The 71,141-nt window shown below is 38.7% G+C and overlaps 8 protein-coding genes across 10 annotated transcripts in view; 6 read left to right on the forward strand and 2 right to left on the reverse strand.

The window, feature by feature from the left end:
• Positions 1–3,472: 3,472 nt before the first annotated feature.
• On the reverse strand, positions 3,473–7,806 carry LOC106659539 (menin). Of its 3 annotated transcripts, none has more exons than XM_014382127.2 (6): positions 7,417–7,806; positions 5,754–6,372; positions 5,353–5,663; positions 5,136–5,275; positions 4,732–5,065; positions 3,473–4,407 (listed from the first exon to the last, which is right to left on the reverse strand). In XM_014382127.2, the coding sequence occupies exons 2-6, from the start codon at positions 6,319–6,321 to the stop codon at positions 3,910–3,912; spliced, it is 1,851 nt and encodes a 616-aa protein (XP_014237613.1). In that variant the 5' UTR covers positions 6,322–6,372; positions 7,417–7,806; the 3' UTR covers positions 3,473–3,909. The 3 variants fall into 3 exon arrangements, with proteins under 3 accessions (XP_014237613.1, XP_014237615.1, XP_014237616.1); XM_014382129.2 differs by lacking the exon at positions 7,417–7,806 and adding an exon at positions 6,676–6,814; XM_014382130.2 differs by lacking the exon at positions 7,417–7,806 and adding an exon at positions 6,554–6,597.
• Positions 7,807–21,196: 13,390 nt separating this feature from the next.
• Positions 21,197–22,124, forward strand: LOC106659551 (40S ribosomal protein S17-like). The gene is made up of 2 exons (XM_014382145.2): positions 21,197–21,285; positions 21,605–22,124. Exon 2 carries the CDS (start codon positions 21,626–21,628, stop codon positions 22,022–22,024), a length of 399 nt encoding a protein of 132 aa, XP_014237631.1. The 5' UTR covers positions 21,197–21,285; positions 21,605–21,625; the 3' UTR covers positions 22,025–22,124.
• Positions 22,125–22,563: 439 nt separating this feature from the next.
• On the forward strand, positions 22,564–26,848 carry LOC106659625 (anaphase-promoting complex subunit 11). The gene is made up of 3 exons (XM_014382256.2): positions 22,564–22,780; positions 23,505–23,624; positions 26,321–26,848. Exons 1-3 carry the CDS (start codon positions 22,762–22,764, stop codon positions 26,434–26,436), a joined length of 255 nt encoding a protein of 84 aa, XP_014237742.1. The 5' UTR covers positions 22,564–22,761; the 3' UTR covers positions 26,437–26,848.
• An 8,134-nt stretch (positions 26,849–34,982) lies between these two features.
• On the forward strand, positions 34,983–37,066 carry LOC106659624. Its single transcript, XM_014382255.2, has 3 exons — positions 34,983–35,107; positions 35,871–36,233; positions 36,442–37,066. The coding sequence occupies exons 1-3, from the start codon at positions 35,041–35,043 to the stop codon at positions 36,744–36,746; spliced, it is 735 nt and encodes a 244-aa protein (XP_014237741.1). The 5' UTR covers positions 34,983–35,040; the 3' UTR covers positions 36,747–37,066.
• Positions 37,067–40,773: 3,707 nt separating this feature from the next.
• LOC111694550 (tigger transposable element-derived protein 6-like) lies at positions 40,774–42,539 on the reverse strand (the record flags this gene model as incomplete). The annotated part of the gene is made up of 1 exon (XM_023463129.1): positions 40,774–42,539. A coding segment is annotated over exon 1 (1,536 nt), but the record flags the coding sequence as incomplete, so codon positions are not given.
• Positions 42,540–44,095: 1,556 nt separating this feature from the next.
• On the forward strand, positions 44,096–46,225 carry LOC106659454 (ankyrin-1-like). The gene has a single exon (XM_014382026.1). The coding sequence runs from the start codon at positions 44,096–44,098 to the stop codon at positions 46,223–46,225; it is 2,130 nt and encodes a 709-aa protein (XP_014237512.1).
• Positions 46,226–57,753: 11,528 nt separating this feature from the next.
• On the forward strand, positions 57,754–69,032 carry LOC106659623. The gene is made up of 3 exons (XM_014382254.2): positions 57,754–60,462; positions 66,254–66,530; positions 67,428–69,032. The coding sequence occupies exons 1-3, from the start codon at positions 59,603–59,605 to the stop codon at positions 67,833–67,835; spliced, it is 1,545 nt and encodes a 514-aa protein (XP_014237740.1). The 5' UTR covers positions 57,754–59,602; the 3' UTR covers positions 67,836–69,032.
• Positions 69,033–69,115: 83 nt separating this feature from the next.
• The window catches only part of LOC106659622 (nucleolar protein 9), a 2,545-nt gene continuing 519 nt past the window's right edge, over positions 69,116–71,141 (forward strand). Inside the window, exons 1-2 of the mRNA XM_014382253.2 lie at positions 69,116–69,756; positions 69,973–71,141. The exon at positions 69,973–71,141 is cut by the window's right edge and continues 519 nt beyond it. Of these exons, the coding sequence (XP_014237739.1) occupies positions 69,502–69,756; positions 69,973–71,141 (1,424 nt within the window). The 5' untranslated portion in view covers positions 69,116–69,501. The remainder of the gene's footprint in view (positions 69,757–69,972) is intronic.

Raw genomic sequence — 71,141 nt, forward strand, 5'->3', positions numbered from 1 at the left:
AAAATATGGTTGCCGCAACGTTGCTGCAACTTTCCGTGCTATCAGGGACGTACCTACTTATAAACAAGACAACCAAGGAGATATGTTGCAAGCAGAGAAAAGCAGCATTACACAAAACTACGGGAAAAACCTCATTCAAAGAAAGCTTTCGCTTATTATTTTTGGAAAGCTATTACCACATGTACCTTTCAGGTAGTGTGCAAATGAAATTAAGGAACGCAGATTGCGATCAAATTAGAAATTGCAGTAATTTGAACAATATATTTTGCTTATGTGTACGATCTTTTACGGCTTAAAAATTTTCAAAAAGCAGAAAACTCTGGAGTAATCTATGAAATCGGGAAGTTATGGAGTCTCGGAGGAGGACCTACGGAGGTGAGCGGACGTAGACATTCAAACGAGAGGCGGGCATCATGAGGACAATTTATTGTTCAAATGAAATAAATAATATTTAATTGTATATTATAAAATAGTTTAAAGATATAACGTATATTAATTTTTTGAGAAAGTAAAAAATGAGCTAATATAATTCATATCTCGTAAACATTAATATAAAATTTAAAAAAAATGTATTTATCATGTCATTTACAATACGTTTCTTTATAGTAAATGTGACTTTATGAAAATAAAAGACAGGAAGGAAGATTATTTTAATGAAAACAAAAAAGAAACGTAGAATAAAATAGTTTATTATGTTTCACAAAAAACAGAATTCCTTTGCAAGTTTATGTCATTCAGTTATCAAATTTAAGTGATTATGGTCTGAGTTCAAGCCCAGTTATTCATAAACATTTATAAAATGTCATAAAATTACTTTTTTTGAAACAAGAACAAGAAATTGTATTATTATAAATAATATATTGATTAATTTTGTTCTAAATTCCTATTGAATATTAGATGCAAATAAATTTTAGATTGATTAATAAACTCAATAATCTAATTTTCACACTTTATGTTTGTAATGTTTTGAATGTTTTATTAATAAAAATATTGATAAATTGCTAAAAAATCTTGTAGTTGACTTTGATAAACATTTTTTGATTAAGTACAATAACTATGTTACACTTTCATAAACATATTCTAATTATGAAAGTTTGAAGTATTATAAATGAATATTAATTCTTACGTAATATAATTTTTTTGAACATTTATAGTCATAAATGTTATAATTATAATACATTGCTACACTTTTGACACATTATTCAAACATGAAACCATGGGATATCTGAGATTTTAAACACTTTTTTGATAAATTTCGACAATGATAGCAATGACATATGTAAACTGAATATTTCGAAGCCTCAAACTTGTTTAAAATTTTAAAACTACTTGGTTTCTTTTCATTCATAAAAGTAGCATACTTAACGAATAATTTACCTTTCATATTAGAATAAAAATAATCTTTTTGAGCGATGATTTTCATTCAAACAAATATAATAATATAAAAATACTGACTTTCTACTAATGTAATCTATTCTATTAATAGCCACTATAATAACAATTTACAAAAGACTCGCAGGTAATAATTAATGTAGTTTTTCCTAAAACTCAATTATATTACTTGATACTTTTTTTACATACATTGAAGAACATGGTTTAGTTCGTAAATGTATAATAAATAAATCATTTTTTAATTTTTCAATTAAAATATAGATAAAATCTAATACGCATAATAAAGTACTGAGAAATTACTGCAGACTGTGAATTTTGAAACTTTGATTCCAAGTTCAATCGTTAACTTCAGATTAAAATTATTTGAAGTTGTTACTTCTTTCATAAATTTACTCATCCATTTGTAACATGACAATATACAATATATATTATATGAATTAAAATGATCGATGATTAGCTATGATTTAAGATAAAATATGTAGCACATAAAAAAGTTCTCTTCAGTATAGGATGTATCGCACACTAATAAAAAAGGCGAAAAGATTAGATTTTGATTTAGCATAAAAATGTACATAAATTAGTTTTGATAGCGCTTATGGCAAGATTTGAGAAATCAAAATTCATATCTCTCTGTAGCCATGATGATAGACTTACATCATGATTTACAATTGGGCACGCGTGGCACATATCGTAGGTATTATATTTATATTACAAATAAAAATTGAAAGCGTATCATCTTAATGTCAACAGCCTGATTATTTTAAAAAATGTTGTGTTAATAATTATGTACGATATTTGAACAATGAGTATTGATATTCAATTCTTTTGTAATGCAATGTGGACAAATCAAGCATTTCATTTAATTTGATTTCGTGGTCTAATTTTAAAAATTTAACTCTATTACCATACAATTTTCTATATACATTTACAATTTATTTGTTGTATTTAATAATTTCACCCATCGCGCACTGCGGGAATGGAGCTACTTAAAATATATATTTCTCACATATTATAAAATGACAAACACAAACTCTAATAATCATTTTTCCATCTTCTTTCTTAAATTTTCAATTTTCTTTTAAATTAGCTTTTAACTTTTCTTACAAATAATTGTTAATTTAATGACTTTGAAATATAATATCTTGAGGCAGAACTACAAAATTAAACATTTTTATGCTTTCATTAGATTTCTTTTTTTAAATAATTTAATTGGTGATTCCACGAAGACAAATAGTTTTTATAGCTAATGATGATAATGCAGTTGGAAAATTTAATTGAAAAGATGTAAATTGAATGATAAAACTGACTTAATTACAGCCTCTTATAGTCAATAGGAAATTTGAAGAATATTACAACAAGCAGGAAATTAGATTGCTTTCTCATAAGAATTAATAATTTTAACTCGTACGTTTAACAATTGTGTTCAATTGACACATATAATCAGGTATAATTTGTTATTTCTACTATATAATTCCTTACATCAATTAATTTTAGTATCTAACATATTTCAGCATCACAGTATTTAGCGCCCTATTTTTTATGCGATCATCGATACTTCACACGCACGAGAGTAAGTCAATATTGATGAATGCACATTAACACTAGTTCTCGCTGATGAAAACTTTCGTAAGTTCACATGAGCGATCTTGTTTTTGATAACAGTCTCATCAATATCGACGATTTCTTATATTATTGGCAACGTGTTACAATGTATGCGATCGTCAAACTTATTTTTTACGTATTATTTTTCATTATTTTACATGTGAAAATTGACAAAAAAATATATAAAAAAGTAGGCAAAAGTGTCAACTTCTCTTGTAAATGTGGGTACATCAGAAAGATTGAAAATAAATTGAATATTACCTTGCAAGTAAATTATACGAAAGCAAGAACTTATCAGTTTGAAGTTACTCAAATTTGGAATGTTGTTTATTATAATTTAAGCGATTGAAGTGATTTCCTCGTCATATATTTACGTAAAAGCTATAAAGCGGTATAACGTCAAATCTAATAAAAATTTATTTAAGGTAAAAGTGCAAAATATTTCATATACTATAAATATCAAAAAATTCTATTCAATAAATAAAGCAAAAGTGCAACAAGACAATAAACATCGATTTTTTAAAATAAAATATAAGTTAATGATTATTTTTTGCGACTAAACGCAAGATAATTTGTCGTGCGGGCACGCCAGTCTCATTCAAATAATGCTGCGTTTCAAACAAGCAAGTTGACATTTATGTAATATACAACTTTGCAAATAAATAAATATATGTGCAGATTTAGGACATTGAAATAAATGTTAATTAAATAGCAATAAGCACAAATGCCCTTATCAGTTAATAACTAGAATTAGTTACAGCTTTTTTGTACTCTTCTAGGATGAATTTCTCAATTCAAGTCTAATGTTTTTTTTTATAAAAAGAATATAGATATAGACAACTCATAACAAAGATACTCGGATTTTTTTAGTAAAGCAGAAAGAAAGAGAAGAAAATAATAAATAATCAGGTATTTCTATTCTCTTCGCGTTCTTTTGGGCCTTAAATTTGCACCAGACGAATCATCCCCATGCCTGGTTGACTTTTTACCCACCTGAACTTGACTCTGAGCGGTTAATTGTAAAGATATTGCATGAGTGTTGAGTTTTTCACTTAGTAGTAAATCTTTAAGACCCTTCATTTTGTGACTATAAAGTGTGATTCGTGGTTCTTCCGTTTCGAGCTCAATTTCAAGTTCACTCAGCCCGTCGTCAAGGCTATCTTGCGAAGTTGACGGAGTCGAGATTCCGCCTCCGCACACTGATGATGTTGAGAGCGGAAGTTCAAGCAATGCATTACAGTCAGCTGGTGATATAAATGGATCTCCATCGCCTTGCAGAAGGTATTCTCTATTCAGAATTTTTTCTCCACAAGCTTCAACTAAGGCTTGTATTCCAGGATGCATTGGTTCTGGACTTTCGGGAACTACAGACTCGATGCTTTTAATCAAGTTATGAGTAGGACTACATCGTTCCTGAAAAAAACAACATTTTTTAGACAAATATTTTCAATGTAACATTTTAGGAGAATTTTCAAAAAGCTTTATTTTGTCATTTCAATGCAAACTGGGGACTGTTTATTAAAATATATATTCAGTAACTGTGAGGTATATTGTAAAATTTAACTATAGAATGAATCTATGACGCTCAAGCCCCCTTTAAAGTGATCTTAATTCAAAATTCATTTTTGATCATAAAAGATTATTTCATAATCGAGGAAAACTAATCAATTTTAGAAACTCAGTTGCTTACAAATAAAGCGAAAATAATTCTTTCAACTATTACTATTATCTTAATACCTTGTAATTATTGTTGTTATTCACAGATTCATCTGAACTGCCCTCTGAAAATTTTGAATCTGCTTCATAGCATGTGATGGCAACTTGGGCTCGAATACTCGAATCAAATTTTGAAATAGTATTCACGAGTGGTCTAGCCCATCCAATATGCAATACAGGAGTATTTGCATCTTCTTCCCAATGACAAATACCATCATAAAATCGCAATAAGTAACCAAAGCATCGCGGTTGTCGCAATAAATGTTCGTCAATTCTCAAAGTATGTGGAATGAGTTCATTTGCGATTTCAAGCAATTCCTTGTATATTTCTCCATCTTCACGACAATAGTTATACCTAAAAATTGAAAGTTAGTTTTGGAAATACAGTAAAATCAAAAATTGTCAGAATTTTTATATGTGCTTACTTTCGTAAAGCATCTGCTGCATCTGCCCATGTTGCTAGAGCATTAGCATGTTGTCCGCATCGATAAAGATATCCTCCAAGATATGTGTACGGATAAATATGTGAATTGTCATAATACTTTTTTGCAGATCGAACAGCTTCCTAAAAATAGAAGTCAAAATTAATAAGGGTTAAAAATTAAATAATAATTCAATTCTATTATTAATGTGAATAAATACTTGAAAGAGAATAAGTGGTAGACATCTTCCTGGTGTTGGATTAACTTCCTCGAGCTCTGCAAGATTACCAAGCCCCATTGGATATTTTCGTAAATGACCCAAGTCATAAAGTAACCATAACAGTTCTTGCTGTAAAATCCCAACTTCTATAGCATCAGCATTTGTACTGATACTTGGGTTTATTGCTGAAACAATTGTAGCCACTTCCATTGGCCTGTTGCAAATAACTGCTTGTCCATTTAGATATACCCATGATTTTGATTTGACTCCTGCATCAACAGGTCTACCTCGTTTATCTTCATTGCCTTTACCTATAAATAAATGTTATGGCATTTTAAAAATCAGTTCAGAGCATCACAACTTTATGAATGTGTGACAAGTGAACAATTCTTTGTACCCACCATGCCACGTTACTTCAGCAGTGTATTCTCCATTTTCACCAAAAACAACCCAAGCATGATCTTCCGTTACTGCAAGATGTACATCATAGAATCCTAACACTTGACAGCCAGCAACAACAGCTAAAGCTACTCCATAACAGTCCAATTTATTAAATGTTAAATAACTAAATATACTTTGAAGATGAGCTCTGTCCTTGTAGTAACCCCTCATTAGAGAATTCCATATAACATCGGATACTCTTTTTACCAATTCTCTTGTGGCATATTTTGATTTGTATGCGGAAAGATCAACAGCACCTTTGATTATTGAATGAAATCTGTTATACAACGCTTCAATCTCTTGAAGTTCCAAAGTTGGAAGTTCTGGTTCTTTGTTTGGTTTTGATGCATCTTCTGGCACAGAATCTCGGCTACAAGTCAAGGTATTTTCTATGACCCCAACGAGGATCGATAGTAAAGCAAGATCTGGCTCTACGCTACTTTCCAGCTGATTCTGGAAGATTTGCACAATGGAAGAAACACTTTTTATAGGAAATAGGGCCTTGTCTTCATCGAAGAAGCCAACCATGGTACTGGATTTGTTGACACATGTAATTCTTTATATTCATTTGACAGTAAGCTGCAACAAGAATATACATTCATTTACTATTGCTACTCGATCCAAAATAAAATGTAAAATATCAATAGCATAATTTTCATAAAGTCAAAATTCATTTCATATTTCAAATGCATTCCATAGAAGAGTGATAACTCGAGCTCATCTCGAACCAAAACAAAGCACAACAAAAAAAAAAGCTTACGGAAGTCTCCATCTCTTTGGTCGCGGCGAGTCGAATGTGCTCGAAAACTGCGCGAGTACATACATACATACATACATGGAACAATGATCGTGTTATATACCGCGAGTAAAGCACGGATTTACCCAAAAATGTCAGCTCGGAATTCCCATTCATGAGATAGAAACGATACCGTGGCCGTCGAGAGATAGCCACGAAAATCGCGACAAAAAGCGTCGAACTTTCTAAAAGTTACATAAAAGCGTGCGTGCGTATTATTATATATCGCGCCTGAACGTATACATATTATACGAAATAGTCGTATACAAAGCGTATACGCGGTGTATGCAGCAGTAGGCATTATATATATATAGGTATCTGCGCTGCAAACTGTGCGAGAGAGCAGCAGCAGACTAAAAGTAGAAAAAATAGCTATACGGATGCAGTGAAGGAGAGAGATAGAGATAGATGGATACTCGTACTCGAGTGCAGTGACATGTATATATGTAGCAAAATATTTTCATGTCGAGAGCGAATAAAAGCGCATTCGTGTGTGTATAGATAGTATATACCAAGGTACGCATTGTACACACGTATAAACACACAAACACATACAATATAGGTAAACTGCAGCTCGGTGCACATATATATACGGAGCTTGTCCGTTCATTCGTTCGTCGTCGATTAATATTTCTCTCTCTCTCTCTCTCCCTCCGGTCGAGTCGCGCGAGAGATATTTTGCGAAATATTCAGCGCGTAATAGTATAGCGTTATTACACTTACGTCGCTCGCTATATGTTTAGATATGTGTGTGTAAGGCAGATTTATGTAACGCACGTCTCGCGCTGCATTATGTATATATAATAAAGTGACTCGACGCTCTTTACCTCTCTTGATATTATTCTCTATGAGATCAGCAGCAACAACAACACAGTGACAACTGTGCGCGGTCAGTTATAGCATAGCAGCCGCTCGGCTCGTTGCAATATTGTATTATTATTATTAATTCTCATAGTCGCGCGCACTTAATAACGCCGCGCACCACCACTATACATTTAATGCACCGAGCACCGAACTCTCTATTGGTTTTGTCCGCATTTATAGAGATGGTGTGCACTGACACCTATGTACACACACTAAACGGATCTAGTATATACTACGTTACGCCAGGATGTGCACCGCTGCCGCACTGCATTGTCAAAGTCGAAACTAGGCGCACGCGCGTCGTCGTAGATAATACGCGCAAAATCGGAAAAGCCCATGATGATATCGTATATATATATAACGTCTCGCGAAGTCTCTCGAACCAACAGCGGAGAACTTGAATGGTCGTGAGCTTTGTGCTGCGAATCGTAGGCAAAAAAAAGCTGCGCTCCGCCGCCAGTATGTAAGCACGCACGCGCGCAGATTTGTGTGTAGTGTACGAAAAAGGAGCGGCGAGAGAGAGTAGAGAGATTAGCTTTTTAGAGCCGCGCGCGGCGGCGGGAAAAGGCGCCAAAATTCGAGGTGTCTGCCCGCGGTGCGTATACCACTGCATGAATCGCGACACGCACTGCAAAAAGGAGTCTCTACCTGCGTTTAAAAACGAATATTAAACGTGCGCGAGTATATCGAAGAAGGTTAACCGTGTAATATAAGTTGGCCTCGAGCGCCGATGTGTCCGTAGTATATACCCTACTACCTACGCACACATGTATGCCGTCAATATGCGCTCGAGTGCACAGTACTACTCTGTAGCAGCTCCTACCACAACAACAACAACAGCAGCAAAGACTGCACACACTGTCTGGTGTTTGTGTACCATATACACACACGGCGCGTAATATTCGCGCCGCGGCTTTTTTTACGTGCGTACATATACAGCAGCATAATGCCGCATCGAAGGCCGCGGGCGCGCGCGACAAAAAATATATACACTCTCGTACCTTGTATATAGGAAGAGTACATATACGTATAGTAGCGCGCGAGTCTGCAGTTCACAAGCTCCGTATTCCGTCCGGCAGCAGCTTCTCCTCGTATCTATATAGGTACATCATCTCGTGCCGTGTGCGCAGCGCCGATCCTCTTTCTTCTCTATAATACACATCGAAAGGCACACCAGTGGACTCCTACACGAGACTATCCATATACAGCACTATTATCGCTGGACTGCGTTGCACTATAGCACTTACTATACGGCGGCGGTGGAGAGAGAGGATCAGCCGCACGAAAGGTGTGTGTTTGCACAAGGATATGCCGTGTATGTATAGAGGCGCGCTGCTGCTGCTGCAGAAAAAGAGAAAGAGAGAGAGAGAGGAGTGCAGCAGCAGAGGACGAGAGGATGGAAGAAGAAGAGGAAGAAGAAGAGGAGACGAAGGAGGACGAGGGGTGGAGAGAACGAGAGATAGGTGTATAGGTATATAGATAGGCAGGCAGGCGCGAGAGAGCGAGAACTGCTATACACGCGAGAACGAGTTCGTCCGTGACAGTGTGTACCTATATGTACATGATCGGAGTCGAGCTCGATCCTTTGTGTACCTACTGCTTACCTATATATCTCTACTGTCTCGTTGCGCGACGAACTGCGCTGCTGCTGCCGCCGCTGTTACACTGCAGCCGGTACGCGCGCTTCTGCGGACTATACGCGAGTGTTTATAAAAAGTAAGCGCACGGGGCCGGTTCTCTCTCTCTCTCTCTCGGTTTGCACACACAAACACAAGCGCACATTTGGTGCCACTGCTTATAATTTTAATACTGCGTGTACTGTACAGTCGCCAAAGCGGCAGCGGCGCTCTTTCTCTCGCGTGCACATATATGTATACACTCTTTTTTACTGGCACGCGCGCGAACTCGGTACAAATGTGTATATGGGATGCAGTTGCGCGAAAAAAAGAGAAAGAGCCGCGTACATACATCGATATTAATATGTATCGTATGTAGGTAAAGTTTGGACGGCAGCTCGTTCGCGGAATTATATTATAGGCACGATTTAATAATGATATACTTACGTGTACTTTTTCGCACCGTGCGACACGTGCGCGCGACTAGTGCACTGCCGATGCTGCACCGCACACCTATTCGAAGTGCGTAATTGCATGAACACTCATCGATGTTGTATAGTGCCACACGTGCAGCTCTACTCGTGGTACATCAACTCCAAAATAAATTGCGACTACAGTATAGGTTTATAAAAATAATATAGAAAGAGACGACGAAAATTGGGTCGCACACGCGCACACGAGTATATAGTATATATACAGTAAGTAAGAGAGATGGAAACAAAGAAAATGAAGCAAGCCTTTAAGCTCGACGGACTGACACACGCGCGCCACGACGACGATGGGCAGTTGGGGTTTTTTTTCGCACGCACGCGTATATACACACAGTATGCGAATTATACCGAGTATACATATGGGATTGGCAATGAGACGCGTGTATGTGTGTATGTGTGTGTGTGTGTGCGTGCGTTTTAATATATAATGGCTGATGGGCAGCGCGTGTCGAGGCCAGGTGCCAGCCAACCACCGTTGCCTGTGTATATTATAAAACACACGCGCACTGCTGCTGTTGCTGCTGTTTGCCCTTTACTGTACATCGGCATCGCTTATATATATGCTTACACTTTTGGCGCGTGAAAATATTCAAAAATTCAAACTACCTATATACGTATACCGGTATTGGTCGCACTCGAGTCGCGCATTCTTTCGACGAAAGTACCGGATTGTTGTTTTTTTTCCTTTCTTACCGATCGGCCGCCACGTATATATATACCGATTTCTCGCACTCGTGTACTTATTGTACACGCTCGCGCAATTGTCGCGCAGCTTCTCTCTCGCGCAAATATAATCGAAGGAGAACGAGTTCGTTTGTATACGTTCTTTTTTTTTACTTCGAAAGCGTGTGTTGTATAGCCGGACATCGAGGAACTGTGAAGCCGGTAAACGCCTGCGACGTTATTATTTTATGGTCTCAGTCAGGGATCCGATCCTTGTCCAATAACGATCTCGTTAAGGCTCGTAACGAGTATTTGTTCGACGACTGTCTTGCACGCACCAAAGGCCAACCTTTCGCGAAAGAAAAAAAAGATCCTTACCGATCTATAGTCGGCAATAAGTTAAAAAGGCGCAGTACATAGTACGTATTTAGTTGCTTAAAACGTATAGACATTATATAAAAGCCCTCGCATCGGCGTGCGTATTAGTCGAGCGTGTCGTATTTTTCTTTTTTTTTTGCAGTAGCATATATATATAATACAATGTGTATATGCGTATTCACAGGCGCGGTCGGTGAAAGAAAAAAAATAATTCACGCTTTAACCGGGTAGGTAGGCGATGCAGGCAGGCAGAGGGGCATGATTCGATTTCGCGCAAATTTTACCTTCACCGCTGCGCGTTATAGTGCGCTTATATATTGTAGCTGTCCCGCTGCACTCGTGCCTGTGTGGCCCGTGTTGATGCGTAAGTGTATATATGTGTATAACCCAGCGCGGGACACACGGCAGAAGCAGCTGCAGCTGCAGCTCCTGGTGACTGTGTGTACGTGAGTGTGTATATTCTGTGCATGTGCTCGTCCGCCGCGCGATATATGCCAAGAGAGAGAGAAAAAGAGAGACAGGAAAGAACAAACGAGGAGCTTCGGGAGAGAGAGAGAGCAGCGACAGAAATTCGATATGTGGAGCAGCGAGCTGTGCCGTTACAAGTTGTGCCGCGCTGCGCAGCTCTCACTGCAGCAAGGATTATATGCAGGGCAACGCAATCGTGAATACGTATATTCCTTACGATATATATTATATATATATCCTCGAGTTGCAGCAACTCTTTCACTTTGATTTTTCGACTGGTTTTTCGTGCGCATACGCGGATCTCTCTCTGCGCTTCGAAAAGGAGAAGCGCGCGAAGAGATAACATCCTCGATCCGTGCCAACGTGCTTAAATATGGAGGCGCGCGACGAGCAAAATTCGTTGCAACTTACAACTGGTGGAAAAACACGCGGCCGGATATAATAGCGATCCTGTGAATACGTCAACTGCTGTGGGAATTATCATGCCAGCGAGGAGTCCGTACTTATACACTGTCTCGTTATATATGGCCGCGAATAGGTATATCTGCAGTTGGAGGGGTGAGAAAAAATCATCGTCACGCGGCGGACGCGACGACGACGACGACGAGCCTCGCGTTATATTATTTTGCCGGCGCGATTTACATCCGCTTCTTCTGCTGCTGCTAGAGCCCCGAGAGCGACGCGAGAATCGCTCCGGTATTTACTGGTTAAATGTGTGTAGTAGAAGAGGCAGGAGACGATCAAGCTCGCGCCCTAGTGTAGCGCTGATACATACATGTTTTATGCCATAAGAAATAAGGAGCGAAAAGTATTAGCGAGAGCCAGAGAGAGAGAGATTCGCCCTGTATGTAGATACAAGAGCCCTTACACTATGTAGCTTAGAAAACATAAGGGAGCTATACAGTCCTAAATATACACTTTTAAGTACACGGTGGGGTGTACTTTCACCTATATTTTAAACCTATTATACTTCGGCAGGCCCCGATGATCATCGTCGATGACGTGTACGCGTCTCATAAATTTAGGGCGCTTTTTGTTGCATACTCGCGATAGGAATACCTACGCGATATATATAACGATTATAACGTAAACTCGAATAATATCAGGTATATTAGGTCTGGGTTATTACTGAGTATTATACACATAGAACGCACCTTTTTACGATCGAGAGACGGTCGTGCGATACCGGACAAAGCCGGTATTTCCCGCAATATTAACTAGAAGGCGATGAGTGGCTTCTCTCTCTCGCACACATTGTCGAAAATGTACTTCGCAATTGGAGAGAATCATTGCGATGATTCAATAATTTTGGCATGAAACCGATATAAAATAGACATTCATTTTCTTGAATGTGAGTCAATTGGTTGGTTATGAAGCACCATAATGGGCGTCTGCAAGTTTTGAAATGAATATTAAAATATTAAAATATATAATATTACACGATATCGCGGGGAGAATTTTTGAAGTACTGAGTTTCAGAAGTCCCAAAAAATTATCCGAAGAAATCGGCGCAAGGTGGAATTTTAAGCTAGTTCGAATATTGCAAGGACAATATATAAATAAACAGATATATCGGTAACTTAATTGTAAACAATATAAACGTATCTCGAGCACTAATCATGTTTATAGTAAAATAAAATTAGTTTGAAAACAAAGCCAAAATATCAAAAGATAAATTTAACTCATTTAATTTCCGTGGTACTGAATAGAAGGATCTATATCGTTTATTTTAGGCACCGAAATTGATAAAAGTGAAAATGTATCTGAGGAAGTTGTCTCAGAAAATAATCCAATAGAACCTGACATTGTTGTTCCCAACGACAAACAATACATTTGTAATACTTTCCCAGAGGCATTAACACTAGAGTCAAGTATGATGACACACCGACACACAATTCATAATGAACGAAAAGATTTCGTTTGTGACAAGTGCGAGAAGAAATTTGTGAAAAAATCAAGTTTGTTTACGCACCAAAAATTAGTTCACAAAGATCGCAAGGATGTTACATGCGACAAGTGCGAGAGGAAATTTGAAAATACATCTAATTTACTCAAGCATAAGAAAATATTCCACGTAGTTGTCCAAGATTACTTATGTGAAATGTGCGCAAAAAGATTTGGAAATAAACATAGTTTGCTCTTACACATAAGGAGAGTCCACGAGGGTCGCAAAAATTTCGCATGCGACGTGTGCGAGAAGAAATTTGGACAAAAACCTCATTTGCTTATCCACCAAATGACAGTCCATGAAGGTCGCAAAGATTACAAATGTGAAAAATGCGAGAAAAAATTCGGACTAAAACAACATTTGCTTCGACACCAAAAAATAGTCCACGAAGGTGATAAAGATTACACATGTGACAAGTGCCAAAAGAAATTCGGAAAAATATCGAATTTGCTCTGCCATCAAAGGAAAGTACACGATGGTCGTAAAGAATTTGCATGTGACAAGTGCGTGAAGAAATTTGGGCAAAAATCTCATTTGCTCATCCACCAAAAGGCAGTCCACGAAGGTCAGAAAAACTATGCATGCGAGAAATGCGAGAAAAAATTTGGAGATTTCGTCAATTTTAGAAAACACCAATGCTTTGTCCACGAGGGTCGAAAGGATTATGCATGCAACGATTGCGAGAAGAAATTCAGTCTCAAACATCATTTGCTTGCGCACTTGAGAAAATCCCACGAGAATTGCAAAGATTACGTATGCGTCGAATGCAAAAAAAAATTCGAATATAAAAGTCGTTTGCTTTTGCACATAAGAACAGTTCATGAAGGTTGCAAAGACTACGCATGCGACAAATGCGAGAAAAAATTTGTGAGAAAATTGGGTTTGCTCTTACACCAAAGGACGATCCATGACGGTCGGAGGGATTTCGCATGCAACCGATGCGAGAAAAAATTTGTAAACAAGTGTAATTTGCTCTCCCACCAAAAGACGTTACACGATGGTCGACAAGACTACATTTGCGACGTTTGCGAGAAGAAATTTGGGGATCAAAGCAATTTTAAAAGACACCAAAAAATAGCTCACGAAGGTCGCAAAGATTTCGCATGCGACAAATGCGAGAAGAAATTTACACAAAAACCGAGTTTGCTCTACCACCAAAAGACAGTACACGAAAGTCGCAAAGATAACGCAGGTGATATTTGTGCGAAGAATTTTGAGGGATCAAAGCACTTCGATCAGAAACAAAAAAATGGTTCATGAAAGAGATTGCTTGAGACAAATGCGAGAAAAATAATGATTTACAATTGTAAATATGTATAGATACTTATACGGATATTTTTTTTTTAAATTTCAATAAACATTGTGGCAACTTGATTGTGTCTTACCTGTACCTCGCATGCTATCAACTATCATTACACCTTTGTTCATTGTTATGGTGGTGGTGGTTACCAGCATTCCGTGCAACAGTTAGCCGAGAATTCTTTTTCCCGTCTTTTTTAGAGCTGTGAAAGGACCGAGTTTTTAGCTGGCTACTGGTTTTTTAATAAACCAATAAGACGATAACAATACCTTCTCACTGAAAACATCAATTTGGAAACCATTTAACAATTTAATTTAAACCAAAAAATATTTTCTACATTTTTTCAAAATAGGTAAAAACTCACAATGGTGCCCTTATTGAATTGCGTGATCATCAAGAAGAAGTTTGCGCAGGGCGGGACTTTCTCTAATTCACTATTATGAACGTGTGCATGAGCGGCGATGCAACTTGATTTTTTATCGATCTCTCGCAAAATGGAAATCTCGAAATGCATGTGTTAAAGTTTCGACCAAACGGTATCATTCCCATTGCCGGAGTGTCTCAAAACCAACATTTTTTTTGTCAAAAATTCGGCTTCTAGGACCTATTTCACATAATTCGATATTTTGGTATAAAAAAATTTGTAAATATAGTTAAATACATATTTTATAAGTACCAAAAAACTTGACTGTTCTATTCACTTCCTTCCACGAAAAACACGTCATTTTTCAGGCGCTAGATGAGAGCCTCCCGTTTAGCAAACATTTTTTTCCATTTTTCGTTTTTACCGAAATTTAGATCATAAAATTATTGTTTGAGAATGACCTATTGGTTCGATCATCTCATCTGAGGTAGTGACCGTAACCATTGATGTTTTGAAGAAGTGTACGCGACCCTGGTGCCAATTGGTGCCCTCAGAAAGTTACTACTCAGAATGTTTCAAATACGTACTGCTCAACAAAATTATCGCAACACAACATTTCATCGAAATTTTGTCGATTTTCAATAGCTTCTATAGACCATAGATACCCCATGGATACGTTTAAACTATCGATTTTTTTCAGTAATGTTTAGTGTTGCACCCAATTATACTACTGGTAACTCGACAATGACTTCAACCCATACATTATATGTATTGGATTTGAAGAGTACAAAATTTCCAATGAAATCGAAAAAAAAAATTCGTCTCGACGCCCCGAATATAGACCAAGATAGAAGCATTTGAAAATTGACAAAATTTCGATTAGATTTTTTGCGTTGCGATAATTTTTGTTGAATAATGTCTACAAAAATTTAGATTCATAAAGTAAAACAATACAGCAGTTCGATCAAATAAATATTTCATTATGAAAATATCGATGTCAACATTACTCAAACGGCTGTGTTGATAAATATTTTCAACGAATCGGTCGAGACACACGCACGTTACACTCATGCTCGCGCAGTCGCGCGAAAACTCATCGTCGAACGAGCCTTCGAACTGTCAATCAACGTTATATATATAAGAAGCCGCGAGTCTACCTCAACGTAGCAGAAAAATGTGTCGTTCTCGTCGTCGCCTTATCAGCATCGCAGTAAAGTGCCCAAGCCGCGGAAACATCGTGCAGCTAACCGAACAGATGGAACAACGGGCCGTCCAGCAGCCCCGGAGCGATCACAATGATCGGTTCCTGGAGCACCTCGACGTACGTGACGAGAAGCAGGGCAACTCGGGCGCGCTACACCGGGCGCTCGAAACGCTCCAGGAGAGGCCCGACATCGAGGCGATGATCTACATGTCGCTGTGGCGCGACGACGTCGATCCGAATCTGGCCAACGACGCGGGCGAGACTCCTCTGCACGTTCTGTGCAAGAGGGACAACGTCGAGTGCCAAGACGACGACGAGCTCGCGATTATTTTCTTCGAAAGATGCGACGAATTTCGAAGGGTCGTGCGGCTCGACGTCAGGGACGCGAGAGGCCACACGGCCCTGGAGTACGCCGCGGCGAATCTGCTGCCGAACGCCGTCGAGGAGCTGCTGCTGCGCGGCGCCGATCTCTCGAGCTTCCGTTTCCCGAGCCTGGCGCTATTCAACGAGTTCATCCGGAAGCATTATCGGGACTACGAGGTGAGAGCGGCCTGCGGTATACTGACGGTGGTCGAGCGACTCGAGGAGGCGGGCTACGTGATGACGCGCAACGACGCCACCACCGTCATGAGGATATTCATCGGGAACGATCTGTACGCGAGGTCGGACGATCCCGATCGGTACTTTTACCTGCAGGAGGGATTCGTGAGCAAGGCGACGGAAATAAATCTGAGAATACCCCGCAAACGCGTGTCTACGACGTCGGACGATGTACCGCCGCCGGTGACGAATCGGGTACAGATACGGATGGCGCACAACGTGATTAGAACCGGTGAGCTCTTTGAAGGAATGATGCGGGAAGTCGAGAGTTGGGTCGCGGCGGAGGCAAGAGACGAGAGGACAACGGTAATCATCGACAGAGACGAAGAGGAGGAGGCCGAGGCGTGGAAGGGGAGGCGGGAGTATCTCGAGAGACAGAGAAAGATCGAAATAGTGAGGAGAATCGCGAGACGGCCAGCCGCTAGAGTCGAAATATCGCAGCTCCTCGAGATGCACAGAGAGATCGTGGAGAATTTAAGAATGGATCCGGCCTACCTCGAGAGATCCCAAGCACTGCGCTACAGACTGGTGCCAGCGCGCGCGGAGGAGCAGGATCAGGAGAAGAAGCTCGGAGCGAAGGTGACGTTCCACGAGCTGTGCCTGGCGAGACCCGAGAGGACCGAGCAGCTGCTGGCCTACGAGGACAACTCCGACTTCTCGGATCCGCGCAATCCCTACAGGATTCCCGCCAAGTTCGCGCGCGCCTGCGGCGTGCACCTCTGCGAGAATCTGACCCGGCGATTCTTTCGGCGCTGGACGCTCGAGCCGTTCCAGCGACTGCAGGCTGGTAGTGCATGGCGGCTGTCGGTGACCTGCTGCGAGCTGATCCTGAAGCAGCTGAGGAACGAGGATCTGTGGCGCATCATCTGCTTGGCCGCGGAAGTTGAGATTGTATAACTTACGGATCTCGAGAATTTTCGCTTTGTTTAACAGCGAGCGTTGCAAAGGGAAAAAAGTGAACGAGAGCGTGTCTGTATTGTCTGTACGTCTGTGAATTATAAATATCATCAATGTCAATAAATAAAAATGCATAAGCAATGCATTGATTTTAAAAAAATGAGTTTTGATTTTTACGTTTGTTTAAAGAAGTTTCAAGTCAAAAATACTTACACCTCGTTACGAGAGATGCTATTCTTTCAAGTATATTCCACTCTCACTTTAGGTATTCTGAAAAATTCCCAGTTTGCCTTTCAAATCTGACCATCAACAGATGATTCGATTGCAACTCGAGGATCGATTAAAAAATTCAACCGAGAGAAATTACATAAATCCCAGAGAATAAAATTCGCCCTGACAGCAAAGATGATCTTTCAAGTTTCAATGGGATGCTTTACATGCAATTGGCTAGCAATGATTAATTGTCAATTAAATCATCGAAGGCAAGAATCATTAAATTTGAGAAATTCTCAAAATGTCAGAAAAAGTATTGGCGCACGTGTCATCGCTGCGCGATTCGTTTGAGAAAGAAAGTAGACGGCGATGATCGTGATTCAATTTTTAATCGGTAAGCTGGTGGTAATGCAATCAAGTTGGACTGGAAAGGATGCAAAGAAGAAAATCGCTTCCGATGCAAATAGATTTTTTAATAGTGTAAGTTTTATGCTTATGTACATATAATATGTGAATTTTAATATGTGTAAGATAAAGGAATAAAAAAACCGTTGCCGATTCATTGGCAGCGATTTCTTCAAAAAATGTGATTGTTGTACTTTCGCATGCAGTAAAGTTTTTTAAGATTATTCCTTATTTCAATTAATCGGACAGCTGGTATTGAATTCAGCTACATGCGCCATGCCAGATGCCACTAGCTGTCAAATGGTATGCAAAGTTCTTGCACAGTGCGGTCATAATCACGCTGTGCTGCCATTATGCTAGCACACTGGCAGCAAAATTTAATTTTTCTGGACGCTTTTATTTAATAAAAAATACAATTATATTTATTGTAATAATAATTTTTATTTTTTATTAGTATAAAATTGAATACAGTGGTCTTACAGTGGTCTAGTACATTGGTTTTCCTCTTCTTATTTTCTTGTTTTTTTTATTTTCTTTTTTATCTTTTTCTTCAATGTTCTCTTCATTTTTGGCTCTTGTGCCTCCTTGAAGTTCTTGAGAGCTTTAATGAATGCATCATCAATAAGAATTTGTTGTCTTCAGTTCCCAGTGAATATTTTTATTTTAATTTTGAAGCCACTGAAAAAATGAAAAATAAAAACATGTTAAAAATAAATAGAGTACATAAAATAAAAAAATAGTGTAAGATGAAGATAAAGTAACTCTTACTTATAAAAGTACTGACAAACTTTGCATTTTTTAACTTAGGTTTAAGTTTGGTGTCTCGCCAGGTAGATGCCTTCATCATCTCTTCTTTTCTTTAAAGTTGTCTTTTAAATTTCTGTAAAATAATATTATGTTTAACTCGTACAAATGATTCAAAATTTGGAAATACATAGTTAAAACTTCACATCAACTACTACTTTGGTACCGTAAAATACGCAATTTTAAATTTTAATAAAATTGCTAACAGTCAAACGCATGAGTTGTTTTATACCAGGAGAATGTATTTGCTGTTTTACATAAATTCTCATTTTTTTGATATTTTAGTACAACTATTATAATCCATTTGTATTCAACCGTATTTGGGTCAGAATTGATGTATTAAAATTCACAACATTTTAGATATATTCATCCTTAAATATAGAAATTTCTTTTTACATGGAGTTGCTTTGGAGCAAAGATAATCTTCAATTATATTCATTTACAAGTCTTCATAAAATAGAGCAGTCATAAACTTTATGTATGGTATTTTACAAAGACATGTGAATTGTAATAATTCAAGACATACTCTTTGCAGCTAAGAATATTCATATAAAATTAAAATTTCCAAATACAAGGAATATCTATTAAAAATTCCAAATATATATATAATACACAAGTATAAGGGTTTTAATATTTCAATGCCAACCTGCATGCTTCATATTAAATACGAATGAGTCAGAATGGTAATTTAAGTATAATCATAGCAAAAACTTGAGAATTTTATCTTAAACAACAAATAATTGAACCAAGTTTCTACTTGTTTAGACCAATTTACTTCGACTTGTAAAAATTTTACAACTGGGTAGGAATATTCCAAAAACCATTGCATGAATTCATTACAATTTAATATTTTAATATTGATCTGTTGCATCTTTGAATTAATATTATGTTCTATCTAATTCAAGGTAATTTTTGGTCAATTCTTACATGAGCAGTATGTTAGATCACATTTAACATATGAAAACGCATCAACTCTTCATAAAACTGTTAGCGCATTACCTGCAAAGCTTAGTAATAAATATGAATTTGAAATCAAATTGGCATACCAAATTTGATCTAACACTCTTTGTCTAGGAGCAGACCAATTATTATTAGAACATATTAATTCAAAGCATCCAACAGAAGTTCTTGAATCATTTTACATAATCAAAACGTTAAATTTTGATGAGCGGTGATTAAGTTGCCTTTGGAATAAATTAATAAGTTTTATGAAATTTTAAGTAAAGGTTTATCAGCTATTAAACAAATAGTAAATAGATCAACTTTGATACGCCAATTGGATTTTATGTTCAAATAATTTTTTCATAAAACTTTGTAAATAAATGCACCAAGTGATAGATTCAATATACGCCTAGTCCCAGGTGAAAATACTATGTAAGATTTGACTCCAGATCTGGCATCAGATCTGGTATAAGATCTGACAAATGTACACCAGATCTGATACCAGATCTTGTATTCGATAATCGACGTCAGAACTTATATCAGATCTGAAATCAGATCTAATGCCAGATCTGAAGTGACTGTATTGCCTTCAATTAATTAAACAATAAGTTTAATAATTAAAATTGTATAACAAATTTAGTTATATCTTGATAATCACATCGATAATATCTTTAAGAAAAATTCCTACAATATTTAGGTTTCTGATAATGTGAATTTAAATTGATTCAACAACTTTTATTATTAAGATTTATTATAAAATTTTAATTAATAATAAACTTATTGTTTAATTAATTAGAGGCAATACAGTCACTTCAGATCTGATATTAGATCTGGTGTATATTTGTCTGATCTTATACCAGATCTGATGCCAGATCTGGAGTCAGATCTTACATACTATTTTCACCTGGGGTGATCATTTGTATTTTATGTATTCCATAGCTTGTGGTTTAAACCTTTGCATGAAATCATTTTTATGCAGAGAGTACGTCATATCAATTTTAGAATGTTTAAATGCTGTGTATTAATCTATAGTAATTTTATACGAGTCAACGCAAGTAGATATCTGATGGCGATGGTTTGCAAGCAACTATTTAAAAAAATACTTCTTTCAATGGCATTGATTGCGATGAAAAAAATTAGTAATTTAATATTATAAAAATACTTTACATTTATTTACTCTAATACCGTGTAAGAATGCGCAATGACTTTTACAATGAAATGAAACATTTTCATTTGGACATGATAAATTTAAGGTAATTTTTCAAACTCAATCGATGATAATATAACAACTCGACTTATGGACTTGTGCACAGCCAATGTATTCTTTCAACTCGATCGATTTGTTGCACGGCCAAACACTGTGTTATTGAAGGTGTCTTAAATTTAAAAATATTGAATTTACCGCTACGTTTCGCGCATAGCGAGTAGCGCCTCTTACCACGCCGCAAAATAATTCACACATTTAGGTTGGGTTACTGCTTCTTTCCCAAGCGCATGAGGTTTCGAGTGCCTGCTAGATTTTTTTTCGCATTTGAAAAGGTAATATTTTTCACGTAATTTATGATAAATTTGCGAATAAAATCATTGATGCAACTTTGACTCGAACTCCGGAGTGTTACCTTAGTTGACACTTATCAAGTTCAATCCTAACAGTTTCTTTTCATCCATAATTATTGTACGTCGAGTTCCTAGATTTCTGAACCATATTTCTAACCTCTATGTCTTTGACAATTTGTTTGAATACTTTTTTGAACACTGAAAGATACTTGAACTTTTGTAGTGTTTTTGTTTCTTTGGCTGTTTCCCATCTGTAAACTGTGTAAGTTTAATTCTAATGGTTTTGTTTAATTTTCACCAGGTCTAACATTCAACTATCAAAATGGGTAGAGTGCGCACAAAGACTGTAAAGAAGGCTGCTCGAGTCATCATCGAGAAATACTATACCAAGTTGACCTTGGACTTCCACACCAATAAAAGGGTCTGCGATGAAATCGCCATCATCCCCTCTAAGCCATTGAAAAATAAGATTGCTGGCTTCGTCACTCATTTGATGAAGAGATTGAGACATTCACAGGTCAGAGGAATCTCAATCAAACTGCAAGAAGAAGAGAGAGAAAGGAGAGATAACTATGTTCCAGAAATCTCTGCCCTCGATAATGACATCATCGAGGTTGATAATGAAACTAAGGAAATGATGAAGATGCTAGACTTCAACAATATTCCTGGTTTGCAAGTAACGCAACCAGCTGCACATGCCTACAGACGCAACAACAACTAAATATCATATAGATATTCATGCTGTCAAAATGTAACTTTTTTTATATAATTATAAATGATTATAATTATAAAAAACTTTGTTTAAATTTTATATAATAAAATTATTATAATATTTACCACACATGTTGTTGTTTAAGCAACCATTGAACTCGGTATGTCACTAATTAATTACAAATCAAAATTCAATTCATATTAGTCTGTTCAATGTAGTAATCAAATTAAATATTATCAAATGCATTATCATTGAACTTTTAATGCTTTTTAAAAAGCATTCCAATGTATCGTTAATCTCAATTGCTGTAGAAATATTTCAACTCTGATGCACCAATTTTAAAGAATAGACAAATATAAACATCCTACAATTATGTGCATACAACACATTTTCATTGAGAATATCAAACTTAGTCAATGATAAAGTAAAAGCTCACTTTTTTCAAATGGTAAAAAAAACCTTGCCCCTGTTGTCAATCAACCATTTTATACCGATAGACGCGTGCTTTGCTGTTGTCTGCAACTTTTCAGTTGTCCGGCTCGAAGCAGGTAGTTTATAGCTCAGTTGTCATTGCGCTCTCGTGTCATAAATGAGTCGATGCAACGTGCCTTTACATTGTCGTTTACTTTTTAGTCATTACGGAAAATCGCGCGACGGTGTTATTGCTCTCGGAACTTTGATTATTGAGTGACGAAAAAATTTTGAAGCAGTGCTGTTATTCATCTCCGACCAGTAGCCGGTGTGTCATGAAAGTAACGATCAAAAGTGAGTACTCGGTTCGTCATTTCAATCTGTATAAATTGCATTTGTTTATATACAGACAGCTTACAATTGAAGCTCTGCGTGTAATATTTTTGAGTTCACAATTGCTTCCGTGTAAATAATCAAGATAAATAGTACAGGGAAGTTCTTGTGGAAGAGGTTATGATTTGCGTTGGTGGTTTATTAAAATTTGCTGAATGCATAATGTGAATGCACTTCATTGATTTACTGTGGGAGATAGAGATAATTTTGTACGACAATCGTATTCAATACTTTTTATTTGTTTGTACTGTTCTGCTCGAGCAGATTTAATTTTTGCAGTGATAACTTTAAAACACTGAGTAATAAGCAATTTATAGATTTTATGTACAATACATCCCATTGCCTTACTGATTAGTTTTATTAATATTATTATTTCATAAACAAACTGTAGTATCATTTTTAATTAACAAGTACAGTATTATCATGGACATACTTTAAAAGTTGAAAAAAGAAGCAAAAACATTAAAACATGCTATAACTTTGCCGTACGTTGATAAAGTAAAAGTCCTGTAAAATTTCTTTTGCTTCGTATTCAGAACTCACGCGAGACGAAGAAATAAACGACTCCGTTCATCAAAATCATCGTTTATCGTAGTATATGACAATTGAAAATAAAAAAAAAAGTAATTCCAATTAACTTTGTAAACATTGCGTCGTGCGCGTCGTTTGTGTTCTTATTTTACAGGCTGGAGAGGTGTCGCCACTTGGCGGTGGGTAGCCAACGACGATAACTGCGGAATCTGTCGCATGCCCTTCGACGCGGCCTGTCCCGACTGCAAAATACCAGGCGACGACTGTCCACTAGGTAATGATTCTCGCTCGTTCGTATCTTTCTCGAAAAAATTTCATCCTCCGACGGACGGCATTTTTCTCTTGTACTGTTCTGCCCTTGCATCTCAACGAAGCCCTGCAGATAACATAAACCGAAATTTATTGCTGCTGCCGATAGCTGACCAAAAAAAAAAGAAATAAATAATTAACAGACGCCTTTTCTCACTTTTACTCGCGCGCTATAATAAAATATAACAAAAAAAGTAGTAATAATAATTATAATTTAGTCCTCTCGCGAAAATTGCGCTCGTAATTATAAAACGCGCGCTCGTGTCGACTTCTTGCACGCGCGCAGCAAGAGTGTCCAATTTGGAGGCCCATTATTTTGCGCCTAATTAACGCACACACGCCGTGTGTGCTCTGGCTACGAGCTCGCGATCGTTCTTTCCTTTTTTTTTGCTTCTTTTTTTTTTCAAACCGTTGTCGTGTACTTTCGCAACTTTTTTTTGCACCGAATCCATACGTGCGATCGTATTACGCAGTGTGGCCGAGGCATTTTAATGGGCTATTATGACGCAAGCCGCGCGTTAAAATTTAAGTGACTTTAATTGTACGATACGCGTGTTTGAGAATCATCGGTTTAGGGGATGGATATGTAGTTTGGGAAAAGTAAGATCGGTTTCGGCGGTTGATTGTAATGGTAAAATTTTCTCAAAGAGTCACAAAATTATAATTTCTCTTCGCGATATCATAGCGAGTACACGCATATAATGTCGATTCGACTTTGATGATTACACATTGTATACCTAATTGTGTCAAGCGTACAATCGCGTACATTTTATATTCATGTGAGTTTTTGTCGGAAAACAATTTCGATTGGGCACAAATAATAAACGACGAAAGGAGAAAAAATTCCAATTTACACAAGCTGTGGAGCTCGTAAAAATTATGGGATCAAATTTCATAAGAGCTACTAGCCCCAAGTGTCAAGAAGAGAAAGTATACTATATACAAAAGTCACTAAAATATTAGATCTAAAGTGTGTCCAGCTGATGGCTAAGTGGTGTAAGTAAGACATACATCTCTTTCAAATCAGTGGAGTGGTTTGATCGAGGTTCGAGTCTCGATAAAACCATTCGGGGACGCCCATAGGAAAAATTCGCGAAATTCGTGCAAGAATTTCTGCAGAAATCCCGCATTCCTGCAAAACTTCTTGCAGAAATTTCGCGATTTTTTCCTATTGGCGCCGCCTAACTTATCACGTGTTTGAAGGGTTAATCCTTCTTTTGTCTTTTTATGTCACGAGCGTTTTTAATTTTTAACTAATTCAAATGTACGATAAAATTTTGATTGAATAGAAAAAACTAACTTTTGTATCTCATAAATCGTGATAAGTAATATCGACTTCGATGAAAATAAAATGCATTTTCATTAGCACATTCACGTAAAAATCATTTTCGTGTTGGTTTTCCCAATAGTTTTTTTGAAGCAACGAAAAATGTATCTCCACCTAAAAATTTGATAGATGTGTTTGTAAAATCATCGGGATCAATTGCCAAGTCAATATGGCTGACTCGGTTGAAATTAGCCAAGTGACAAAAAAAGAAAGTGTACTATACATAAGTCACAGAAATATTAGATCGCATGGGTTCATCTGATGGCCATGCGGTCTAAAGCACACGCCTCTGTCATCAGTGGAGTGGTTCAAATCGAGGTTCGAGTCTCGATTAAAATCATTTCAGGACCTGTAATAGTGTCTCTCAGAATCACACCACTTGAAGGATAAATCCTTCTTTTGTCTTTCCAAGTCACGAGGCATTCCAGATAAATAATTTATCCCAAAACACCGTTTCGAAAATTAAGTTCAGCTTACTCGGTAAATTTTTAAATTATAAAATAAAATTGCCGTACCTCTGAGCCGAAAAGTCTGGCCCTTATTCATCGTAAAGTCGATCCATACATAGGATCAACGAGGAAATTTCCCAATCTTCGCGAGTTTTCGATACGCGACCGGCATCGCGTGCTTTTATTCAGGGCTCGTATATCGCTCGCATATGCGCACTGCACCGGTCTCAACGATGCGTGTGGTCGGCGGGCGGCGCAGGGGGTAGTTTTGCGAAAGCGCCGCCGAGGTTACCTACAAACGAGATACACACACAGACACACAAAGCGCACGAAAGATATCGATCGGAGTGTCGTACATATAGTAGTGCAGAGCTGCGCTGCGCTGCTCTGCTCCGGTTCGGCTCGGTGCAGTGCTCGAGAGAGACGACACGATATACATCGGCGCAGTGTAATGTCAGTAGGCGGCCTTCGCACCCCATCGGCTTCTGGCTTCGCGATATAGCAAGAAGAAGAAGGCACAAGAGCACACGCAGTGCAGCCCCGTTGTCTCTTGTGTCTGTTTGTGTGCAGTGTGTGTGCAGTGTGTGTGACAAGCGGCTCAGAGCGTGCAAAAGCCGCTGGTCTTTTTTTTTCTTCTTACGCTGTTATTGTTGCCGCAGCACTACAGAAGCGAAAGGGTAGTTCGCGCATATATGGATTACGAGAGCCTCGGCACGCACGTGAGTTTCCCCTATACGTCGTTCTCGCTGTGTTTAATGTCGAGGGAGTAGCAGCGAAAAGCTTAGGGTTAAAAATTTCGCGGATAGCCGACCGTTCTTGATCCCTCCTATTCGCTCCACCAGTCAAATTTTTATCTAATCGTTATGGTCGTCGTTGTTGTTGCAGTTTGGGGCCAGTGCTCTCATTGCTTTCACATTCACTGTATCATGAAGTGGCTGAACTCGCAGCAGACGAGCCTCCTGTGTCCCATGTGCCGCCAAGAGTGGAAGTTCAAGGAGTAATTCGACGTTTACCCGTTCGCACTTCCTTGTGTATACAACAGCAGCAGCGGCAGCAGCAAAAAAAAAAAAAAAAGAAAAGTCGCCGCATTGCCCCCCCGAGAGAGCCGCGCAGTCTGCTCCGCTACGACTACTTTTACTCGCACAATTTATAAATAGGAAGCAACGGTAAGTGACTTGAATAATCGCTCGTTATAAGGCTATATACGAGGAGAAGTGACGATAATTTTTCCCGCTGCGTGTTTTTGTCTCGAGCATCGAGTGACATTTGTTTCTCTGTTTATGTCGTTGTTGTACTCTTTGTATTATGTAAAAATATCCGCGTGATTCGACGCCGAGGATCGCTGCGTTGGTATTTCAAGTATTGAGGCCATTTGATTACGAAATATTATAATAAAATTATCTGAAAAAATCACGACGATTATTTTTTTTTTTTTTTTTCATTTTTTTTACATGCATATCCGATCATGAAAATAGGTTTCATAAATGTGTTGCAAAAAATGATTAAATCCCCTCATCCTGAATAAATTACCAGAATTACATTTTTTATGATAATTAATCAGAAGAAATGACAAAAGATCTACTTGAAAATATTTATATTATATACCACTCGAACCAATTGACAACGATGAATCACCCCAATCGATAGACTGAACGAAGCTACTCTACGAAGTTCAAAATGAAAGAGAGACAGCGAGAAATCTATAGGTCCGAGTTTATTATGATTTCGCTAATTAGTGTCTCGTTGAGTGATCGTTCGTAACTGTTCACGATCGGTACCATAGGATTCGTAATTTTGCACGATTATTGTCATATAATAAATACTTGAATGGCGGGCGCTAAAATATACGAGCACGAAATCAGGGAGTCGAAGGGTCGCACCTACATAAATATTACCGTCAGAGAACCCGAATCCCCGGAACCGCCGACGCCCAGAGCCTACGTACATATTACCGTCAGAGAACCCGAATCGCCGCCGCTTCCGCCGAGAACCCGGAATAATAACGACGACGATCGTCGTCGCCTAGTCGTCTGGAACGAGGATCACGTCGTGAAACGCAATGTCGAGGGTCGGGAGCCTTTTCCGGGCGCACACGAATTGGCCGAGTGAGTATCCGTAGCACGTTTCGTAAAATCGTCGATATTTATCGTTTTTTTTTTCATTTCGCTATTCTTGGAATCGAGCACGATCGAATTATTATGAGGAATTATTTTGAAGAAGAGCAGTAATTGCTCCGCGACGAATCGCGGGTAATTACGCTCGATCGATGCTCGTTTTTCCGAGGTATTTAATACGTGAACGTTCATCCGTAAATTCTGTACTTTACGCGAGCGAATGTAAGTACGAGGCTGACTGTCGACGTAAATATTTCCATGCGATATCTATTTATTCATCCATTCACGTTGGTAGAGAGACGGATGAAACATCTCATTAACTGCTATAAAAGATCATATGCGTCATTTTTAATGAAATGGCTCGCATATTATTGGCTTGATTTTGGAGTCTCTGTGTCATTGTCTCACCGGTGAATCGTCACATGGCGAGATTAAAAAAATTCGAGTTCATTATTTTACACGTAACGTATGGTTCTTTGACATTTTATTGCTAAATGCGTCACGCGTATGATCGTGCACATTGGATATTTATGTGAGTTTTTGTCGAGAGCCGACCACTGAGGGCCGATTATTAATCGTTCGCTCGTTTATTTAAAAATGATGAAAAAAAAAGTTTGATTGGAAAAACGATGCAAATTGACGGTTTTGGAAGCAACGAAAAATAGATTTACATCCAAAAACTTTATAAATACATGTATTTGAAAAAACATCTGAAAGATATAAAAATTATAATTCGTGTGAGTAATGAAGCTCGTAAAAATGACGAGATCCATGCTGTGTCCAGCTGGTGGCTAACTGGTGTAAGACACACAACTCCTTCACATCAGTGGAGTGATAGTAGGCTCCTTGAATCTTAAAATAAAAAAGTAAAAAATTAAAAACAAATTAAAAATTGAAAAAGTAAAAAATTAAAAACAAATTAAAAATTGAAAAAGTAAAAAATTAAAAACAAATTAAAAATTGAAAAATTAAGAAAAAATCAATTTAATAAAAAAATCTAAAATCAAAAAAGTAAAAAGTAAGAAAACAAAAAAACGAAAAACATGAATCAAAAAAACGAGAAAATCAAGAAAAATCAAGAAAAAGAAAAGTCAGAAAATCCCAACACAAGCATCGATGTTTCACATCTGGGGCATTATCAATGCGTGCTTACTCTTCAAATCGTTCCCTCTCATTGAGTTAAGTAATCAGAGTAGTTTCTCGAGCTTCAGCGCGCCAGATGTTTATTGCAGATTTTTTATTGCAGATTTGGAAAAAACAGGAAAATTAACATTAAAATATGGATTTTTTGTAAGGTCAAAAAGTATTTTTTTGTCTGAGGCGAGCCAGTGGGCGACTCTAGCAGTTAGTCGTACCCCTCGAACCGCAATTTCGGTCCAAACTCCCGGCGCGTCATTCTAGTCCGGTCAGCCAGGAAAAGCCTTTTTCCAAACGAATGGAGCGATAACTGACCGTACTATACACGAGCTGCGTTAATGCGTAAGGGCTCGTACTACGGAAGCACAAAATAATCGAAATTACTCACGTTGTTGCCTCGCAGACGAGGCCAAGTACCACGCAGATATGATGCAAGTCGCCGAGGTTTTATGCTGCTGCGATGGAGATCTTCGGGTCTGCCAGGTCGTATAGCGTGTAACACTTTTTGGTCAAATTCTTCATTTTCGAGTAAAAAAATTGAATTAATAAAATTTTGAATGAAATGAACCATGAATAGAGGCACTCGAACCGGAAAACAACCATAGATAAAAAAATTATGCAATGCAAAAAATAAAAAAGTATTAAAAAGTTATAATTTTCTAGGCNGACTGAAATTGCCGTTCGAGGGGTAGGACTGAATGCTCGCGAAAAGATAAAGTCGAGAGCGACCCACTTGCTCGCGTCAGCCAGGAAAAGACTTTCTCCCATAAGGCCACGTGTTATCGATAAGACAGCTCGGAGTATCCCGGCAAGAGGCTGTGGTATCTATAGGGAACTTGGGCACAAGTGGTGTTTGCTTACACTCATCGAGAGATAGTCCTCCTGGATAGTCGCTGAGATGGTGTCTGGGACGTATTGTAAGGAAATTTAGAACTGAACATCATTTTTTTATATTCAAAACCAGTTGACGATTTTCGTGGAGACGTCACATGTTGCAAGTACGAGAAGAGGTTTGGGCAATTTGGGACTCGTCTTGAGCTATAAATGATTTTACATAAGAGTCGCAGAGATTCCGCATGTAACAATTGTGAGAAGCCGTTTGGATCACGAAAGTCGTTCCAAATGTCTTCTTTCACTTGTCACATGCGTAATCTTTGGGACTTTTCTGTACTGTCATTTGTAGTTCAGGTCGTGTCCCATTTTGTCCAAATTTCTTCTCGAACTTGTAGCAGGTGACATCTTTGCGAGAATCGTTTAATGGTTTTTGATAAAAAAGAAACGATGTTTAAGTCTGCCTTGACTTTCCAATCCGTCGCAAGCGGAATCTCAGCGACTATTCTGAAGGGCTGTTTCATGATGATTACGAGCAAACGCCACTTGTGCCCAATTTCCTTTAAGGGGTTTTTCACTATCTACTTCTATTTGTCAACAAACGGCACAATTATGACGATTACGAGCCTAGAAAATTATAACTTTTTAATACTTTTTTATTTTTTGCATTGCATAATTTTTTTATCTATGGTTGTTTTCCGGTTCGAATGCCTCTATTCATGGTTCATTTCATTCAAAATTTTATTAATTCAATTTTTTTACTCGAAAATGAAGAACTTGATCAAAAAGTGTTATACGTTATACGACCTGGCAGACCCGAAGATCTCCATCGCAGCAGCATAAAACCTCGGCGACTTGCATCATATCTGCGTGATACTTGGCCTCGTCTGCGAGGCAACAACGTGAGTAATTTCGATTATTTTGTGCCTCCGTAGTACGAGCCCTTACGCATGAACGCAGCTCATGTATAATTATAATAACTTTTATTGCAGTCTAAAATCAAACTGTTTACAGCATTTTATAGGAGTTTAAAATTTTTTTAGCAGAAACGATTTTCGAATGTAACTAAAAAACATGCATGATAGTGCGTAGAATCTCGCGACGTATACGCATAGACAGCACATACGTATTCTATGTATTATCGTACGCATATAAGCAAGAGAGAGAAAGATATCTCAACGCAGTCAATGCCGTGAGCCAAGCTGACTGCTGCTGCTTATGCTGTTACATTGCCTCGTGCGTATACGTAAACACAGATATACGCGCGTGCGAGAGCGAGAGAGAAAGAGATACGCGCGTCGACATAAAAAGCCCAAAATTTAATTTAGATATAAATTCATGATTTTACATATGAATATTACATAATAAACAAATAGTAAATGAATTTAATTTAGGAAGAAAACGCGTGGAAAAACAAATACTTACAAAGATTGTCGGTTTGTAGAGAATCTACAACTCGCTATAAAGCGAGTGTCAGATCGTGGATCGGCCGATCGATCAGTATTTTTTATTACTTACCGATATTATTTTTCGAGACACTTTTTAAGCATATAAATTTTATTCTAGGTTAAATAGATAGGGAAAAATAACAACGGAGCGAAATCAAAATTTACTTCTTATTCTGATGAGTTTTCAAAGATCAATTTCGATCTCGGTTTTTTCGCGACTTTCTTTTTCTTTTAAACTACCTGAAATTAGTCGTAGTTAGTATCGATTCGAACTAAGGTTAAAAATGTCAAACAATTTCTGAAAAATTGAGAACATAATAAATCTCTTATTTCACTGATGTGAACAAAAGAAAAAATTTTTCCATTTGAAATTTATTGTCTATCTGATTTCACAGAGAATTGACCATAAGTATACATACGCGATAAAGAAAAAAGAGAAGAAAAGATCGTAATACAACACAAAGTGCGTTAACAATTTTATTTCGAAATAAAATTCGGATTTTTGTGTTTCCGAATTTTTCATGTTCCGCTTTCAATATTCCGATTTTCAAACTTTCCGAATATTCATAATTTCTAATATTCATCATTCCGAAATTTGAACATTGCTCGTGGAAATTAATCAAACTTCGAGTTTGCTGATTAATGCTTTTCTTTTCTGAGATTTATATAATCTTGTCTGGCAAGTTTTTTGTCTATAATTACGCGAATACCGGTTGGTAAAGCAAAAAACACGCATTGAAAAAGGTATCAATAGAACTGCGCGTATGGGTTACAAAAATTGAAATAGAAAAAAGATACAGAAAAATGTTACATTTCTGGTAAAAATTGTTAGGATTTTGATGAATGCACTTAGTTCATCGAATTTGTGAGATAATTTGAATACATAACATGATTGTTTAAGTAATGAGAATTTAAGTCATCATATGCTTTCCATCGATTGCATAAGATGATAATTTGTTTTTTTTAGTTTATCACTTTTTTGTCGATCATAATTGATATGAATTTTTGATACTGCAAGTAAAGAATAAAGTAGTTAATCTTTTATTTGGTCCAAACCAAATTTTTTCGTTTTTCTCCCCTTACGTAAGTCTGTACAATTGATATTATCTGATTGCTCTCGTGACAAATCTTGTTCATTCATTAGGTGAATTAATGCGTGAATCGAATCCCGATTACCGAAATTGAGTTAGTAATTTTTACAAAGTACGAATTATTCCATCATATCTAGAGCTCGGACTATACACTCTAAACTCAAAAGAGTAATTTTCGAACCTCAAAAGAGTAATCTGCGCAAATTACTCTTTTAAAAAGAGTAATCTAACGCAGATTACTCCTTTCACTTTCACGCTAGAACTAAAAAGAGTAATCTGCGCGAATCACTCTTTTAAAAAGAGTAATCTACGCACGTTACTCTTTTTTGAAAAATGCTGAGTGGAGAACGGAGAAATTCATTTCAATTACTCTTTTTGGTAAAGATTACTTCGTGCATAAGGATATTGCGCGCGGATTACGGTCTTTGAATATCAAAGAATATTTTTTATTATACATACATGAGTATATTAAAGCAACTTATAATTAATATTCTGTTACATCTATATCAAGATTATTCAATAAAAAATTATTCAATAAAAAAGCAACAAAAAGCTCCAATAATTGAATAAAAACTATTCATATAAGTGTGACTAAACTATTTTGTGAAAAATATTTTCATTATTGCAAATATAAAAATCACCCAGTGTTTATTCTAGCAGAAAAAGAGTAATTCGCGCAGATTACTCTTTTTAGTTCTAGCGTGAAAGTGAAAGGAGTAATCTGCGTTAGATTACTCTTTTTAAAAGAGTAATTGGCGCAGATTACTCTTTTTAGTTCTACGGTGAAAGTGAAAGGAGTAATCTGCGTTAGATTACTCTTTTTAAAAGAGTAATTCGCGCAGATTACTCTTTTGAGGTTCGGAAATTACTCTTTTGGGTTTAGCGTGTATGCACGAAAAAAATCCAAAGTATGCATAAAAATATGCACGACAGTTTTGCTTAAAAAAAATTAAATATGTAAATTTTATTGAAAATTTTCAGTTATATTATGATACATATTAATAAAAATATATTTTTCCAAATTTTCCATGCTAAAACTTTGTCTTTTATCATTTAAAATATTTTTGTATACAAAAAATGATCTTTCTACATCTGATTATGAACTGGGGTTTCTGATAACTGTGTCTATCGTTGTTTTTTTATTTTCAACTTTGCTTAACGAGTGATGGTATTAACGTGCTGTATTTTTAAAAAAATTTAGATTAATGAAGTGATAAACGCCCTTTATACCATTAAACACATACTTGAACAATTAGAAACGTCTTTTCACATGAAACCACTTCATCGCAGACACTGCATATTAGAGTTTGCCCATCGTACTTGAATACACCAGAAAATGATTCAATCCAGGACATAATATATTTTCTATCAACTGGCATAATAAATTAAATGTTTGAAATAAATATTTAACATATTTTGATTTTATATTTTTAAAAAAGTTGGAAATATGCAAAATATGCAGTATTAAAAAAAGTCTAAAATATGTAAATCCACATGAAAACATGCAAATGCATATAATCCGAGCTCTAGTCATAACATATTGTTGTCATTTATATAAGATCTCACGATAACTGAAAAAAATTTGCACGTAGGCATATAAAACTGTGAGATATTCAGGTACAAAAAATCATCATCTGCACGTAGATTCTGTGTATATGACGTATTCCACGCTCGACCAGACAGTGCGCTCGCGCGGGGCATTTTTTAATAAATCGCAACTTTTCTAACTCGCCATGACTGGCGCTTTCATGGAGAAAATTAACTTTTTTCGAAAAACTGATACCACCATTGGAAAGAACAGACAAAAATCTATCGGAATGCGCAAAATTTTTTCAGACATAATTACGCCAGTCATGGCGAGTCAGAAAAGTTGCGATACATTAAAAAATGCCCCGTGCGAGCGCACTGTCTGGTCTGGCATGGAATACGTCATATGTGGAAGCATGTCAATGTTCAGTAAGTTTTAATGCCAGCATGTGAATCTTTCAGATTATCCGAATCTTTTTTCTTTTTATCTTTTTTTATGGCGCTTTAGAAAAAATTTTGTCTCGAGCACGAATGAGAGATGAAAAAAACGGAAGAAAATGTTGTGATGCTGTCGATAAATCTTTTGCCTCGTAGGTTAAAATCAATGCTAAAGCTTGTTTCAATCTTTTTCTTTTGGAACTTTGACATTGTCTTGACTTTGCATCTATTGTTACTACGTAAAATTAAAAATATGTATTACGAATATTTAGAATGACAGTCAAAGGTTTTCACATTTATTCGTGAATTAAAAATGCTTGTAAACACTATCAATTATCCCAGCAAGGGGGCCAACTCATGTTAGTGAAATACAATATAATATTAAAACCATTAGCGATTGCCCGTATACTTATATAGCTCATAATTCAGGTGAAGAACGCATGAATGAAGATTCTTAAAATTTTTAATACAATATGTATGTACTTTTTACTTGAAATACTTTTCTATAAATTTCAAGCATATCAAAACAGACTTTTTTTAAAAAATATAATTTTGTAAACATTCTTTATTTCTACTACAACTTCTCTTTCAAAATCAAATAATATTTCAAACAATTGTTCTTAAAATATTTGAATTGGTGTTCAAATTAAAAAAATTATAAACTTAACGAGTAATAATTTAGGGATTCAAATATTATTGCTATTTGTAATGCATATTGATTTTTGATGAGTCATTAGAAAACAATTTTAAACTTTTTATTGTACTATGAACAATGATAAATCAAGGTTTGACAAAAATTCAAGATGAATATACTCTCACAGTATTAGCATTATCACATAATAGGTATCCCCACGTGTTGAGTTTTTTTCTAATCATAAAAGATTTTCCGTTTGCAATAAAGATGTGGAGGGGGTCTGATAATTTTAGTATTAGGCCTATTTAATAGCCAAGAATTTTCACTGCGAATCTAGATTCACGTAGTGCTTTATTGTGCTCATCGCTCACAGCAGTCGTAGAAAATGATTTCAAAAAATTTTATTGTGTTGTGTTTAGCTACTCTTTTTGGACTATCAAATGCCTTTGTTCGTAAGTATTATAAACAAATATATCAAACTAAGTAATTATTTCCATAAAATAAAACTTTATTTACACTCTAGAACGAAGTTTTTTTAATATTTTCGAAGGAGATTATTTGGTCAACTATGTAAATCGTGCCTATTATGTTTTTATTAAATAGATTTTTGAAAAAATAATCGATAGAATTGATGCATTATTTATCTTTTTTTTAATGTTTGAAACGTAATTTAAATGATTGGAATTTGCATCTCAAAATAATTCTATTTCATTAAAATTTTATTAAAATTTAGTAACAACAATTTTTAAATATTTAAAAGTTTTAAAAAGAGTGAAATTACTTTACTGCCTTGATTATTACAATTGATTTTTTTTCGTAATTTGTTTTTGTACTCTTAATGCTCGTATAATCAAGCTATGATAAATACCGGAAAACCTGTTTGTAAATTGTGATCAACGATCTTTTGTATGCTGATTAATCTTTTGAAAAAGATATCCTTGAGCGATACGTAAGATCTATTGATGATTTAAATTTTTTTACTCGAATTTGATATCATACTTTAAGCATTATTTGATGAATCAAATTTAATTTATAGTTATTGAAAAATTAATCATAGAAATTCCGTAAAACTTGACGAAGGTTAAACTTTTCTGAAACTGAAAATTCGAGTTATTTTCTACAATTGCATGTTCTCACGCGAATAACTATTTCTTGATTTCCTCGACCAATCCTATGTATCAATGTAACCGAGTATTCAAATTCTTGCAATTTAAGCATCCTACATTGAAGTCTGTGGACGACGCAATCCGAATCTGGACCAATGTGTAGTAGACAGTGCAATAAAACTACTGCCGAAATTGAGAGTTGGAATTCCTGAGCTAAATGTACCCCCACTCGAACCTCTGGAAATTGAAGAACTTCCTATGGCCAATCTTGATTCCTTTAAAGCTTCTGCGACTAATGTTAAGATCAGCGGCTTGTCTAATTTTACTATTATAACTTATAATGTTAGACTTCAAGAGCAGAAAATCTACATGGACGTTATATTTCCTCGTGTCCAACTCAATGCTGATTACAATGTGAAAGCGAAAATTCTAGTATCTATTGCCGAAAAAGGACCTATTGACATGGTCACAGGTGAGTTTTTTTACTCATATTAAGCTCAACTGTCAGATTAGAAATTTGCATAAGTCGTGTAATTTCGTTGTTGCATAATACAGCGGAAATACGTGGTTTTTTCAAGTGACTAAGAAATTGTCGCTGATGTTTCGTCAATAATATTACACAAGAAACGTCTAAATGTATAATTATACACATAATTAATCAAAATGCGATTTTATTTTAGAAAACATACGTGCGAAGGCTACATTGAAATTTCGGTTGGTCGAACGTCGTGGACGTCAAATTATGTTTTGGGAAGAAATGACAACAAAAGTTTTTGCTAAAGACTACACGGCTAGTTTTGGTGGTGGTGGTGAACAGAAACCTCTGGCTCAGGCCATCAATCAAGTTCTGCAAACAAGTAGAAAAGAGATCATCGAAAGCATTACACCATCTTTGGAGCGAGCCCTTTCTGCAAAAATTCTAGATATTAGTAATCGTATATCAAAGAACTTTTCTTATGAAGAGTTATTCCCCGATCGTGAATGAAAGAGTAACATTAACTCACATAATTCTAATTTGCAATAAGGATCGATTTTCCTGAAAATTCATATTGAAGTTTTATTTCTATTGTCAATGCATAATTCATATTGATTTGAATATGATCGTAAAATGAAATTATATGTTAAGTCTGTAACATTCAAAATTTTTTTTCAAGCCATAGCGTTTGATTAAAAAATATTTTTCAAAACGAATTGTATATAGTTTATTTATGATGAACTACATTTATGATTTTGCGATTATGATCATGCGATATAGTTAGATTTTGTATAATGATTCTTAATAAAAAAAATCGAATGTAAATCGTATATTTTATTATTATTTCCAAATGTTCCAAATCGTATATTTTATTATTAATCCAAATGTTTTGCGACAAATCTCACATTCAAAGGATGTTGTGTGTTTATTAAGGTTACTTTTGCATCCAAACTATGCAAATTATTTATAACAAATCTTGTCTTCGAAGGGTTTGTCACAAATATGAACTGCATTCCCGTGGATATTACGTTTATACTAATGCCCAAAAAATGTGTCACCGATTTTACATTCATATAATTCCATGCTCTCACATGTCGTTTCAATAAGTACCATTTCAGGGCCCACCCGGCGAATAGAATGATCTTTTTTAGTGTTACGAGCGTTTTTAATTTCTTGAGAGTTCGGACAAATAATTTTTTTCAAACACGTCTATACATGCAAAATTTTTTTTTCAATAAGAAAAATTAATTTTTACACATTATGAATCGTGATAAGTGAGATCGACTTTGATGAAAAAATCAAAAAAACAATCAATTTTTATAAGCGCGCTCAGACGAAATTGATTTTTTCCGTTGGTTTTACTATTATAGTTTTAGCGATGAAAGGTGAATTGAAGAAGTTTGAATAAGCATTTTTAATTTTCTTCGAGACATAATTAGCTCTAGAACTTACGAACAACTCCGGTTCTGCTCCATTCAAAAAATATTTTTAATTGATAAATAATAAAATGAAAGAAAAAAAGAACAAAAGAAGGATTTTTCCTTCAAGGTACAAGTGAGCGTTTACGCGGCGGCGTCCCTGGAATGGTTTTAATCGAGACTCGAACCTCGATTTAAACCACTCCACTGATGTCAGAGGCGTATGCTTTGATCCGCATGGCCATCAGCGAGACATTCGTTCCTAATGCTTTTGAAACTTTTCTAGTTCACTTTCTCTTTTTTGTCACACGGCTGTATAGCTTCGACTTGGTTAGCTATATACACAATGTCAATGTAGCATCGTTGAGCTGTGATTTTTTGATTTCTGTCAATTTTCTGTTGTTATCATGTACGAGTATGATTGCTTGACTTTCAAAGTTATCGACGTTTTTAATCGTTCATTTTTCGTGCGAATATTATCCAGCTAACGTATTTTGTATAACAACTCGAGTAACAAAACTATCGCAACAGCATGATAATCGTGACAATCGGTCGATTGCCCAACGACAGGACACCGCGCGAGTTCCTATCTCCGCGCGCTAGTCATCGCATTATCCTCGCACAATTAGAGAAGTTCATATACGCGGTATTCGAGCGCGTCCTCTCTTTTGGCGTCTGAGAAAAGGATGAAGAAAGACCGTATAACACAAGACTCGGCTCGTTCTGGTTTCAATTTTCTCACCTCTTCTCGACAAATTGTTTATATTATTATATACTCGAGGTGTAAGAGAAGGCAGATTTTATAATTCCCAGATGACTCTTTTTTTCGCTTACACCGCGCACGATCGTCACGAGTGAGGAAGCTCTTGGCCAATCCCCCTCTCACGATTCCCTGGCAGCGGGAGTTTTTGTTTTCGTTAATCTCCGCGAGCCTCGAGACGGCTGAAACATATTCCGGTGAAGTTTTCTCTATCCCGCGTCCCGATCTCGTATAGCGCGCGAGTTTGCATAAATACGAGAAAGAGAGAGGGAGAAAAATAAACTTATAAGTCGGTGAGTTTTTCGAGCTAACAAAAGTCATCATCCTCTCGAACGCGTGGACGAGATTATTTATCATCGCGCATGTTGGGTATGAAACAGTCGAAATTTTAGATCTAGTATACATTCAGGGCGCTTAATTTTTTAGCCCCTCTCTCTCCCCTTTAATTTTTGCAGCACGATGCAGCGCAGTACATCCGCGATGATGGATTAATACAGTCCAAGGAGTCGAGAGAACTAATGGCAAGTATAACAGCAACACATTCGTATATAGACGTGTAAAAGCCGCGCGGAGATAAATAAAGACGACCGCCGATGTAAATCACGATCGGCGCGAGCCAAAGTTTACAACTCTCGATACATATAAGCTTAATATACATTCGGGTGATCGCAATGCGCTATACGTTTATTTATGTTGTCGTATATTATAAGGACCTGGGCCCCGTTTCGCGCGGTTATGTATAGAGAGCCGCGCGTGATTTTCTGTGTACATCTAAAGCTGCACACAATCCCGTACGCCCATTACCCAACTGCATATCGCAGGACCGCGAGCGCGATATAAGCTCGCGCGAGCGCATTAAAGCAGGGATCGAGGCAGCAGCGGCAGCACAAGGGTCGTTTTACGCGGACGTGCCCCTCTGTACACACATGCACGTAATACATATAAGTTATCCTGGCCTCTATCTATCCCTCTCGCTCCAGCTGGAGCTGACATTTGACCGCTCGCGAGTGACATCGTATACACGGAAAATTTCGCGCACGAGAAGCTGAAATCGCTCTTGGTATACTATATCTTTGTTCGGCTCGCTCCAAGATCATCCGTGGATATTATCTCGAGTAGCTTACATTACTCTGTCTCTCTCGTGTATGTATATTTCGATACAACGCGGTCATCTCGTTATTAGTGTATATACCGCACGCGAGAAAACATCCTTTGTCGTCCGATCGTCGTTCGTGTACGATGTATCTCCGAGCAGAGTTTCGGAGTGATTTGCTTAACGATCTTTTTTACTCCTTGTTATTTTTCGCCGCGATCGACTTGTGTGTGAGTGTGCGTCTGTGTGTGCACTCATTGTTTTACACGATATGTAATAAGGTTCTCTCTCTCTTTCGAGTCTCGCGCCGCGCGGCTACCGTTACTCAATCATAATACTATACTATACCGACTACTACTACTACTACTACTACTACTATATCTCATAATGAGGCTGCATTAAGCGATACATATTGCAGCTCTCGCGAGAGCTGCCAGTTAATGCGCGTCGTTACATAGCATGTATTTTTTTTTTTTATAATATAATGATATGTGTGTGTGTGTGTGTAATTTTTCGGGCTTCTAGAGAGATAAAGACGCCTATGAAAGAGAGAGAGAGCGAAAAAAAGAAGTGAACAACATTTTGGCAATCCATTTACCCGCCAACGGGTGTCTGACGCGGTAGCTCTGGTTTTGCGAAATATTTGCGCGCGCGCGCCTATATCATACACACGGTACTACGGTGCATATAATGCTCGCTCGCGAGTGTCCTAAATTCACTCCGCCAGCAGGCAGGCAGGCAGGCAGGCACACGATCGATCGAAATCTTTCGGTGATCGGACACTCGCCTGTATATATGTATCGGTGCATTTTATAATGTATATAGGTTCGACTGCGTTGAGTAATTCTCTCGTCTATAGTCGTATGCACACGTATGTGTGTGTGCTTAAAAAAAAAAAAAACAACAACGTTTTTCTTTTTCTTTTCTCTCTATTTTTTTTTTTTGCTGCTCGCTTCTAATGTTCCATTTGCAACGAAAGAGGAGTATTGCGCAAATGTCGAGAGAGAGAGAAAGAGAGACAGTGTATATACAGTGGTCGCCGCTTAAGAGAATCACTGTGTGACAAAAATTTTCATTCTATTAAGCGGATGATTCTACTATCCGATAGGGATTGCAATAACTTATAAATAACTTTGAATCCGAGAAATTATGCATTATTATAATAAATAATTTATTATTATAAATGAATATATATATATATATAATTTATATAATAAATTATTTATTATTAAATATTTATTCAAATCATATGTGACACCATTATAATTTAGTAAAATAGTCATTTATCTTGGTTTGTTTTTTCTTTTGGTCAATTATTTTGAAAATAAATTTTTCAAATTTGTAGTACTCTTCAAAGGATTTCGAACGATGTTGAACTCCTCGTCTCAAGACTTGTAATGCGTTAAACATTTCTAGATTATTAGGTGCGGGTTCTATACTATCATCTTCCTCTTCAATTTCTGATTCATCTGTGTCCAATTTTTGGCATATGTCATCATCTGTTGGCTTTCCAGAGGTTTCTAGACATTCGTCAATATCTATCCACTCGTCAAAAACCTCATGTGTCATATCTTCCGGATAAATTTCGTTCAAGCTAACGTTGCTCGAAATATTACATATTTCATTAGTTCCGTTAACAAACCCAGCCTTTCTAAAACAATTTTTTATCGTTTCGCTAGATACATAAGACCAAGCTTCTTTGATCTGATGTAGCGCATCAAGCAGAGAGGTCTTCTTGGCAATGTCATTGGCTTTGACATTTTGTTGATTATCTAATATTTGTATAATCCGTTCCCTCATTGTTCTTCGATAGTACGCTTTTAATGTACGAATTATACCTTGATCGCAAGGCTGTATCAGAGACGTCGTGTTGGCAGGTAAATAAACCACTGTAATATTTTTCATAGGCTCTAAGTTTGAATGTGCACCGCAATTATCAATGGTTAATAAAATTTTGCGTTTTAATTGTCTATCCCAATTTCGTAGCCAATCAGAAAAAATGTCTCTTGTCATCCACGCGTTTCTGTTGGCCGTGTAAGCAATAGGCAATTGAGTCACATCTTTGAAGCATTGTGGATTCTTAAATTTTCCAATAACAAACAGGTCTTTTTTTTCACCTGCCATACTGGCACAGCATAACAACGTTATACGCTCCTTACTTGTTTTGAAGCCTTTCGTATTTTCTGATTTTAGAGCATATGTATGCTCTGGTAATGCTCGGTAGTATAAACCCGTTTCGTCAGCATTAAATATATCGCTTGGCGAATAATTTTTAGATATTTCTGGCCATTCTTGTATAAACCACTCATTTGCACTTGTAAAATCAGCTTCGGCTTGTTCACCATGTGGCTTGCGATACACAATATTTTCTCGGCCTCTCCAACGTGAGAGCCAACCGTCAGTGGCCTTGAAATTTTCTTTGCCTAATTTCTTTGACAAATCTTCAGCTTTTGCTTTAAGTAACGGGCCATTAATTGGAGCGCCTTTTTCTCTCACTTCCACAAACCATTTCTTCAACGTTTTTTCTACGTCTTCGTCTTTGCCGCATCGTTTTCTCTTGCGGCTGAGATTTTCGTGAGAGCAAGAGGTACTTTCTATCTCGTAACGATTTAATAATAATCTACTAAGAGTAGCTTGTGATATGTTTAATAACAGCGCTGCATCACTTTGTGATAAATTTGGCAACAAATCATATTTTTTTAGTAGCTCCTTTTTTTCAAGGACACTTAAGCCTTTTCTATGAACTATAGCTGATGATTTTTTCATACTTGTATCACTAACACAATTAATTATTATGAGCATGTAATACCGACGGTGCTATGAGAAAGTACTGACAATGAAACTTGTATTTAATCGACAACAACATTGAATGTAAACATCGTCTTCAAACTAAATTTGATTCTATTAAGCGAAAAGTTTATTCACTTAAGCGGTGAATTTTACATGTATAAGGATACGGGAAAATCATTGTTAGGATTTTTGATTCATTTAACCGGCGTATTCTATTAAGCGCAATTCTCTTAAGCGGCGACCACTGTAGTCATACAAGTATAGTATCTCGTAGGGCTCTTATAAAATACACGCCGTATACACGCGCGAGAGCAAGGGATTGACGTTGACAGAGACTCACGCGTGTGTAAAAGTACACAGACGGACGGAGAGCAATGCAGTGTATACAGAGCAGCGTCAAGACAGAGAGAGAGAGAGAGCGAGCAAAAGCCATTGTGCAAAATTTCGATGCATAGACGACTGCAGCGCAGTGAGTGAGTGAGTGAGAGCGAACAAGAGCCCGAGCGCGAGCGAGGCGGAAATCCAAGTCGTGTGAATGATATTCTGTATACACACAAATACACGAGACTCGAGCTCTCCGACTTCTTCTCGCTATTATTATTATTATTATATACTTACTGTATAGCGCGTTTATTTGGATGAGACTCTGTAATTTATACACGATCGATACACGATTTATACATTTCTCGACGGCTCTCGTTGCATTGTTATATACACGTTCTCGCGTAAGCGTATACCGTATCAAGGCAAGAGCAAACAAATAGACTGTCGATATTATACGATAGGTACATACAAATATATATGCGATCGAATCGTCAACGCGGAATCCACTGTAATAATTGCGTTTTTCAAGTTGCACGAAATTTTTTTGTCTCTCTTCTGGTATCGCGATGACGCGCGGGTTTATTTCCAATTGTATGTATTATCGTCGGGCTTTGCTCAGATTAATTTTTTCTTTCTTTCGACGCGAATGAATCAATGTATCACCTCGCGATTGCGAAATGTCATACAGAAAGGTAGCAGATCTAGTTCCCCGAGGAGGGTGGCGATGCCTTCCATTGACCTTGCTTATTCTTTTTATCATCGTCCTCGGCGCAATCGACAGCAAAGGATATTTCAAAACATTCCAACCCGAAATCCGTGCAAATCGATTCCGATTGTGTTTTTATTACAGGCCTCGAGGAACGTACCGATCTGTCTCGTGTACGAAGTATTACGATTTTGACAAGGCGGTACAAGATTACGATAATAAGAAGAGAGAGAGAGAGAATGATAGTATGTATAACGAGCCCTTTTTAGTTCGCCTTTTAGAAATTTTTTTGCAAATTTGCAAACTGTTTCAAAACGTTTAAATGGTAAATAATAAAACACTTTTTTCACATTTCATATATGTTGATAATCCAAGTAGTTAAATTCGGTCAGAAAAGCGCGTTAAGTTAGCCGTGTGCTATTGTTGTTATTGCCTACCTATATTATGTTATTCGAACGAGCTACTTCTACTATTTTGGATCGATGATTTTAAATAGATACCGATATCAACGAATTATTCTCGTTCTAAGCTCGGGCCTACTCGTATCTCCTATATATCTCGAGTTCACTCTTCCATATATATTTTTTTAATAATCTCTATATATCTGTCGTATATAGAGTAAGTGAATAGTTGCAGTATTAGTGAACAGTTGGAAATATCGCATCGACCGCAGCAAGTGCGGTTTTCGTGACAAAAAAAAAAAAAAAACAATCTTAAATTATTAGCGACTGCGCGAGTTGTGCTCGAGTGGGGAAAAAAACGATAAAAATGACAGCTCAAGATTGGAGTAGCTTGATGAGCATTGCCAGTCGAGCGAGCGAAGAGGAAAAACGCCGATTGCTCCTTGATGGCATATATCGTATCGTCGAAAATTGGCAGGGCCCATTACCGGATCTCTTGGAGATCTTTCGACCCGAAAAAATCGAGCGTCTTCTCTCGTACGCCGTAACGGACCGAGAGGGCGACGAGAAGGCAAGAATACGATTCATCAAGTTCGTGGTTGACACCGGATACAGAGACCAGCCCAAAATTGGCACAGACGGCCGGTACGCGTTGCATCGCACCACACCGATACATCTCGTTTCGCGCGCCCAAGTCCGCGACTCGCCCGGCATCGTTCACTCGCTGTTTGAAATCTACGACAGATTCGACTTGAACTACATCGACGAAACGGGATTCACGCATTTGCACGCGGCTGGCTCTATCCCCGATGGACAGCGGCTCGTCGCAAGATTTCTCGAACACGGGCAGAATCCTAATGTCGTCCTAATTCCAGGTCATTCGCTGCTACGATCGGCCGTGCAAAACGACTGGCAGTTGGCTGCGGAGCTACTGAAAAGAGGCGCAAGTCCGACTTGGCGCGATGCCGATGGATCCACTGCTCTGCACGCTATTTGCCGGGATGGTCGCGTGAATCACTTGCTGCAGTTATTCTTCGAGATCGTCGACGAGCACAGAGAGCCGGTGCAGGTCGATGTCCGTGACAGCTTCGGTAACACACCCCTGCACTTGGCCATGCTTCACGGCAACAAGAGGGCAACCGAGATACTGCTGGCAAGAGGCGCCGAGCCGAATTTGGCCAACAAGAAAGGATGGACACCTCTGCACTTGATTTACCGGAGAGTCGAAAAAGATGAGTCGATAGAGTCGTTTTTCAAGGTCAACGAGGAAAATCGTCAAACGGTTCAGGTCGATGTTCGCGACAGGAAGGGTAACACACCGCTGCACTTGACTCTGGAGAACAGCAACGCGTGGGCGTCCGAGATACTGCTGACAAGAGGCGCCGACGTGAATTCGGTCAACGAAAAGGGATCGACACCTCTGCACATTATGTGTCAGAAAACCGAAGCCGACTTATTGGTGAAAAACTTCTTCGCTATCAACGCCAGATTAAATAATCCGGTGCGGGTCAATGTCCGTGACAGCTTCGGTAACACACCGCTGCACTTGGCCATGCTCCACGGCCACAAGAAGGCAACCGAGTCGCTGCTGCGCGCGGGCGCCGATCCGAATCTGGCCAACGACAAAGGAGAGACTCCGCTGCACGTTATTTGCCGGAGAGCCGACGGCTGCGACATAGTCGAGGTGTTCTTCAAGGTCGTCCGCGAGCTGCGCGGAAAGCCGCAGGTGCAAGTCGATGCGCGCGACTGCTACGGTAACACGGCGCTGCACTTGGCCGTGCGTCACAGGAGCACGATGAAGTTCTCGATACTGCTGGTGAACGGCGCCGATCCTAATTTGGCCGATAACGTCGGATGTACCGCTCTGCACCTCGTTTGCCACTCATTGAGACCCTACGGTTCGATGAGTCGATTCTTCGAGATCGTCGACCAAATGCAACGGCAGGTCCGGCTCGATGCCCAGGACAACGCGGGCTGGACGCCGCTGCACGTGGCTGTGCATTCGCGCTGCAAGGGCAAGTTTCAAACGCTGCTGGAGAGAGGCGCCGATCCGAACGTGGCCAATCGGGATGGACAGACCGCTCTGCACTTTCTCGGTAGTAGAATCCACGACGATTTCATGTGGCGTTTCTTCGGTATCGTCGGCGACACGCGGCGGCCGGTGCTGATCGATGCTCGGGACACGAGGGGCCGGACTCCGCTGCTCGTGGCTTTGTTCGCCAAAAACACGAGGGCGGCCAAGAGACTTCTGTCGGTGGGCGCCAATCCGAATCTGGCCGACGCGGATGGATGGACTCCTCTGCACGTCATCTGCATCGAATGCAATTGGTTTTTGGACGCGTTCTTCCGAATCAACGCGGAGAGACAGCAACCGGTGGAGATCGATGCCAAGACCAACGAGGGTAGAACGCCGTTGAACTTGTTGAGGAATCGCAAGCCCTTTAACTACGAGCAAGTGTCGCGATATTTGGAGCAACTGGGCGCCGAGCTTGACTGACGATGAAAGATCGCGACCGCTGATCTGTGAATCAGCGACGATTAGCCTATCCGCCATATTTTTTGGTGATTAGTGTTATTCAAGGTCGCATATTTTCCATATCGCTCGAATAAATGAAAAATTGTTTTTCTTTCAATTAAATTTCGTCGGAAAATGTTTTTTTCCCACTCTAACCTAAAATACGCAACTTTGCCGCTAATTTTAGGCTCTCGTAGGAAAAAATAGTATCTCAAACTGGTGCAGATATGGTTTTTTAACAAAACTCGTTACAGCACTCGCCTTCGGCTCGTGCTATAATCCCTCGTTTTGCTAAAAAACCATGTGCACCCGTTGAGAAATATACTATTTTCTCCCTATTTTTATCGTGACCTTTGCAATCTTTGCAATTTTTAATTTCGAAGTAGAATGACCTCTACAGTAGGGCTGTGCGAGTACTCGAAAAAACTCGACTCGTCGAGTTCGAGTGTTTTCCTCGAGTTCGAGTCGAGTACTCGATTTTTTGAGTACTCGAGTTTTTTCGGGTACTCGCGTTTTTATCGAGTACTCGAGTTTTTTCGGGTACTCAAGTTTTTTCGAGTAATCGAGTTTTTTCGAGTAATCGAGTTTTTTCGAATACTCGCAATATATTCAAGTTTTAAGTGAATAAATGATGAATTAACAGTCTCTAGACCCCTCCTTTTGTGTGTACGTGATTGTAAGTGTGATGAAGTGCGGTACAATTAAATTATTTTCTTCTTCCAATCCAATCCGCTGCGAATATCAAACTTATAAGCATGTACACACAAAGAGAGTTGGTCTAGAGACTGTTGATTCACTATTTACACTGAGAAAAAAATTTCATTGAAACAATCACGAAGTGATTGATTCAAAGAAATATCATTTCATATTTCATATTTCACAAAATGAATGAAATGATTAAATAAAATTAATAAAATTATGATTACTTCGATGAAATATTTGATTGGCAGACATACCGAGTAAATATTTCACTAAATTGACGAAATGCTTCATTGTTGAGATTACTTGATCTATCAAGTTGATGAAACTAGTTTCATTCAAAATATTGTTATGAAATATTTTATCAAAACAACAAAATATTTCGTTGGTATATGCCAATTAAATATTTCACTAAATTGACGAAATGCTTCATTGTTAGGATTACTTGATCTATCAAGTTGATGAACCTAGTTTCATTCAAAATATTGTTACTAAATATTTCATTGATTTAATAATCCGTAATAAAAATGAGTCTAATGTTTTGCGGCTAGAGGGCATTTTGTAACTATTTTCTCGTTTCCGCAAGTGACGAAATATCTTTTAGACTGGTATATAATGAAGGTTCATCTTTGAATATAAAGTAAATAAGCGAGCGACCCCTAAGTAGCGTTAGTGTCGCGTTATCGTTTACAAGCGTGTAAATGCGTTAGGTTTATAGAATATATGTAAAATAGTGTGAAAAAATTGAAAAAATTATGTATGAAAAATAAAATAATTTCTGTGAACCTAAGATAAATTAATGACTGTTAACTGATATCAGTGTGAAAGAGTTCAAAGAAGTCAAAACCAAAACACAAAAATATATTTTATATTCTATTTAAATAGAAAATAAAATCAAAAAATTATTTTGTTAAAATTTTCGAAATATTTTATCAAAACAAAAAATTTTTTAATTGATTTTACAAAAAATATCATTGCTAGAATTAAATTGTGTTATAATTAATTAAATTATTTTGACAATTCAACTAAATATTTAGTTAACTCGATTATATATCGTGTATTATTATTCAAATTAATAGTTTGTTTCTATTAAATATTTTGTAAATTTTAATAGAATATTTCATAGAATCAATGAAATTAATCAATTGATTGCCCGCGATGAAATAATTTCGTTGAAACAATGAAGCCTTGGTTGATCGGGCCAAATATTTTTCTCAGTGTAATAGCGCGTAATTCTTTCTCTGTAATATTTCACCATGTCCAAATTAACATAGAACGTTGATTTAAGTTGGCTACATTGTTCAGATAGTTCAGGTTGTCAAAATAGAAAATGTAGTCCTTTTTTTCACAGTATCTCACCAAATGTAGTTAGTATAAAATTGCTATAACTACCCTCAAACATACAAACATACAAACATAAAAATTAAAAATCCGAATTTCACACATTCAGAAAAGTTATACGCGTAAGACTAGGAATTTTTTAAATAAAATATGCGGACGAAGTCCACGGATTATTCTGGAATTTAGTTATGTCATATAGTACACGAAAAAAAAGTGTCGAAGCCGATATTTTAGATTACGATATCGCTCGTAGCCTTCATAATCCGCAAGAACGTTTTTTTTTTCTATTTTTACCGATTTTGAAGCTATGACTTGTTTTTGACAAAACAAACCCCCTGAAATTTTTTCAGTTTTATCGAAAGAAGTAACGGAGGACCTAACGAAGCCTTAAAAAATATGAAAAAAATTTTTCTCATTTTTTTCATCGAAGCTCATAACATTGAATTTTTCAGATTTTTTCATAGAGGGTGTCTAGCATTTAGAACTTAAAAACGCTATTTTTAACATAAATAGCTTGTAACAGCCGGAAATATGACTAAAAAAATATTATAAAATATTTTCTGAGTTCCTTTTCAAAAATTTAAAACTTTTTTGTTCTTTGCATTTTTTCGATTAAAGCCGTCCTTTTCGGCCTAGAGCAAAAAGTAGTTAAAAAAACCAGCTTTCAGGTCCCTCAATGTCTTCAGAATGATCTTCGATCTTTGTATTTTAGCGATTAATCAAAATAATATCGATCCGAAGTACACGCATATACTGCACGCCGATCGACGATCGTCGTCGAGTTCAAAACGTTTATTCATTTTACGTTTACGTGCCCCGCGATCATAATAATATGGCTTAAAAGTCGCGCGAGATTCTTTACGCGTGAATGAAGATACATCGAGAGACTGTCGGAAACGAGGTGAACCTATATGTATTCGCGGGTATCCGTTCTTGTAGTACTTCGCACCGTATGTTTGCGCGTCGCGATCGAATGAACGACTGAATGAGATATCTTGTTTGTTTTGCGCTTCCCCGCGTGCGTTGGTCAGGTCGATCGACCACCCATTCCTCTTTTCTTTTTTTTTTCTTCTTGTTTCTGCCCGGTGCTTATGTCTTTGCAACGCCAAAAAGACGATTTAAGAACTTTTACGAAAAAAATCAATAAAGTCCATTTTTTTCGATGAAAACGAAGTCGTAGGGCAAAACTGACCACGGCATTCGATTCTTTAGACAAAGATACGTAAGATAATGTTTAGCCTAGATGGATTTACTTCTCAAAGCGAAATTTGTAATTTATTTTACGGATGAGAGATTTATTTTTGGACCGCTTTTTTAAATCTTTTAACAGTGGTTCCTGGTATGATCGGTCTACTTTACAGAAATAATTCAATTGTCTTTTCCATGCCGAGTCTTTGAAAGAGAAAATTAATCGAATCTGCGGATACCAAAAGTCAAGTGAAATCGACTCGTGCAATCGCCGATATCAATTCCGTTGAAAATCGAAAATAAGTTCCCGATCGAGCTTGAAAAGTAATTCGAGCTTCGATGCAGACACGAGCAAGAATCTCGAATAACGTCTCTCGAGTTCGGCTCTCTTTCTCAAATGGAATATTAACGTAAGACATAATGTAACAATCGAAGCCTGCTTGCGATCGCGATACAACCGATTTCAAAGAGGGAAAATGAAAAAAAATAAAGAAAATCGAGGAGCGCATTCGTATCCAATCGAGAAAGTGTCCGCGTGTGCACCACAAGCATGCCTATTATACACATATATATGTGCACTCGTAACTCGGTTGGCGAAGCTATACTTGGCGCGCGGCGCGAGCTTTTTCGCGGAAAGTCGTACAGGCTGCACCGCGACGCAAAATTCAATGGCCTGTGTTACGCCCGTATATATTCCTATACGTATTCTCGAGCTGTGTGCTGTAAAATCGTTATTACCCGTATATGTATAAGTAAAAATATTTTCGCTTACTTACTTACTCACTTACTTACTTACTTGGCGCGTATGTGCGCTCGATACATAATGTACATCGTATCGATGCGTGCGCGTCCACTGAACTCGTGTTGCACCAACGCACAAATAAACGCGTCTCCTGTACGAGCCCGAGCCAAGAGCCCGATGAATGAACGTTTTTATGAAGATTAATTAGAAATGATAAATCAAGCGCGGAATGACCGCCCGGACGAGCCGAGTCAAAATTTATACGATCGTCATCTGCCGCCTCGTATATAATGTGAGCCGAGAGAAGTCGAGGCATCGTTTCTTCGTGCGTACACATAAATCCGTACTTACGCTCGTGTCGCATCGTGCGTATATACTTTGTAGCGATAATCCCCCGAGCTCGTGGTGAACATTGCGTGGCTCAAATACTTGCTCATATTCATATATAGGCGTATTATGGGCGCTCGACGCTCGAACACGTAATAATCACGACTGGATCGATGGAATATTTTCTTCGCTCGCTATACTTACTCACTCGGAGACTCGTCTCGAAGTTTTTCTATGCATTACTAGAACCTTGCGCCTTTTGTATCAAGTCGAGCTTTCGAGCAAACACACGACGAGTTGTACACACACGAGCCGACGTGAACGCAAACGATTCATATCGGAGCTCCCGTTGCTTTATTTTCATGCGCAACGCGTTTCTTCTCTCTTCCTCTTTCTTATCCTTCATCATTATTATTATTTTACTTTTTTTTATCGCCAGCCGAGTCCCGCATGGCGCGAGCATATATATAACGTCGTTTTACAGCCACGAGGCAAATTTCGCTCTTGCTCTAGTCGTGAAACTTGGGAATGTTAAGTTTCATTTGTAATTGATTTCATTAAGGCGCTTCCCGAGTGTCATGATTGCACGATATAGGCCGAGATAAATTTAAGCTAGAGAGTGCGTGTTTATTGGCCGAGTAGGCTGGCTTGGCCTTTCTGAGAACGTTGACCGCGAGGGTTTTTTTTTTTTTCTTATTGCCTTAGCCTCTTCTTCACGAGCTAACGGATGAATTATCGAGATAGACACTTCGCTCGCATACCATAAAGCTCGCGAGTGAGCTTGGAGCCTCGATATTTTCGCTTTAAATATCAAAAGAATTGTTACTTTCCGGATCGAAGTGTTTTTTCGACTTTTTTAAAACAATTCTTAGAGCGTCGAAAGTGACTAACTCGAACGTGTCGGAAAGCTACGACGTGCTTTTCAGGCGAGATTTCAGAAGATGGTTTATTCGAACACTCATTCGAATGAGTTGATCTCCGAGTCAGTAGCTTATAGACAATATGGCTTTCATTTTGAGACGTACGTACGTACAATGGCAATGCCCCCTATTTCTGAATTTGCCAATTATTTATTCGCGTCAAAGGCAATTCTAAGAAAGGTACACGATTCTTGGTCATTAGANTCTCGCTATATCCGACCTCGTTATAAACGGCCTCCACTGTATTTTGAATGTGCACCGCGATTTCGAATGCACGCACGAGAATACGTCGCACGGAACGTTTCACAATACGTAAAGCATACCCGCCTCGTGTTTCGACGTGCTCGCCTTAAAACTTAACGCTCGCCCCCCTTTCACGTCGCCGCATCTTGTTTTGTAGTGAGAATATTTCTCCGTGTACTCTACAGAGTAGAGATCAAAACATACATCAAAAATATAATTACGAGATAAAAATCGCAGACAAAAATTGGCATGCTCACATGAATTTTTTATCGAAATTTTTAACATTGCGTTAACGAGGTATACGATATATAACGCGTTCGAATGTCCCTTTTAATTCGCGGCAAAAAACACGGGGGAGTATATACGTAAAAATACACGACCGGGAGCTAACGCGAGGCGCGTTTGCGCGATTAACTCATTAACGATAATTCGCGGACGTTTTTCAACTCGGCCGCGCGTAGCGGAATATATATACAGCCCGTAATGAGTGCGCGGCCCGTCTCGCTCTCGCGCGGGAGCGATTCAAGGAATGATCTCAACTCGCCGCGAAATTATGAAACTTGTGTAACATTTTTATTAAGCGTCGCTGCGAAATATGTATAAGACTTTGCGCGAACCTTGTACTTGAAATTTCGTATAAATAGCGTTATAAAAGGTATGCTATTAAGGATTAGAAAGGTTCGCGTCTGCGGGGGCTTTTCTTTCTTCCATTATAACTGGTTCACGTATAGTATACAGCAAGCACGTAATTAAACAATTATGATATATTTATGGGCCCGCGGGATGGTTGTGGCAATTTTCGTTTTCACAAGGGCTGACGCAATGTGTTGGTATATATCCGCGTTGTGTTCGTATTCGGAGCTACTTCAGCTATCCTCGCGTCAAATGCATCACACGAGTGCGCGAGGGTGTACGTAACGTACTTGGGCGAGACAAACGAAGGATTTGCACGAGCTGGGACGTTTTTTTTATTTGTATTTTGACTTCGTGTACCGAAGCTTCGTTCGCCAAGAATCCTTGATTTAATGGTCTTCACGACGAATCCTTAATTAAATTCAAGTACACCGCGCGTACATAAATTTACTCGTTCGATGAAAAAAAAATTTTCCGACTTATTGGATTCGTTGACGGACGCAGCTGCTGCCCCTTTCGTATAATATGCGCGCCACGAGTCAAAGAAGTACGTATATACATGCTCGTGTGCACGCGTTATAATTTACGAGGAAGACGACACGAAACGAAGTGAAATGGCTATTTCGAAATTTGCCCCGGCCGCTGCAATAAAATCGGATAAATTATTGTCTTATACGAAGTACCGCGCGAGGTTAACATTATAATAACACGAGCTTCTCGCGAGCCGCGTACACTGCACGACGCGCTGGCAATCAACATTCGAGTTTCGATCTATCGACCTTTGTTTTTGTAGATGTATACCTTTACAATTTTCAACACAGAGATGCTGATACAATTTGATAATAAAAAAAAGTAACTATGATGTTCGTATGCGTGTAAGTTCACGCGAGGAAGTTGATATTACCGAGAAATTGAAAAGCACGCGTCTAGGTATAAAATGAAGCCTTTCCTGTAGCTTTTATACGTGTATCGGGGATCAACTCGCACGATAATTGGCACGATTATCGTGCGATGTAGTTAAAATCGGGAAAAGGTAAAACAATTTCATCCTCGTTACCACTTGAAAACGCGAACTAATAAGGCACAACTTTAGACCCGTATGTGGGTCTCTCTTTCCTTTGGTCTATATGAAATTCGAGACAAGCACATGCATCAGCTACCCGATGAGTGTTCTCGACTCTCGTGCTTTTTTTCTGAGTTTTATTCGGCTCATGGGTTGTGTTTTGGGCTTGTTTTTGGGGTATCTACCATTGTCTCACGGCGATATATTCTTTCGCGCATATGATCGTGCGTATGAGAGATATACATGTGACTTTTTCTCAAGAGATTGTTGAACTTTTGCTTGTGCAATAAAAATACTTTTATACGTTAGCACTGTGCTAAGTTCACGTTTGGAGCCCCTTTGCCGAGATTCAAGTTGTTCATAATAGCGTCGCTATACGCGAATAACGATCAGCTTCGGTCACGGCAAAGTGTGCCTCGAACTGAAACTTGAGCCACGCAATGCCATAAAAATTATTTAAAAAAAAATAATAAATGTAAAATTTTATACGCTTGCGCTGTGAAGAAAAGACAAAAGAAGAAGGATTTCTCCTTCAAACTTTATCTGCAAATTATTTCCTTCCAGGTCCTGCAATGATTTTAATCGAGACTCGAACCTCGATTTGAACCACTCCACTGATGACAGAGGCGTGTGCTTTAGACCGCATGGCCATCAGATGGACCCTACTCGATCTAATATTTCTGTGACTTTTCTAAAGTACACTTTCTTTTAGTGTCGCTCGGCTAGCAGCTTCTCAGGCGCCTCCTAAACTCATCGCGGCAATTGTGCTACTTAACACGCTGTAGCATCGTGGTAAGCTCCATAACTCGAACTTCTTTGACCTTTACAAGAGGTTTAACAATTCCATTTTTCGTTGCAGACCGTCGAATGTTATTTCCACCTCGAGCCCGCTAGTAACGAAATTAGTCAATTGCATTGTAATAATGACAAGGCTACCGATATCTTTGCGACGATAATCATTATTTTATCACTCTTTTGTCGATCATTTAAACTTTTTTCACTCGCCCCATAATTACTCATCCTTTTTTATTTTTTGGCCGTTCGACTCGATTGAGAATCGGTCGCATTATATGGATGAGTCATGTACGTTCGTCGCAGGCACGAATTTCTCGTCGAAGTACGTGTATCGATGCGTGCGCCCACGACGAAATGTTTTTTTTTTACAAAAATTTCGGTTATCAAACGATGTTGTATTACTTTACTGTAGATGTTATAATCTGCATATAGTATGGAATAATAGGAGCGCAGTACAAATGTACGATCTATATTATACACGTGTCTACGCGCGAGGATACACGCGCGGAAATCGGTTGCAGATCAATGAGCTTCGTTTATACAGACGAGTAACGTTCAAACTCCTGAATAAAAGCACGCGCGTCCGCATATTAGTATCCAACACGAGTTTAATAATATATATCGGCGTTGCAGCGCGCGGAGAGAAGAACGACGAAACGATAATATTAACCTCGCGCATCGTCACGGGGCACAGCGGTCTACATTATATAGCTTTGTGTGCCCTCGTGCGCTGCCTTCCATCTCTCTCATCTGGTCCGGCAACAACCTCTGTCTCTATATCGCAACACCCGCGCGCGCGAATCTCGTGCTGCAGTTCGGGGATATGTATGTATGTACACTGGCGGAGGAGCTGTGTATACGCAATATCGTATACTGTATATATGTATGCACCTCGGCTCTTTGTACGAGTGCATGCGATACCTCGCGAGCTTCTACCTCGTCATTCTCTCTCTCTCTCTCTCTCTCTCTCTTTCTATACTCCTTCTCGCTCCGCGCGGAGTCTCGAGTTTTTATGTGCGCTGTGTATATGGGCTATATCGCGTCAACTGTTCCCCCCCTTGGAACAGAGTTGTAATTTGATTTTTCATATTTTATTCTGCTTCCCAAGGGTGAATACGAAAAAATGATTGAAACATGATTTTTTATGTAAAATCTGATGTCAAAAATCATATTCATAAACTCCAAGTACCATAATTCCCAAAAATCAGCAAAAAATGGCAAAAATAAACATGTTAGTATCCAGCGATATGGCCAATATTGTAATATGTTCATCGACTGATTCATACTTCATAGCTCCTTAATCCTAAATTTTGGTCATCGCCAGACAAATAGACTTCATTATTGAGCTTCATATGTGTCAATAAAACATGGTTTTTCTCTAGATTTCCTTTATTCTTGACACATACGAAGCTCAATAATGAAGTCTGTTTATTTGGCGATGACCAAAATTTATCAGAAGTTGTATTTGGATTTAAAGAAGAAAATATTACAATATTGGCCATATCGCTGGACACGAACATGTTTATTTTTGCCCATGAAGCTGATTTTTGGAAATTAAGGTACTTGGAGTTTATGAATATGATTTTTGACATCCAATTTAAATTCCTCATAAAGCTTAACATAAAAAATCATGTTTCAATCATTTTTTATTCATTCTTGGAAAGCAGAATAAAATATGAAAAATCAAATTAGAACTCTGATCCAAGGGAGGGGACAGTTGACGCGATATAGCCCATATATACGTGAGTGCGGCGGTTAGCAGCAGCTCCTCCGGCTGCCATGCCTCTTATACGTGCTATAAGAGTGGTATATGTACGGACGCCTCAGTTGGGGTCTCGAAGCCGACGCCGCTGCCGCCGCCGCCGCGCGAGTCGCGAGTCACAAGACAGCGAGAGAGAGAGAACACACAAACTCTTATATACACCGACACAGACACAGAGCCACGAGTGAACGGTGCACATACGGTGCAGTACGTATAGAGTGCACCTCTGTATCGTATATACTATATACACGCTATATTTATACGTTGTTGTTGTGCGTTGGCTCGGCTGTGCAGCTTGCAGCAGCCCAGGCTATAGCTGCTATAAGACAGAGCTCTTGGCGGGCGCGCGCGAGCAATGCGCTCCGTACGTGGTGTGTCTCGCTCCGCACGATAGTAATAGCACTAGCAGCAGTAGTAGTAGTAGTAGTGGTGCAGAGGCAATTGCATATACAGCCCAAGAGGCGAGTTCGCGCGCGCGGGACTAGCAGTACATTTCGCGCACAAAGAGCGAGAGCTAGCTGTGCGCCGTTGCTGCTACCAGCACACACACACACACACACACACAGCTTCTGCAGCGGGTTCGTGTCTCTCTGCTGCTCTCTGTCTCGAGTTGTGTCTCGCATCTCGGATGCGCAGAGCTCCGCAGAAAAGTGTATTGTGCGTGTGTCGAAGAAAATATATATAACGATTCTCGTGGTTCGAGATAGAGAGAGAGAGAGATCGGTATTGTCGAATGACAAAATTTGATCGGTCGCGGTGAATTCGTTCGTGCTACGAGTGTCCGCTAATCGTCGTCGTCGCGTGTTACACGTATATAATAATAAAAATAATGTAACGCCATTGGCGTGCAACAACAACAACAACAACATATACGCATCTTCTTGGGACGCGACCTACGACGCATTTATCAGGACGACCCTTGTCGATCCGCGCCAGGATAGCTCGAAGGAATCGATCCTGTCGGTCGGCCGTCAAAGCTAATTGCAGTGCTTCGGTGTGTGCGTAGCGTATGTGCTCCGATCGTGCTTATACACACATACAAGCGCGCGTGTGTGTTTGTGTACTCTACGTGCGCTGAGCTCCGGGTTTTGCATTCCAAGCTCCGTGCATACGTATCGTATACATTTTTTTATTTTCGTGCCCGTGTATCTGTGTTTCTATATACGTGCTATATGCAGTGCGGTGTGTTACGTGTGCAGCGATACATTTGTGTGTGTGTGTGTGTGTGTACGTACGTGTATTCGAAATAGCAGCGCATAACTCGGCGCGTGTGCGGAGCACATAGCCGACTATTATTGTTAATACGCGCGCGCGTAAAAGTGTCGCACGCGCGAAGAAGAAGAAGCAGCAGTGCTGCACTCGTGTGCAGCGTATATATATTATTTAAATGCCATATTCCCTGCACACGTGTGTGTGTGAGTCTATATACGTGTAAACGACGAGGAGGAGGAGGAGGACACGACTGCTGCGTGGCCTTGCTATTGTGAGCTTTGCTCGGTGTATAATAGAAGGCCCCCCCTCGAGCGAGCAGAAAGAAAAACCCAGTGAGATTTTAATCGATGTGTACAATATAGAAAATGAGCAACGAGCAGCACAGCATCGCTGCTGGACCACGAGCTCTCGAGAGATCGCGTGAAATTGGCCGCGCCAAGCAAGATCAAGAACGCACGAGGCGACCGATCGTCCTTCGTTACTTCGTGCGGCACTCGTGACGCATCGCCGATCATACGAGTAAAATAAATAAACGCGTCCGAAACAGATAATCTTATATTTATATTTTGAGAAAAAGAGGAAGAGAGCGAGAGGAGAGAGAGAGGAGTGGACAAAAAAAAATGCGCTCATCGATGTATCTCGAGGATGACGACGACGATACGATGATCGTTGCGACCGATCGCAGTGGCGCAGCTGTTTGTTTACGTAAGAAGAGCGCGACGAGTAGTAGCGAGAGACCGAGAGAGCGCTGCTACTTGCGTCGCATAAAGTAAAGCCCCTTCGCCTCTATCTATCTATCCGTATACGTATACACTGGAAAATAGCGCAAAAATCGCAACCGGTTTCCCACGCCGGAAGTCGCGCTCGTGCCGTAGCAGAAAAGCCTGTATGTATAATACGGAGCAAAATTAATCCGACGAACGAGCGTGACTGAGGTTGGAGCAAAAAAAAAACAAAATAAGAGGGGAAAAAAAGGAGCCGCGATAATATCCCGTGCACAGCAGCAGCTCCTTTGTCAGAATTATTCGCTTTTCACCGGGCGCTCTTATCTAACGATTTATTTATAAGAGCGATCGTCGATCGGAGCGAGTCAGAAAGTCTCTATGTAACGTTGCAGATTTGGCCTCGTGAACTGTTACATAGTCGAGAGCTGCAGCTATTATACGCCACGCACTCCACTTAAAAGTAATAATAAAAAAAAAAACCAACAGATATATACAGTATTCCATGTAGCTGGAGGAGGGAGGGAGATCGTAAAAATCGGCCGCCGCCGCCGACTCGCTTTGTGTTGTTGTTACACGAGGTCGCGTGCTGCGCATAGGAGCGCGCTTTATTCATATCATAAACGCGCCGCGATCGCGGACTCGATTTTTTTTTTCTGAAATAATAAACGTCGTAAAAGAAAAGCTCTCGACCGGCGGAAGAAGCAAGAAGCAAGAAGCAAGAAGAAGCGACGCACCGACCGACCTCGAAACGACCAACAACAGCGATGCCACTCGAGCTCGGTGCCAGGATGCCAAAAGACTCGGTACAATCGAATTTTCCTCGCGCTCGCAACGGATAATACAGCAACGCAGTGAGAGCCCAAATTGGACCGAGGGAAAGAAAGTTTCCCGCGTGGATTCTTCGCTTTCCTTTTGTCGTACAAAGGTGCACAAAACAACGAGTCTATTTTCGGTGTCTGTCTGTCTGTGTGTGCATAAAAAAAGGCCATGCAAAGTAAGCGCGTCTCTATTCATCCGTACGGAATCGGTATTCCTACCGAAAAATTATCGACTCTGCTCTCCGCGGGTGAATAATTGAGAAAGCGAGAGATGCTGCTGCTGCACCTCGCGCATTGATTCAGCTCTATTCTGTATACATATGTGCGCGAAGGAAAAAAAAAGAGGCAACGAGGCACGAGAGCACATATAGCGCACACGGCCTTTAAACTCTGCTCTGAGAAAGTCGCATAGCACATCCACGTTATAAACTAGTGTATGTGTGTGTCTATGTCTGTGTGAGAGAGAGACAAAAAGAGACAACGAAAACTCTCGCTCGGAAACTCGATCTACGAGCGCAGGACGAATAGAAAAAAAAAGTCCCTTCCCGCGCTTAATCTGAATATTCGTGCAGCTCGCGCACGAGCGAGAGGGACAGAGAGAGAGAGAGAGAGAAAAAACGAGAACGACCGGAACGATATCGAGGAATCGAGTCTAGCGAGCTTTGGCGACGATCGGCGAACGATTGCCGATTTCCGTCTTTAAATATACGTGCATTATAGGACTTTCACTACCGTGTGTGCGAGTCCCGTGCACAAAGACGTGTCTTCCAAACAACAAAAAGAAAAAGAAAAAAGAGTTGTTTATAGTCACATAAGCCCGACGCCACGGAGTCGATATTGTACTACGTTAATCGACGCGATCGGAGATCGTGGCACAACGGCAACAACGAGATGCAGTTGGCTCAGGCACCGCATCAGGCCCGAGCGCCGCCGGTGCCACCGCGGCCTAGTCGTCAGATCGTCGCGGAGGCCTTGAAGAAGTCGCCGCCGCCCTGTCCGACTCGTCAAGCGCCGGCGCCACCGATCAATCAGAGGCCCTGGAAAAATCACGCGGATAAAACAACTACGGCAGCAGCAGCGGCAGCCGATCGTGTCGACGCTAGCTGCAACAACGGCAATAGCAACAACGCTGGCGGTCGTACGCTCGTTTACGACTCGACGAGCAGCAGAATCAGGAGCAACGGAGGCCGAGTCGACGAAAAGAAGCAGCTGCAGCACAGCGATAGAATAGACGATACCTCGAAGCGAAAAGGAGGAGAGAAAGAGATCGAGTCCAACAAGAAGGATAAAGACAACAACAACAACAAGGACGCGGAGCAGGACAAAGACGAGACCGACCGAGGAGGAGACGGTGCAGATCCAAACGAGAAGGACGAGCAGCCGCCGAGAAAGAAATCCTCCCAGCAGGCCGTGGTCACGTTCAAGGAGCGAGGAGTGACCGACGAGGATTCGCCGTCCGATCCTAGCCCGAAGACGACCGTCGTCCTCGTCATCGAGGACGCCGCGCCCAAAAACGGCAACGGGAGCAGCAGCAGCCCCGAGCCCGAGAACATCCAGACGCAGGACTGGCTCGAGGCAGGCATAAGATACACCTCGACCAAGATCACTCTGCCTGCGGCCAACGAGAATCCTCGTCGGCATCATCAGCATCAGCATCGCGCCGTTACACTGAACGGCCTCGACGGTTATTACGATTGCTGCTGCTCGTCGTCTACTCACAGCGCCGAGTTCGCCGACCTCGATTTTTCCAGGTAAAAATTACTCGCGTTGGCCCCCCCCCCCCCCCCCCCNCCCCCCCCCCCCTCGTATATACGTATAAAGGCGAAAGTCGCGCGCGGCAATATAAATGCAACGGCGGCAGCACGTGGTCGCGCGCTGCAGTTTATGTGGGTCGCGTGGGAAAGTGCACGTATAGGGCGCCCGCCGCCACTCCTTCGAGCTTCGCACAAAAACACGACTCGGGGTCTCGACACACGAGTCAAATAATAATATAAACTCGAGGAGCGAAGTGGGAATAGACGCTGTGTATATATATGCACATCTGACCTAACCCGCTGCCACAGCACAGACGAACATATATAAGCTTTGTTTGTTTATACGTGTATACGGAGCTCTTTGCGGTGTATATAATGCGCGGGTGGCAATTGCGGTCTCTCTCTCTCTCTCTCTCTCTCTCTCTCTCTCTCTCTCTGCTATATTATTATATACCGTCGCGCTTCCACATATATACAACAAGCTCGTTCGAGCTCTCGATGCTCGGCGAGATCCTGACTTTCGATAACTTTGTTCCTTTTTCCCTCGCGGAGCTTACGAGAGTTATTAATTAAAGGGCCTCCCCCTCCCACCCTCGCTAACCGATCAGCCGCGACGATTTATTGCCTCTCGATTCGTTTCATCTCTCGAGCTACGTTCGTATACGTTATGCTAATTACTCGTGCCGGTATCGTATACGACTTGAGTTCGCTCGATGAACCGAGCGCGCATTAATACGTCATTATGTAAGTGGCGGAAAAGCAACTCGGCGTCGCTCGATTGAATCAAAATCGTAGGAGTGTTCGAGAAGAGCATTTGGATGTTCTCTCGCCCTTGCTTTTCCAATATTGGAATTTTTTCAATGAGGCTATAATATAATTTGTTTTTTTGAAAACTAGAAAATGCTTAGTCCACAAGAGGTGTTGCAAGCCCAAAAAATGAAGTGGAAACTAACCATGTATTCTTTGAGAACACAATGAAAAATGAAAATCTTGAAGCATAGCCCCCTAGGTCCAACCCTCATGGATCTACAGGGGCTCAAAGTTGGATTTTCATGTTTTGAGGATGTTTTGCTTGTTACTCTTCTTTTCTGGGGTGCATATGAAAAAATTTTTAAATCATGTTTTTTCATGTAAAATTTGATGTAGAATTCAAATCTGTACTCAAATAAAACATTAATAACCTCAAAACCCCTTGAAATAGAAAAAATGGTGTAATAGGACATGAAAGTCTAAAAATAAATATGTTCGTATACCTCAAATCAGCCAATATTGTAATATGTTCATCGATACATCAAAATACAACTTCTGATAAAGTTGAGTAACTGAGTTTCCATTCTCTGGAGACTGTCTGGAGACTCAGTTACCAAACTTTATCAAAAGTTGTATTTTGGTGTATCGATGAACATATTACAGTATTGGCTGATTAGAGGTATATGAATATGTTTATTTTTTTACTTCCATGGTCTTTTACACTATTTTTTTAGTTTTGAGGTTATGAATGTCACATCGTGTTACAGATTTGAATTCTACATCAAATTTTACATGAAAATACATGGTTTAGAAATTTTTTCATATGCACCCCAGAAAAGCAGAGTAACAAGCAGAATATCCTCAAAACATGAAAATCCAACTTTGAGCCCCTGTAGATATCCATGAGTGTTGGACCTAGGGGGCTGTGGTGTTCAGGATTTTCATTTTTCATTGTGTTCTTAAAGAGTACATTTTTTTGGCCTGCAACACCTGTTGTGAAATAGCCCATATGCAACAATAAATTAAAATGTGTTCGATAAAGTACGCAATGAAAATTATTGTTATGTAGAATGATCTTCCTAGGGTATGTTAACATGACTATTTTATAGTTGCCCGCGTAAAAAAAAAATCAATGTCAATGTTTGCACCAAACAAATTGGGCCATATTTGGTGCACATTTGGGCCAGGTTATAAGCATTAATATTTTTTACGTGAGTGTGTAAATAACCTGGTAACAATCCTTTCTTATTTTTAAGATGCGGATCGGTAATGTGTTGCAGCTAGCCGCAATTCGTTCACTCTTTTATTATGGTATACGCTCTCGGACCCACCTCCCTTTTAAGATAGCAGGAGGATTTAGCCAAATGAGAATTAATTCTCAAAGAGTAAATTGAAAAATGATAATCCAGAAAATTTCAGCTCTCTGTGTCCATCCTTACATGAACTGAAAGTTGAATTTTCATTTTTAAGATTTTATTCTGCTTTTTTGGGATGAATGTTAAAAAATATATGAATTGTCAATTTTTGTGTAAAATTTGATGTAGATTTCCCATTTGTAATCAAAAAGCATGTTTCAAACTCTAAAACCTATTAAATATGATTAAATAGCATAAAAGTATAAAAATTAACTTGTTCGTACAACTTGAAATTGACAATGTTGAAATATGTTCTTTCAAATAGAAAAATGCAACTTTTCACCAAGTGGCACAATAAGGAAACTAACAGATACAATTTGATAGCATAAAAAGGATCAAAATTAGGAAAAATTCATAATTATGAGGAAAGTGCCTCTTATTTATCCTTCGATGAACATATTGTGATTCTGGCTCTTTCGCTGAAGATAAACTAGTTTATTTTTAGACTTTATGTTATATTTTTTTCCTTTTTAAATGGTTTTTAATTTATAAAAATTTTGAGGGTTTTCATTTTTAATGAACTCTTTAAAATCACACAATTTGAATTTTAGAATTTCATTTTTGTAACCATAAAATCTTTTTGATAAAGCCCATATAAAGTGACTCTACCACCAAATCCAGATCTTCTCGATGCTTTCGGCCACTTTGGTTCAAGTCATATAAACATTTGAACAAATTTTAAAATGATTTGATTGCTATTCACGTAGTATACTTATGATTTTACCAAGAGTTTTTTAAATAAATTAATGAAATTATATTCATATTAAAATGGATTGGAAAGTGATTTTTTTAAAGATCAGGATCCTGATCCGGATGGAATTGGGGTATAGGCTAGTATACGATTTTACATAGGCATAATCCTGTTTATGTAAGATAGATTTATTTATTATCATTTTACAAGAATGCCCGGGTGCTTTGACATGACTACTGTACATAATTTTTCTACATCTTCTACAGTCGAATTTTCCAATTTCGATATCAGATTTTTCATGGTCTTGATCGCGAGCTTGCGCAATCCTCTCCTCAGTACGTTGCATAGACGACGACGGCAAGACTCCGCGTGTCTCTGGGGCAGCTGCCACAAGTCGTCCGCGATCAAGAACTCGTAGAAGGCGGCGTACTGGAGCCCTCGCGCCTCCTCGTTGTCCATTGCTGCGTCGTAGAGCGACACGCTCTGACAAATCTTGAATCGCTTGGCTACTTCGGCGACCAGCGGTTCCATATCGTACAAGCCCGTCGTGAATCCGTCGCTTTCAAGAAGTTCGAAGACGGCAAAAATACGCGACATCGTATCCAGATTGAAATCCTCGACGTCTTGCCCCTTGAAGAAATCCTCGCAGCGAAAAGTGTAACGAGACGTGTCAGCGCCGTACTGCAAGAGCACGCGAACCTTGTTCGGGTAGAGCCCCGCAGCGGCCAATTCCAGTGCCGTCCGACCCTCCTTGTTCTTGGCATGGACCTCCAACGGCAGATGTTTGAAGTCGGTCCATTTGAACAGCGTCTCCAACAGCTGAATTTCGTCGTCGTCCCTCTTAGCAATTAGGTGAAAAACCGTATCTCCCTGGGCGTCCATCAAGTTCGGATTGGCGCCATGTGCCAGCATGTTATGCACCATCTTCCTGTTGTCTTTGCTGTGCGCCAATCGGACCGCCAAGTGTAGCGGAGTGTTCTCCATCTTGTCCCTGGCGTTCGTCCGCACCAACGAACATATGTCGTCGGTGACCCTGAACAACGTATCTACCATGACCAAATCGCCGTGTCCCTGGCAGATGAGATGCAGTAAATTCGAGCCCTCCTCGTTGACCAAGTTGGGATCCGCACCTTTTCTCAGCAGTAATTCGAGCCCTTTCTTGTGGCAGCGAGTCAAAGCCAGTTGCAAGGGTGTGTTGCCCGAATTATCTTTAGCGTTGGCCACTATCGTCTGCCCGTGGTCATCGATGGCCTTGAAAAATTTCTTCGCCAAGTCCTCATTGAAGTTTTGTTTCGCGCATAGAACGTGCAGCGGAGTCAATCCTTTCTTGTTAGGAAAATTTGGATCGGCGTCATATTCCAATAGGACTTCGACGACGGCCACGTGCTCGTACTTCAGAGCCAAGATGAGCGGTGTATCACCTGTTCCTACCACGGTACGATTGGGATCCTCGTAGCACCTTAGCATTTCTCTGACAATGTAGTCAAAGCCCTTGAGACAGGCCACGTGCAAATAGCCGTAGCCATCGTACTCTTTACCCAATAAATATGAGAGTGAATGCTTAAGGATCATTGGGTTCTCCAGCGAATCGCTGAGCAAGACTACGAGTTCATGAAAAAAATCCAATAGTTTTTTCTCGTCTTCCAATTTTAATTCTTTCATCGAATCCATTAATTTATGCTCACGTTCGTCTTGGGTGCTTTTGAAGGAGGCCATTATTTTGCGAAATCACGCGCAATCACGATTATAATTCAGAAGCTTTCTGTTCGCGATATTACTTTGCCGTTTACACTGCGACGTAAATAGATACTTTCACTTTTTCGAAAATTCACTGGATCAAATAACTCCGAAATTCGAAAGATGTTTTCACTTGTGTGTCCACGCTTGCACTGACTAGGAATGCACTAAAATCAAATATAGAGACTGTATAGAACCATGTGGTCGAAATGAAACTTTCACTTTTTCTGGTAAATCACTTCTTTAGGTAACTCCTAAATTCAAAGATGTTCTCTGCACTTGTGTGTCCGAGCTTGCTCTGACTCCGAATGCGCTATACCGTCTACGAATAGAGCTCGGCGTCGTACACGTTACAACTTCGTAGAGTGACCTCTCGAATGCAATTGAAAAAGTATACCATACCTAAGCGCCATCTAGATTTTCTATGCGGCCCGTTCCATAATTAAAGGAATCTGATGCAGACAGTCCTATTCTTTTATTTCGTAGTCTAATTGTAATATAATTAGCATTGGATGCATAGAGGCGCCGAAAGCGCGCGATTCAAAATTTTAAAAATAAATGTTTAAAAATTTTAATGTAATTATTTTCCTTTTCTTCTTCATAAATCATGAGAAATGATGTCAGTAAGTTTTTAATATAATATCATTATATTTTAATTATTATTTTACTCAGTTTTACTGACTCATCCGACAGTTGTTGATATATATTATTTTAATGATATTATATTAAAAACTTACTGATATCGTTTCTCATGATTTATAAAAAAGACAAGAAAATACTAGTCATATTTATTTTTACACTGAGAAAAAAAATTCACTGATTCAATGAAATATTTAATTAAATACAATCTATGAAATAATTTCATTGAAATAATCTTTTTTTATTTCATCCAACAAAATATTTAATTGTTTTTACCAAAGCTTCATTGCTTCAATCAATCATTTGATTAAATAGTGAATGAAATATTAAATTAGATTTCATTGAATCAAGGAATTTTTTTTCTCAGTGTACAATTTTGAATTGAAAATGAAAATTTTCAACGTTCGCTTCTTGAGACTGTTATCACTGCCTGACTGAATTCTTATCATTGCCCTAAAGTATAGTGAAACAAATGTCACTCCTAAGCTTCATTAAAATTTATCCCGAAGCTTTCATATTCTGCTGAACGTTAAAACAATAAATATTATCATTGCAGAATAATCGCCAGGATAAACATGTCTTCGCTGCCAGGATTGCCGCCACTGCCTCGAAGTTTGAGTGGGTTCGGCCTCGATAACGGCGGTCTCGAGCCCGGTCGAAGTCCGCCACCGCTGCCACCAGCCCGGGTGCCCAGTCGCGGCAGCGGCAGCAGCGGCAACCGACTGGTCAAGACGCCGAGCTCCACCAGCAGTCAAGGCTCGAGACCCTCGCCCCAGGGCGGCCGGCAGCTGACCACCCTCGACACGCAGCTGTCCATACTCAGGCGAGAAATGGTAAATACGTTCGACATTTTTTTCTCTCACTCGACGTCGTAATCTTCGCTATTTGTGCTGAGCCAACGGTGTTACTTTTTGTTGTTGTTGTTGCGTTTAACCGAAGAATAATTGCGCAATTGTAGAGCACGCAGAGCCACGAAGGAGAGGGTGTTGCAACAACGATATTTGTGTATATATATATAGTCGAAAGTGCCGACTCGGCGCAACGATTTGTGTATAACGATCGACCCGAGCCGCCGCAAACGCCGCGAAATGATTTTTACCGCGCGAGCACTGCGATATTAGCCAAAATTACCTGTGCACCCGCGACATGGATACTCAACAATCACAACGTGTCTTGTATGTTTAACTTGAAAAATTGCATGGATATATCTGCCATGCGCTACTTGTCTGAGATGTCGAACGATCGCTATATACATTACAGGCCGTACGACTCGCGAGCGCCAAATTGAGAACTATAAGTACTCGATTGATCAGTCGAGGTCGCGGACGAAATCAATCTAAAATATCAGCGGCTCGTTGCTCGAGTCATTTTAAAGGCCAATAATGATTGTAATCTTGAGCCTTCCGCGCCCACACTCGTTTTTGCATACATATATAGGTTCTCCGTATACAATACAAATCGTTGCGACTCACAAGACGTATTGGAAAGTCTCGCGAATTATATATATATGCCTCTGGTGTGTTTGCAGGGGGGCAGGAGTCTATTACGTATACATATCAGCGTGTAAACTTATCATTTCATTTCGATCGACTTTTTGCACTTAAAACATAGAACATTTTTCCTGTATTATTATTGGCAACGCGAGGCGTGCGTATAATAATACACATACGTATAACGTGCGCTAAATCGATCGCCCGACGTAAAATTTCATTCAATTTCATTCTCCGCAGTTTGGCCTGCGCCAGTTGGATCTGTCGCTGCTGTCCCAGCTCTGGTCTCTCAACGAGTCGATACAGGAGTTTCGCCAGCTGCTGCAGGACCAGGAGGACAGGGCGCCGTCGCCCTCGCCCAGCAGCGACGACGGCGACGACTCGATTTCGCTGTCGTTCACCCATCAACTCGCTAGCGCCATACATCAGCAGCAACAGCAACAGCAGCCACCACCGCCGCCGAGGCGACCGGCACCAGCAGCGCCTGTGCATCAACAGCACCAGTATCATCATCAACAACAACAGCAGCAGCCACAGCAGCAGCATCATTACAGAAGCGCGAGGTCGCGCAATTCCATCTCGTCGCTCGGGCACAATTTAGCCAACAGCGACGACTCGCCGTCGAGCGAGGAGTACGGAGCCGTATGAGAATCGGACGTTTAGTGCGTCGATAGAAAAAAAACATCAAAACGTGATACAAAGAGTGAACTGGTTGTTGTTGTTTTTTTTTTTTATTGACGTGAGCGACGAATGCACTCGGCGTTTCATCGATAGTCTATATCGAGCGGTTATTCAACGAAGCGAATCGTTGTTATTTATATAAATATTATACTTGTGTAACGAGTTGCGATTGTTGATCAGAATTTCAAAAATGTCAATTATTCCGGAACACGTCCATATGCCAAGACAACGAATAATTGTATTCTGAGACGATTTTTACTATTAGCTGTAACGAGAATACTTACGCTTAATGTAAGGCAGTTATCAGAACTATATTCTATGTATAGTTAAAGTGAAATTGTTATACGTACAAAATTTAGACTAATTTGTTTATGATTCTTATTTGTATTGTTTAGTTTAGCTAATTATAAGCAAATAGTGTAAAATTGATACAAAGAAAATTACGTGATATGTTAAAGAATGTTCACTAAAATTACATTTAAAATGATGCACAGAGGAAAGAACTGTTATCGATTGATTGGACTAAATTTGATATCATTTTCTATTGTAGCAGCATGACCTACTAGAATTCCCACTTTGAAGTGCGTTGAAGAAAATAATTTTTTTTCACATGGTATTTCCTTTGATGCAGTAAATCTAGAGCATAAATTGTACTTTTTGAAAAGGAGTACTCTTTTGGATTTTTGTAATAATCAAAATATTGGGTAAAAATGTGTTGAAACTAATTTTTTAATTTCAAAGTAAAAAAGCTATTGTTAGTACATTACTCATTAAAACTTGTTTCGTATAACATGACAATTAATGAATACGAACAAACACATAGGTTAACACATGTTTCAATGTTAACCTATAAACTAAAGAGCCATTTTAATATTATATATTTCCTAAAGTGATAATTATGAAAAAATAGATGTAATCAAGAATGTGTGATCATATTTGCTTCTTACGACCGAGATCGTGTATCGACAGGTTTGTTTACTTTTATCGAGTACTAAATTGAGTACTAGTGTAAAATAAACTTTATGCTATATAGTAATACTTAAGCATAATTGATATAATAATTAAGACTAAAAAAGATAGAATGATAAAAATATTTCATTCTTATGTTAAAGAATGAATTGTATATATTCACTTTTAAAGTTAAATAAATACAATGGTTTTAAATGGTAGATTTTATTTTGTAATTCGAAACTCTAATTTTCTTTTTCTTAATACCTACAAATTTGTAGAACCACATTCGATTAATAAATAAATTAAAAACGACGCTGACAATATAACTGTAAATTTTAAAATCCTTTATGGTCAAATTTGTTTGGCTTCGAATATTCACAACTATTTTGTCGATACACACTTGTCGAATTTTTAAATACCAAACCACGTGCTCGCAAGATGGGTTAAATGCCCGGCTCGCCAGTTCCGAATCCCCAGAATTCATCGAAAATTTTACCGCTGTTGCACGCACGTTTTTCTCATATGCAACTGAGGTTATGTTTCAGTATCGTGCGTGCAACCAACGTGAGTGATAATTCTTCTTGAAGTTCAGAGCAGAATTATAAATCAGTGCCGGATTGACTTTGTTAATATAATTTTTACTATTGTCAATTGTCAATTGACAACGCGAGTATCATTAATAATGGAGGGACAGCACGTAGATACACCCAGACCGAATCTGAAAAGAAAAAAGAAGCGATCGTCGATGCAAATGGCTAAAAAAGCAGCCAGACGTCGTTTCCACGATGGAGAGCTTGATTCAGAGAGCTACCAATACATGCTCAATGTTTTGCAAATGATTCGCTCGGATTTTCCAACTATGGAAGATAAAGAAACATTTGTGGAAAATGTTTTCGAACAAACCAGAGGGAAAGAAATGGATTATGCAAAAAATCAGGTAGTTATTCCATTATATGTTGATGAATGATAACTAATGGTTAACACTTTCTTTTCATTTGCAATGTCTATGTGATAATTAGAAGTTTCATGTTGATAATTAGAAGTTTCATTCATGCGCGCAGACTTTTTTTGATTTGATTATAAGCCTTATTAAGAAATATAAGCCTTATGGATTTATCTTCATTTTTTAATAATAATTTAATATTTATTCCAGGTTGGATCAAGAGTTTTAGATGTGTTGATACAACATGCTAATTTTGATACAATTATAAGATTGGCAGACAGTTTCTATGACTCACTTCGACCTTTATGCAGCGATCCGTTTGCCTCACATGTGATTCAAAAACTAATAACCACTTGCGCGCACAAAGGAAATTATGTTAAAACCGATGAAAAAGATACAACAGAAATCAAGCATTCTGAAGTAGAAAAGTACAATGAAACAGCTTTGAAGCTTTGTAGATATGCTATTAATAATATTGAAGAATTCGTTTGGGATACTTATGCAAATCATATTTTAAGAACAGCTATAGAGTGCCTTGGAGGCATCATTGACTTAAGTTCAGCTAATAATATGGTAAAAAAGAAACCAGATCTAGAAAAAAGGAGAACTGTGAATGAGGATTATAAGAAATTATTAATGTTAGCCTGCAATAATTTACTCAGATTTCCACAATTAGCTCAATTCAATCATGATCAGTTGACCGCTGGTTTTATGCAGTCAGTTTTGTATACTTTAAAAGATGTTGATTCTGATTTAAATAGTAATTTAATGAACAGAGTATTTAATGAGTGTTTTACATTGAGTAATGAAGAAACTTTGTCCAATATATTTGACAAAGAGTGTTCTTTCAGGGTCCTGGAGGCCATCCTTGCTGTTTCAAATCCTAAAGATCACGAAAAGATCTATAAAAATTACTTTGAGAATCATTTGGGAGTGTTGTCCGTAAAGCAGGGCGCAAACTTTAGTGTACAAAGACTAATTGAATATTGTACTAGCAAAGAAATTTTTGAGAAAATTTTTGATGAAATTGTTGAACACTTTAATAGTATCTTGTCAAAAAGTTACACCGGTGTTTTTGCAGCTTTAGCTAAAGGCTGTTGGAAATTACAAGCTAAACAGGGTCCTTTCATCAATGCTCTGATGAAATTATTGGATTGCGATCAACCAAAAGAAAGAGAAAACTTCATCGTTCCGCTACTTATGAGGTTCAGTAAATTTGAAAAATACTCTTCTCTCAGTGACGACGCCAAATCTAAGCTACCCATGAACTTGCATGGCAGTCTGTGCATACAGTGTATGTTAGAATTCAACAAACCAATCAAAATTGTTAACTCTCTGCTGGCCATGGATAGCACAGAGTTGTGCCGTATTCTCGAACA

This window comes from Trichogramma pretiosum, unplaced genomic scaffold (genome assembly GCF_000599845.2).
Source record: "Trichogramma pretiosum strain Unisexual culture from Peru unplaced genomic scaffold, Tpre_2.0 scaffold74, whole genome shotgun sequence".
Taxonomy (NCBI): domain Eukaryota; kingdom Metazoa; phylum Arthropoda; class Insecta; order Hymenoptera; family Trichogrammatidae; genus Trichogramma; species Trichogramma pretiosum.

What these genes read in the sequence shown, in the direction of transcription:
- LOC106659539 (XM_014382127.2), bottom strand. Translation starts at nt 6,321, where the DNA reads ATGGTTGGCTTCTTCGATGAAGACAAGGCCCTATTTCCTATAAAAAGT. An exon ending in TGCTGAAGTAACGTGGCATG is followed by an intron (nt 5,664 to 5,753) that starts GTGGGTACAAAG and finishes ATTTATTTATAG; the next exon opens with GTAAAGGCAATGAAGATAAA. An exon ending in ATAACAACAATAATTACAAG is followed by an intron (nt 4,408 to 4,731) that starts GTATTAAGATAA and finishes TGTTTTTTTCAG; the next exon opens with GAACGATGTAGTCCTACTCA.
- LOC106659551 (XM_014382145.2), top strand. Translation starts at nt 21,626, where the DNA reads ATGGGTAGAGTGCGCACAAAGACTGTAAAGAAGGCTGCTCGAGTCATC.
- LOC106659625 (XM_014382256.2), top strand. An exon ending in AGGCGACGACTGTCCACTAG is followed by an intron (nt 23,625 to 26,320) that starts GTAATGATTCTC and finishes TTGTTGTTGCAG; the next exon opens with TTTGGGGCCAGTGCTCTCAT.
- LOC106659624 (XM_014382255.2), top strand. Translation starts at nt 35,041, where the DNA reads ATGATTTCAAAAAATTTTATTGTGTTGTGTTTAGCTACTCTTTTTGGA. An exon ending in ACTATCAAATGCCTTTGTTC is followed by an intron (nt 35,108 to 35,870) that starts GTAAGTATTATA and finishes TTGCAATTTAAG; the next exon opens with CATCCTACATTGAAGTCTGT. An exon ending in ACCTATTGACATGGTCACAG is followed by an intron (nt 36,234 to 36,441) that starts GTGAGTTTTTTT and finishes ATTTTATTTTAG; the next exon opens with AAAACATACGTGCGAAGGCT.
- LOC106659454 (XM_014382026.1), top strand. Translation starts at nt 44,096, where the DNA reads ATGACAGCTCAAGATTGGAGTAGCTTGATGAGCATTGCCAGTCGAGCG.
- LOC106659623 (XM_014382254.2), top strand. Translation starts at nt 59,603, where the DNA reads ATGCAGTTGGCTCAGGCACCGCATCAGGCCCGAGCGCCGCCGGTGCCA. An exon ending in GCCGACCTCGATTTTTCCAG is followed by an intron (nt 60,463 to 66,253) that starts GTAAAAATTACT and finishes TTATCATTGCAG; the next exon opens with AATAATCGCCAGGATAAACA. An exon ending in CCATACTCAGGCGAGAAATG is followed by an intron (nt 66,531 to 67,427) that starts GTAAATACGTTC and finishes CATTCTCCGCAG; the next exon opens with TTTGGCCTGCGCCAGTTGGA.